Here is a 72,089-nt window from a genome sequence, read left to right as displayed (position 1 = left end):
TGAGAACTCTGGCAACCTCATATCTTCGGTCTCTGGTAAGGTACGTATTGAACAAAAACTCCTTTTCGAGTTCAAGAGTCTGGTATTTTGAGTAGGGGCATCGTTTCTTCCTTGTAGACCGCGCGTGTATCCAGTTTGCCACTGGGTTATCTGCAAATCATCAGATAAAAAGAAAAATAAATGATCAGCCTGAGTGAGAAATATCAAACATGAGGCAATGACAAATGATACAATGATCCTATGATAGGCTAGTGGATCACAACAGCCGGTATTATAGCCAAGTTTAAATGTGATAATCCCTCAATTGTATAAGGTAATTAAATACTCCATGAAACCAACGTCAAATGTAACTATTGACTTTATAGCAACTATTTCATTTAGCGACGCTTTTCCAGTTTTTAGACTTCTGAGAATTGCCGTCGTAAAATGCTCAATGCTCTTATTCGCTTTATAGGCCCATAAACTCGGCCTGTGGTTCAAGCCTTTACAGGTCGACAGTGAAAGTCCCGAATATGTCCTCAACATTCCTCAAGCTGTCTGTGGGAGTTATTTGAATTTAAGTTGAAATGTAATAACATAACAACAACAAACAAACAAAGCTAACAGACAACATAAACACACCATGTGTTTATCATATAGTTTCTATGCTGTATCTCTCTTGCTATTCCAAATCTAATTATGTGGATACACTTGTTATAGCATATGCCAAAGCAACATGACTGAGGTCTGAAGTACCCTCATTATATACTATTAGATGATAGATAGTATTCATGCTTTTTAAATATTCTATAGGAAATCCCACATTCGTAAACGTATTTGGCTTGTAGAAACCCATTCGCTTCAGTCGGACATGTCGCGGTGCATGCTGTTCCTCCAAATTCACAGCCTCCCTATCAACAGACTTGTTTTTCGAGTCCATTTTTATAACCCGCGTCTCGTTTTTATAGCCCTATCCAAACTAGCGTTTGTCTTTTATAGTTCCTAAAGGTAGCCTCCTAGCAGAGAGGATTCAGTCGAGGATAGAAAGGGGGGGGTGAAAGAACATATCATCACATTTTATGGAAGACACAATCCTACCTCTAAGCAAATGCAATTATACAGGATCCCATCTAAACAAAAATAGAAAAGGGTTTGAACTTACTCGGGTCTAGCTCTGGTTTTTCGTCTTTATGCTTCCCGGAAGCCAGAAGCTCCGACTCGGGAGAAGGGTTAGGGTTCTGCGGCGTCTTCTCTCGGATCATGTCAGAGCAGTACAGATAATCCGTGTAGGTGCGTGGTCCGTTAGACCCCAGGCATTCACCGGCTCGATGCTCCTGGAAGGCGTCGGGCTTCAGCCCATAGTGCCTGTTGGCCGGGTAGCCAGGGAAGGGCATGGCACCAGAGATCGGCTCCAGCCATGACCGCACATACCTCGAGTCCGTTCCTAAATGAGGTTGATGATGGCTATATGGATGGTAGACGACTGGGGACTGGGAGTGAACGGGGGCCCAGGAGGTAGTAAAAACGGGTGGTTTCGGGGCGAAGCTGCAGGAGGGATAGTCGGCACACTCCGGTAAGAGAGACGTCGGACGAGGGCCGGTGGGGTGCGAACCGGGAGCCGAGAATCGAGTCGCAAGAACATCCTCGTTTTCATGGTTTATCAAGGAATCCACATAATAATTACTTATGGGACCCGTGGTCGACATGTCGATGCTTCCCGTTCTCTTTTACATGCATCCGATTATTATGGAGTGTATGTGTACTTTTTTTTATCTACCCATAGAACAATCAAGGCAGGTAATTATTTCTCAAAGCTTCCTTAGCTGCTATTGGCTGCCTTACCAACACGTGATTATATTTACCCCCACAAAAAATTGCACAGTGGATCAATGCGCGAGTTATCCTGGGATAGCAATGCTATGGGATTATAGAATATTCAGATGTTTCCCCCCCCCAACACCCCCAGGAGGCATTAGAGGTAAATTCAACAATATTCTGTCCATGCGTTCATGAATTATTTGTAAAAGTACTCAAATAAAGCCTACCTAACTATAGTGATATCACAGACTTGCGCTAGCAGTGTTCGAAATCATGAAAGGCACTATTTGTTGGTGTAATCAATCTCTGTCTATCGTAATCTTCCCGTGGCACAGTTATGTGCGTATAGGTTTAGTATTTTAAAAGTTCATGATGAAATCTCTCATATATTATGCGTTTTATTACTGTCCATCATTTCACTTTACAGTACGCTTATTTATTTCTATAAATAGCCTATACGTGGTCTATTTTTCTTTTAGGCTACCACGAGCAGCCTAGATACCAACTACCATTGCGCCAAAATTCTGAATGGACAAAGCATAAAGTTGTCACGGATCACAAATGGGCATAATTTGGATATCTTACCTAAATGGAATTTGTAAAGATAGGAGAGTGGGGGAATACTCAGATACTTGAAAACTTGCCCACTTCAGCGGCTATATTCGGCAAGTGGCCGTGCATGTTTTTATGTCCTTCAATAAATTTTTACGAGGACCATTTGATTGTTCATAAACGTGTCGTTAATAAAACTGAAGTTGAGTTCCTAGCTTAACATAAAACCAACACTGTGTGCATGTGAGACAAGTCTCATCAAACAGTAACGTTGAGGACAGCAACGACAGCGAGACTGCTGAGGAGAGGAGGTAAAAAGGCTTGTTTAAAGAATCATCAGACTTAAATGAAGGCTTGCACCATAGGGAACACACGTTATTGTTTGGAATAATATGCTACTAGCTGGATAGTGGTTAAAATAAGACACATGTAACCCATATAGGCCAATGGATATCACCATCTATCATATAACATCTCAGCCATGTCACTGTCTGCCTATACTTACTGCTGCTGTAGAATTTCTATATAGGCTACTAAAGTTCAGTAAAGTATTTTTCTATATTGCCGCCTTCCTTTGCCTTTTCATTTTCATTGATATTGAGATAAACGTGACTTCACAAGCGATTCTAACCATGAAGATATTGTATTGGATGTATTGGATCTTGAGAGTTGACATTGCTTAGGCTTTTCGCAGTTGCAGTCAATGCACGACATGTTGAAGACGTTCCATTTGAGTTGTTATTGTCTAGATTCAGATTCAGAAATGGTTGAAAACGTGATTTAATTGAAATTGAACTCATAATGTTTCTCATAAAGTTCATTTGTTGGACATTAGTCTAGAGAATTGTAGGTGGACTCTTCGACATTGTCATTGCCGAATAATAAAATAGTGACTTGTGATCAGTGAATATTCTGCCAGTTTTGAGTAATGCATAGCATATACAATAGAGAATGTGGTACTTTTTCATATTGATTCCCTAACAAACTCATAACTGGCCTTACTGCTGCCTGTGGCATCCTTGTCATGGCTCTTGGGTTCAGAGGCAATCATGGAATGTGACCAACTATACGTTTAGAATAGTTGTTTAATTATGTGAAATTTGAGGGCTGGCCATGCTATTTTCCATTGTGCAATCATTTTTTAATTGAACACTTGTTCGATTGATAACACTACAAATATATTTCTTCAAATACATCATGAGATTAATAACAGTCAATTCAATCAAGAAATGCTCTTGTCAAATACTGTAGCCTATTTGCACTTATACGCTATTCCCATTTAGGACCTATATAGAGAGCCTCAGTTCCTTTTTTGATATCAAACACATCCAATCTGAAATGTATAATGGCCAAAATTATATTTCAATAAAAGTCACAAATTTGAAATCACATCTAAGAGTAAGACATACTGTAGCCTATCGTCTGATGTTGATAGGCTAACCCAACCCTTTTTGCATTGAGAGTTTTTTTTGTATTGATGAAAAGAAAATATATATTCTTTGTCATTCACGATTTTATTGCTTGCAATTCCAAACATTTCTTACACACCGTTTCTATGTCTACGAACACAGGCTTGACGCAGTGTTTGCCTCAGATGATAATCGGTATAGGCTAATTGATAGATTAACATAATGATATAGCCTATAGATACAGTATATTATATGAAACCATTGTTCTTGTCTTTACACTGTTATATTTGTATTTGTCGCTGAATGTATTCATTTGGTTTTTGTCTGATGCTACATAATAAAAAAGAGAAGATCCGAATAATCTTGTTTTTTCTCATACCGCACTTTCAGTGTCACCAAAAGACATGATACAAGAATACGGGAATATGTCAACAGAATATAAAGCTTTGGTAATGTGTTCATTTACAGCCTAGCATACTCAATGTCTTTATTGTAAAACAATTCCAGATTCCAGCAACAACAACAAATGTCCACTAACACCCATCACTATACAACATCATCTAATGGACTAAACGTATATCTATCTATTGCTAGCCTATTTTGTACGTATTCCTACGGTCCCTAATAAGCGGACCTCTTATAGGAAAATCCACAGAGAAGATTCAAGACGAATACAGTGAGACCAGGGGAAGGCTAGAATTAGCCTATTGGTTACGGTACTCGCGTGTAGCCTAATTGAACGGATTCCCATATACAATCTGGTAACTATCATCTTACCTAATAATAATAATAGTAATAATAATAATAATAATAATAATAATAATAACCTTTATTTGTAAAGCATTTTTTTTGCAAAGTTGCAGCTAATAATAATAGCAATAACACAAAGGTGTGGCTATGCGAAATGACCAAAACATTTAGTGCTTTCCAAACTTGTTGGAAAGTTATTTCATTAGACAGAACGGATTATTTAGATAAGCCTTTCTGATTTTTTTTTTTTTTTTTTTTTTACATGACCCTCACCTTGTGGTCATTTTAAAAGCAATGGCCGTGGACAAGGCCGAACTGTCACATTATAACTCGTTGGTTGAATAACCCTGGACCTATGTGTGTTATATATATATGTTATAGCCTTATAATTATAGCCATATCGTGACGTTAGAATTATAAGTTTCTATCTCCATTTTTGTCAGAATTGAGATGTTTACATAATCTGATCCATTAGGTGTTTATTAATGCCTGTGTGGTGTTATTTTTAAAATGTTGAAATTTTTGAGTTAGTAATTAATAAAATACAAAGGTTCCATCTCACAAAACATAATGGAATGTAAAAACTTTGACGCTCAATATCTCTGAACTGCCCTAAACGGAGATAGAACCTTATCATTCTAAGCTCACGATATGTATCAAGTCTGAAGGTGATAAATGCATGATGTATGTGATCGAAATATGCTCTCCTCTCAGTAATGGCGTCTGTAGTGTTAAAAATATATAGACGCTCTTAATTTCATTTACATGTTTGCACATATTTCAACTAATGAATGACGGTGACATACCAGTAGCCTACAAGTCATTAACAAATAAGGTAAAATGTTGGTGTAGGCTATAGAAAGCTAGGTGTTATCACATTGACCTTTATAGAGTATGCCGATTTATACAAGGATTAGCATTAGAACGTTGTTTTGGCAGCAAATACGTGGATGAATAATATCAACATGAGGAGAACAGAAAACAAATTCTCTTCGTTCAATATGACATGGCACCTAACTCGCACAATCCACCCACATTCTGTAAATCTCGTTTGACAAATGAACGATTAATATAGATAGACTATTTATGAATAAGGACCTGGTAATCGACCTGGTTTCGTTCCATCAAAATCAAATTTGAGTTTACGGTCATTGATTAGGCCTATTAGAAATGAGCTGGCCTTTTAGACACACACACACACGCACACACACACACACACACACACACACACACACACACACACACACACACACACACACACACACACACATACATACAGACACACACACACACACACACACACACACACACTTACAAACACACACACACACACACACACACACACACACACACACACACACACACCACTTATGCAAGATCGACAAATCCTACACACATCTTACATACATTGTGTCTACCATGATCACAATTATCTGTGATCTATAAAGAGGAAATAACATACTCATAAACAACAATCACTCCCTTTGATGCTGAGTTACAGAGCTGCACCACAAATACTCAACTTTGAGACCAACCAATTGCCATTCAATTCTCCTCTCCCGCACACCTCCTGTCAAATAGGTTGGTTTGGTCGAATGCTATTGTTCTGTTTATAACAGTATTGTTATATATAGCTATATGCTTATGAGGATATCTGGTTTCTTCTGATTATATTGTTATTTGATCAGCTATTCTTACATTCAATGGTGACGAAATATATTATTCTTGCAGTTTTTATTTTATTGTTGCAGTTTTAGAACACATTTGCGTTATTTCAGTGTTGTGTAGCAAGCTGTGTTGTGTGGGGGCCATTTCGAGTGCTGTAAAGTCTTTGTCAGTGATGCATTCCAGAGAAGACCTCATTCACTCAACTGAATGAAAATGACTTTGGATTCCAGACTGTCTCCTCCAGTTGGACTACTGCTGAAGGGAGGGGGTTGAGAAAACAGGGAAGGGGAAATGGCGAGCAAATATAAACATTGCTCTCCAATGAAAGAGCAGGGACTTTGACTCTGCTATATGAAAACAGACAATACATGTTTTGTGTAAGAAATATCCAAAACCAAATAGCCATCCTCTTTGGGGAACTTTTTGTTTTTCAATAAAAATTAATTAGGCCTATTAACAAAGATAACTGAAATTAACAGAAATCACGCATACTATGTTATAACCCTTGCAACATGCATGACTGCAATATATAAAGAAGATGTATTTATACATAATTATATTTATATTATAAATATATATTATATATGAATATGGCAAAATACACATTCAATATACATACATTCCATTATTTGCATTTTAAATTGAACATAATTGCAAATGCATTCGAGGAGTAAAAAAGTATCAAACATAAAGTGGAGAGTTGACTTGGCTAAATCACAGGCCACAGGCATACCTGTACGGGATTCTGTGAAGTATGCAACCTCTATGAGTAAGCACAGTAGACCTATAACAGAAGTCCATAGGGTGCACATATTTGAGGATGAAGACAACTCCTCCGTTTTTAAAACCCATACATTCAGCAATCACTATGCTGAGCAATGTCACTAAAGTCATTCACTAGCATATATCGAAGTTATAGAGACTAAAGCCTATACTCCTTTTAATGAGAAAAATATAATCAGTGGTTGACTATTCAAATGTGTCTGTGTCCCTGTTCGACTCTATCTGTCTGTCTGTTTGTCTGTCTGTCTGTCTGTCTGTCTGTCTGTCTGTCTGTCTGTCTGTCTGTCTAGCCATCTGTCTACCTCTATCTATCTATCTATCTATCTATCTATCTATCTATCTATCTATCTATCTATCTATCTGTCTATCTGTCTGTCATTTAATTTGACATCGATTAGATGGAAAAACTGCAACAAAACCAAAAACCATCAGCAAAACGAGAGGCAGTACAAAGCGGTAGAAGTTTACAACATGTTGTTTACAACCCATTCTCCATCTAAGAGCCTAAGTACGTTTTACAACCCGCCACAAAAATAAGAGCAAAGGAGGGAAAAGTCTCCGTCCCGGCTATTACAGCTCAGTTCATTTACAATGCCATTTGCGAGGACTTCAGTGCCCAGGGTGTAATGTAACGGAAATTGTCGCCCTTGATGAAGACGAACTGACGTAATCAAGACAGTTTCTTGTTGCCGAGCCAGGAAGCGAATCCCAACAACATGAAACTACCTAAACCACGCTTCAGCTGCGCGCAACGGGGTAATCCACTGGGAAGGACAAGCAAACAGCAAACATTCAAACCCAAGTAAGGATTTTATGTGTCGACTACCAACATAATAAAACACACAGTAATTGTTGATTGTGTTCAAGACGACGCCTTGTTAGGCCTGTCGTGAGCAATCGTGACATGTCAGACGGAGGCTATAGGCTGTGACATGTCCTTAAAAATCACAATATAAACACCGTAGAATATAGGACAGACTATATCGTTCGATTCATCAAATGTAGAATATTAAGTGGTAAAGCTCTTTCAGGCCATAGACTAAACAACAGTTAACCATATGACCTTACTTCTTCAAAAATGACAAGCATATATATAGGCTAGCCATAACGGAATACAATGATGAAAAAGACAAATAAATAAATAGCATGTCGCAAAGCAACAATAACCAACAGCATAACATCGGCTGCACATTACCAAAAGAATGCAAATCAATTGCTTGGGAAAGGACAACATAATGCATTTAACCATGCTCAAGAGAGCTGTCAAACAAGCTCCATCGACAATCAAGAGAAGTAATAATAACAGATTTGGTCCTACCTTGAATTTCCCCGCAGATCATCTTTCCGGTTCTTATTTATCCATGTTTTTGTTGTTGTTGTTCTTCTTCTTGTTTTCATCAATTATCGTTTTCATTTATTTATGATGAGATTGAGCTCCATTATCCAATGTAGAAGGTTGCCGCTTCCACAACAGAGAGACCCATGGAGCGCGTCGGTGAATCCAGCACGTCGCAGTCTGGACTATGAGGATTAGACCTCCTCCACACACCTTTAAGCGCATCTTTACTGCAGCAGCACATTATATTTGCAGATCATAAAATCCACCCCCAGCGCTTTCCAGGACGAACCTGACATTACAATTTTATGACCTTGACGTACTGTGGTCACCTGGATAATATTTAAATCAACGTTATGGTCTCACTTATATTAAAACTGCCATGGTCTCCCTCTCTCACCCTCAGTCTCTCTTCCTCGCTATCTTCCTCACAATAAGAGTGCCAGAAAGGATAATCAGGGGGAGGACAGCCAGGTAACATCTTTGCAAATTTCGTAGTGTATTCTACAACATTTTCCCTTTAGAATCATTATGTGGTTTCTTATGAAGCAACAATGTGCATCCAAATCACAATGCACGGTTATCAAATAGCAGAATATTGAACGCAAAAGATGAATACCCCAAATGATATAGCATAGAATGAGAGAACATTCCTCTGCACAAATAAGTATACAGGCTAAACCTACTTTAATGGCAGCAGTTATATAAACCACTTAAAAGACGATCCAGTCCAATTCAGGCTTTCACATTTATTTAGCTTATAAGGCCGGGGCAATATGGTACGTTATTCAGCGCTGAAGTGTTGAATTGCAAAGTCAAGTGTTGATCCGAAACCAAGTCCCTCATCTCGACTCGAGCATCGTTGAAATCGTGTCCTTGTAGGCACCCTGTGTGTGTGTGTGTGTGTGTGTGTGTGTGTGTGTGTGTGTGTGTGTGTGTGTGTGTGTGTGTGTGTGTGTGTGTGTGCGTGCGTGCGTGCGTGCGTGTGTAATTGGGTGTGTGGGATGTTTTAAAGTGTAAAAGGTTCAGGTGAAGTTGTAGACTGGCGTGAGCTCTCGGCCACGACACTCCCTATTTAGCTTCTTCAGCTTCATCCTACGGTTTTGAAACCATATCTTGACCTGCCTATCCGTCAGATCGATACTCTTGCTGATCTCCAGGCGGCGCTCGCGAGACAAATACATGTTAAACAAGAACTCCTTCTCCAGCTCAAGCGTCTGGTACTTTGTGTACGGGCATCGCTTCTTCCGTCCAGTTTTGGCTTTTAACCAGTTTCCCGGTGCATTTTCCGATGTAAAATCATCTGTGGGTATACAAATGACAATATTAAACTTTCTCAATCATTGAAAGGTTATATCCATCCTCATTCAAGGGAGAAAACCGGCATGTTATTCTATAGGTCTGCACTGTTGCACATCAATGTCTGCCTCATGTGCAATCCATTATCTCAGATACACACTCAAGAACTTGAGGTTGAATTAGATCGGTTAAATATGCATTGTTTGATTGAATACGTGTAACAACATCCAAAGATGAACCATTACATAGCTATTTGTTTTGCAGCGATTGTATGCAACATCGATTGTATTGAAATATCGATTGTATTGAAATATAATTTAGCTAACCTTAATCTATGTTGTATTATTATTGCGACATTATTGGCTATAGCTAGGCCTATGTGAACTTAGAGCGTATATTTAGAACTACACGGCAACTCTACATAATTTGAGGTAATTTGAGAAAGTCTCAAACTTGATACGCTAAGGCAATTGAATCGGGATATGTGGATAACATGCACGGCTAGTATTAAGCTTCAATTATCTTAAATATGTATTAAATGTTGAAACGAAATGATAAATCGATTGTCAAAGAATTTGGCATTGAGGCATTGAGTATATTACGAGGTATATGCGTCTGATTCGTGTGCAATCCTTGGTTTTATTTCCTCACAAAAGACAATCCAAAATCATGGAGGATTTGTGGTGGGATGATATTAATGATATTAATAGTTATATTGGGATATATGATTCAGGGTTAGATTCAAACCTTCTCCGTTTGAACATAGAGCCTACCGTTGCTCTATCGATATATTGCTTCACCAAACTGTTGTTCTTAGTTTTATGTTTTAAGCCAAATGAGAGATACTTTGAAATAAACAAGATAAACTGCAGACCATGTTCATAAATATGTCAGCTCAAACATCAAATTCGTTTTTGACAAAATTAATTAAATCCCATGTTATATTAGCTAGGCTATATAAATACACATTATAACGACAATTATAATATACAACTATAATTGAAAAAAATGAATGAATTACAAATTACATTATATGGAATAACAATACTAATACTAGCCTACTATTAGGCCTACTGCTACAACAACAACAACAACAACAACAACAACTACTACTACTACTATGCTACTACTAGGCTACTACTAATAATAATAATAATTAATAATGAATAATAATAAGAACAATATAACAACAATAGTAATGATAGTAAATATGTCGTTATAAGACCACCTTTACATCTAGTACCCTGGATCTCTTTGGATCATTGTTGACAAATTCGTCTACGGGTTATCAGTTCGTTATCAACATGTTGACAGAGAATATGACAATTATTCCGTTTTCAATTTCACGGACAGAACAGATCCTCCAACAGTCAAACACAGACATTTGATTTAATCTGCATTATGGTTTTCCAAAGTATTGTATTTCCAAGTGAGACACTTTCCCAAAACATGTTTTAGTATACCGTACAGGCTATTTTATAAGGTATAACTGAGACATGATTTACACGCTTTATTCTGCTTGAGAAAATGTAGGATATAACGGCGCAATTACAAGTTACAATAGACTACTTCTTTATATATATTTGAAATGGTCCATGTAGTGTGTGTGTGTGTGTGTGTGTGTGTGTGTGTGTGTGTGTGTGTGTGTGTGTGTGTGTGTGTGTGTGTGTGTGTGTGTGTGTGTGTGGGTGTGGGTGTGTGTGTGTGTGTGTGTGTGTGTGTGTGTGCGTGTGTGTATATATATTTGAAATGACCCATGTAGTGTGTCTGTGTGCGTGTGTGTGTGTGTGTGTGTGTGTGTGTGTGTGTGTGTGTGTGTGTTGCAAGCGCGTGTATGGCTGTGAGCGTGTTTATTTCAATGATAACTCCCCATCTCACATTCTCACATGAATAGAAAGGCGTTAAATGCCATGGCCACTATAACCCATGTGCAAGGCCGTTAAATGTGTTTGTCTAAAGTATACAGAGTATAGGCATATTGCCGAAAAAGACCACACTGAAACACTTGCGTATAGCTCAGGCATGCATGAGATGTATACTTATTGAGAGCATTTTACAATTAATACTTAATACTGTGTGTGTGTGTGTGTGTGTGTGTGTGTGTGTGTGTGTGTGTGTGTGTGTGTGTGTGTGTGCGTGCGTGCGTGCGTGCATCTGTATGGGGGGGGGATGAGAGATGGGGGCGGGGGGGCTTTTTGTGTTACCTTTCAATTCGCCGTCGGAGTTATCAGAACAACTGTCCGTCTTGGCATTCTCCTCCTTGTTCACTTCCTTGCTAACTGAGTCCGAGCTGGATTTGTTGATATTAACGGTTGGCTCTTTTGGCGATTCAACAGATGTCGCCGCCACTTGGGCCAAAGCAAAGCCTGACCCGAACTGATCCTCTCTCTCTCTGGTGTACACCTGGTTCACTTGGAAACCCTCGGGCGCCGAGACAGGCTCAGACTGGCTGCTATTGTCCCCAAGCCGGATGTAAGTAGTAGACTCTGTTGTCTCTTTAGCCCTGCCACTGTCATCCCGATACAGACAACAGAACGCCTCCTCTTTGACGTTGCCCGCTGGAAACGAGCAAGGTTGTAAAGACTGGGCAACAGGTTGCTCGTCCCTATTAGTTTTGGATCCCGTGTCCCAAGTGCCATGCAGCTGTGAGGACAGATAATGCGCATCTTGGTAGGTGCTGCTGAGAGACAGACTCTGCGGAACGTCGTATTTTTTTGAGTGGGACGTTCCAACTACGCCGACATTTCTCACCATTGAACATCCATATTCAGCAGCTGTATGGATGTACATTCCAGGGTTGCTGGAGTAGCCTTCGCTTCTGTATGAAGATGATGATCCCCCCATCAAAGAATCCATAAGGAAATTACCCGCTGATAGGTTATTCGGACATGTCATTTTTATAATCTGTTGATATAATCTATAGTTCGTTTGTGTTCCAGTTGTAGGGGCTTTCTCGGGGAGAATAAGGACAGTAGGACGCTGACATCTTTTGGGGGGCAAAAATATCAGCAACATAATTATGGATGCTAGGAGTCATGTCATGTGATTTTCAGACCAATAGCGACGTGGAAGTGGCCTTGATGCTCCAGACTGAACTGACGTCATCGCGGTCAAGTTGGTAAGAAAATGAAGTTTTGCACGGAGCAAGGGCGCCATCTAGCGGAGATATTTAGGTAAAGACAGCTTCAGCAGGGAACAAAGAGAGGTGAAAACAGTTTGCAACCCATCACGTGGCTCTTGCCGCATTGACATCTAATAATACGTTTATAAAGCAAAAGCAAATCATTTGATGACGGTAGCCTAATTCACTTTTTATCTGCCATGCTTTTTCGTTTTTGATCATTAAACCTTGACATACCGTGGACAAATGTAGGTTATCAACAGGATGTGATAATACTAGTGGTACTAGTGAGCCCACGTTTGTTAAGAACATAACCATGAGAAGTAGACATAACATTAACATTTGCATGATACCACTTTAGTAGTGATTGTGGCATATGCCCTGTATTAGTTTAATTGTAATGTGATTAAAGATTTGAGTAGACTATTCTAAAAATCGTTTCCAATTACGTAGGAAGTTTCTGGAGCATTTGCAAGCATTTATTCATATTTAATAATATAGCTAGAGATCCAACATGGTGCCTGCCTATAAGATAACGTTTTTCATTGACAACCTATTCACACGCCAGGGAAAGTATTCCGCTAGGACTATGAGGTGCATTTGAAAGATTTCAAGTAGGATGTGTTTTCACAAATGCGTTTGCTAATCGGGTTAATAGCCTATTTTCAATTAGAAGCTGCATACTAAACTGAATGGGGTTATTCAGTAATGGGTAAGAAATCGAATTGACTGATATGTAATTGTCAATGGAGAAGTTACATTTACTCTATAAGAAATAATATTGTTGTTGGTGTTTTTATGTTAAGGTTTGTATGTAAGGTCCCGTTTGTATGTAAGGTATAGTTGACATCTGAGTATACATGAAGACGTGATCTCGAAATCTGATGAGGAGAGAAATGTTACTACATTTGAGCTAGACCTATACTTATTGATAGATTCATTTGTTACAGTTATGTTAATACAACTCTAATACAACTGTCCTTACGAAAATAACATTGTCTACCAATTAGTCTCAGTTTAACTTATAATGCATCGTAAAATACAAAAAGCATACCATCGTTGGTTTTTGTTGTCGTCTCAGCGCGAGAACGGCCTAGTTCCTCTTTAGTCATATAAAATAGATGCATGTACAAATACATGCTCTTGCTATTTTTGTTATATTTTAAACTATTTTGCTATTGCAAAGCAATAGGAGACCACAAAACACCTGTTTAAGCAGCGACTAATAACCTACAGATAGTTGAGATAATCAAACACTGTTGCATTGCCATATGCCTAACCAAACACGGCACTGAGAATTAAAGATATCAGTGGCAAAATGTATTGAAAGTGATCCTGTCAGGTAGAAGTCTACTTCAAAATAATGCAATACATTCTAAGAGTGGCTTGAGAGTTTAGAAAGGGAATCAGAATTAACTTCGACCTGAAGGTCTTTAAATACTCCAACAGACACTACCAAAACAATTTGGGTTGCTAATTATTTCAGTGAATTCAGGGCATCCTCATTGGTGTGGCTATAGTAAAAATATGTTCATAAAAATAGATGGAACAAGTGAATAACCCTAACCCTAACCCTAACATTAGCAAATTGCCTTGAATTCGCGGGGATGCCTTACTAAGAGATAATAATTGCAAGGCAGCTAACCAACTAACACGGACCATTCAGCAGCAAAATGTTTTAAATCGTAGGCTATGGAATATAAATGTTGGCTGATTAGTTTCATTGGCCTATACTCAGTTCTACTTGCGAGGATAGTGATTTCTCAACCATTTCGATAGTGTAATAACAGCTTACTGGACTGTTTTGATTGGTTTATTTTCCTGTCGATCACTTGTGGTCTTGTTTTAACCCATGGAATCACTGCTTTGATTATAACAAAGGTTCTACTCATTCAATTTAAGATGTTTCGTTATATTTTCGCGTTCGCATGAGAACAGTTCAACGGTAGGCTATTTCAACAAGGAATCAAATTAATTTCTTCTTAATCAATAACATCCAATATGTCATGTTTTTAATTGGCATAATACTCATTAGTTGAACCATGATTGCGTTGTGAACATCACACAAAACTACCTATTTTATTTTCAATTGTTAGCAAAGAAGTATGTTATAATTGTTAAAAGGAACGCGTGGATAGAGTCTCATCAATCAGTGTTTCCTTGTTTTTGGTCAAACCTCATGGGTTACGTTAGATTTGTGCATAACAACAAAAAATAAAACATACAAATCGATGCATTGTTATTTGTGATTTGATGCCAATATATAAAAAAGACGTGTGTGAATATTATTTCTGTGGACACATCTGCCCCTTTTGTTTAAACAGGAGGGTTGGGTTAGGTATGTGGGGGATTATGGGATTATCTGTGCCTGTTGTTGTGTTTTAAGATTTATTTGTTGCTGAAATAAAATAAAACATTGTCCAATGCCATTAGATAGGAGTGGTCTTTTGTACGTGGCATGCACAGACGCCCACACAACGCACGGACGCGCTCAAACACACACACGCAGTATGTTGATTTGTATGTGGTGTGAACATATTTCTAAAATATAAACATGGATTAGACATGTTTTATTTCTTAACCTGTATTCAGGTGGCCTATAGGCTACAGTAGTAGGCTTATAGCCTGCAGTTGCCCAAGCTCAACATTTACCAACATGTCTCCCGTAATGGTTTGCATCAAAGAAAAAGTTATATAACGGGTTGAAGGGGAAATAAAATTAGGTCCATTATTGCGGATTATGCTTATTTTACTTCCATTGCACGTCACAGGGTGACGTCTGAGCTTGTAAACTAACAGCCATTATGAAATATCTTTCCAATTTGATGAAACGGGGTTTAGCTCTTGGCTTCCCCTTGCAGCACCCCATGCGCAAATGGAAATTTATGGTTGCAACATGTAACGTCTTAAAGGCAATTATAAATCAGAGAGTATTATTATTCTAATATCACCAAAGACCACACAAATGACTGCAGTAGTCAGCTCCGTCAGGGGCCTAGCCTATATTTATAGCTTTTCATCACGTCCAGAGGTAAGACACCTCTGTTTGCAGCATTGTCTTCATGTTAACATATTGATACACAGGCACGTGTTGGTACTTTGAAACATTATTTGTATTAAAACAGTAGCAAATACAAATACAGCTGGGAGAAACACGCATTTTAAAATCTAGGCTTTATTATTTATTTACAGTTCAATTTTAGGCCTAGGAGTTAATTGTCTATGGGCAGACAGTCCTATAATATCATGAAGATAGGCAACATGGCATACTATAAACCGACATTATATTAAGGCTATCAGATTATAACTTGTGAAGAAAATAGTCTTCTTCAACACAGACTTTTCACATTTCAATAAATTAATCTTTAATGATGGGTTGACATGATTTAAACCTTTCCGTCTATACCAGACCCAATTGATATCCAATTGATAACAAAAAAGTATCCTATGTATAAGTATACATGTCACAAACGAATATTCAAAACACCACCATGATACATGCATTGATTAAGTAGAAGTCATAGTCACTAACATATTGAAACGTCACTAAATATCCTCGGATCCTCGGATCGCAGGAGATCAGACGGTCTTATTACCCGCCATTTTCTTCCCCAATAGTCAAAAGCGCACATCGAGTTTGACTGAACCCATGCACCTCGTATTGTATCCCTTCTGCATCCCTTCATTGATATATCATGAATTACGATACACGACGCATTGAGTGCATGAGTATACAAAATGTCTCTCAATCGAAAAGCATGCACATAGCATAAACGCTATGCCATATCAATACAATTGTTCATGTAGCGAAAACGTTTCCAGATTCCTGTTGAGGACACCAGACTGCTCTCCCACCGTGCTACAACCGGGAGAATCCTGGCCCCCTGTGGTTGATAGGCAGCAGTTTCAGGAGCCTCTGCAGTTTGATGACGGTGACGATGTGTCGAGAAATCCAACAAATTACCTACGTCATCGTCCCAGGGCCAAGGTTGGTGGGTGTGACAAGAAAAGTCTTCTAGCCTTGATCTCTGCCTGTGAGTATCTCCCTCCTCCCCCTGTCACAACACCGCCTCGTCTGCTGTGCAGCAGCGAGAACACACACACACACACACACACACACACACACACACACACACACACACACGCACGCACGCACGCACACACACACACACACACGCGCGCACACACGCACACACACGCACGCTCTCTCTCTTCCTCTTTCTCAGTCTCTCCGTATTTCTCTCTACTATTGTGTCATATCTGAATCCAAACGCACAGTCCTCTTTTTCTTGTCTGAAGATTTGTCAGAATCGCCATTCTTCCTGAGTATTATCAAACATTATCAATACATTGACACAATAAACTGTGAAAATACTGTATAAGTACCTGTTAAAGCTCATGACAACATGTTATTAAACTTTTCATGCGTGAAAACATATACATTTTACAGGGACAATAAAGTGTATTTACTGGGCGTGCTAAAGCTGGCAAAGTTACCTGCTGTAGTTTAATGTGAGGGGTCAAAGTTGAGCTCGCTACACATTCCTTTTTCCGTTCCCACTCACTCTCATTGGCTCATTCCCCTCCCGCACACATTTCCGGGCTAAAGGGGCTCCTTGATTCCACTTTATTGCAACGGGTTAAAGGTGGAGGCCTTGACATTATTGAAGTTCAAAGACTACTTTTAATTATAAATTGTAGTTAATACACACACGTGCAATCGTCATGCACATATGTTGGCGCACTCACAAACACACACGGTAAAATTTGTAAAATCAGTCACACCTATGTCTTCTCCCCTATCATACATTTATAGGTGTGGATATACCTCACATCTATACCCCATGGTCCATTAAGACAACAATTAGTTAAGAACCCGTTCGGGAAATGTGAAAATCTAATTTTAGGGGTCCGTTTTAACAGAAATGCCGGAGGAATGGTGGAGGCCCAACTGTGTGTGTATGGAGGGGCTGTGGGTGGGGGAGGTTGACGTTGTGATCAGGCCCGAGTTCATGTTGAAACATCTTGGCAAGTTTTTGTTCGGACAGCCAGTCTTACTTGTTTACTATTTACTGCGGAAGTGAACGCCATTCCCCCGAACAGACGGTGCAATTAAGAGAAAAAAATAGCCATTTAGTGCCTCTGGCTTTATGGCAGTGTCTAGACTGCAAGAGTGGCGATTCCATTTAGTGGGCACTAAAGTATATCATTTCCCTCTCTTTCTCTACTTTTCTGAGATGCATAGTTTCTATATGTCGCTGCTTTATGTATGCTCGAATAGCCTATTTACGCAAACATATGTAGCCAATGTATACTCCTCTAAATCCCTCCCACTCCCACACCTTCGACGTTAACGTAAGAACATGTGTTTGCGTTAAAAGTGTATCCTAAAATCCTTAGCCTATCCTTATCCTTAAAACAGTACATTAAACAAATACATGAAATTGTTGAGTTTGTGCACCAAATATAGGCTTATATTACATGTTATATTATATAGCTATACTATTTAGAGGACCCACTCTTAATTTGGTATTATCAAAACAGTAGCCAAAACAGAACAATATCAGTCCAAATCAATTATCTTGACAATAACATAGGCCTGGTAGAACAATTATAAAATCAATGAAAAATCCAGTCAGTTTATTTTGCCTATATTTCTGTTTATTTCATAGGTATCTTTATATTAATGATACACAGGCCCAATGTCATCTTTTCTTCCTCTCTGAGAACGAAACACAAAACCTAGCAAATAATTTAAAGGAGTGTTAAACATTAAAGCTCTTAAAGTTGCTTGGGCAGTGTAAAGAAAATAGCAGCAAGGAAAGGGGAAAGAAATTATATAGTAAAAGTAAAATCATATTTACAGTCACGAATACATATTGCATAGTCTGTACAAGGAATACATTATTACAGATTCTACATGTCACAGTTCAGATGGCAAAAATGTAGCATGTAAATGTATTATTTTTGTGTTCATATTCTGGTCAAGAGGAGAATCAGTTTATGGTACATACAACGCCCAGAGAAAAAGGAAAGGTTAAACGTTATTCAATATGGCTTCCAAATTGTGTTGTAGCATTTAATAGCATTCATCAAATAATACTGTGAAATGCACAATATAATAAACACAATTAAGAATCGTGATAAATTGGAAATTGTATTATTAACAGCACATGAATGATTATTCTATACAATCATATGTATCTGAACTACAAATTCCTGTCCGCAAGTTGGCTAGAGGAACATGGCGACTCATCCTGAAATACCAGCCCCAATGTTCATCTCAACATTTTATTAGCATTGGCGCTGAACTGGGCTCCTTTTCAGACAAGTAACTTGACTTTGATTTCACTCGTGATGAGAATTCACTGAGAAAAGATTAGGCCATTGACCTATGAGTCATTGACCTATATACACTGACTTATAAGCATACCCTCCCGTTCACAATAGAGGGTTTCCAGAAAAATATTGCAAACGGTCTCTACTTAATTTCTTTTCTTTCATTCTTCGATTCTGAAACCAGATTTTAACCTGTCTGTCGGTGAGATTTAGCATCCGGGATAGCTGCAGCCGTTTTTCTTTGTTGATGTAAACGTTAAAGAAGAATTCCCGCTCCAGCTCTCGAATCTGAAATTTGGTGTATGGACATCTCTTCTTCCTTGTGCGAGGTGTACCTAGAGCAATTACAAAGGAAATGCGTGATCAGACCCATGCGATCATTTGTCATTTGCTCACATATGTCCATATTATGATGGTATAGACCTGAATGCACTATTTTGATAAGCATCAATTTGATAGGCCTACCAATTCTGTCAACGTCCAACACTGCAGTAATGTGTCAGATAAGTCAGTCAAGAGTGTGTCAATGTCCCAACCGCTCAGAGCCTCAAATATAAACGACGTGTGTGTTTATACACACTGTATACAACTGTATAGCAAAAATGTATACCACCCCCATTTCCGTTAAATTCCTTTGGAACTAAACTAACAATTTAGACAATCATTTGGCGGTTGAAATGTATATGTTTATTATGTGAACTCTCTCGTAAAGCTGAGATGGGTATCGGACCTGAGCCCTGGTGGCCTCAACTACATGAAGGCAAGTAAAAGGATTAAAAACATGTCCTCTGCAATTACATCTATTGAGCATCATTACACAATTAGACTGGACGCCAATAGGCCTGTGTATGAATCGACAGAGATTCATAAAATACCTCACCCCTACGTAAACGTAACCGAATGGAGAGGGGTATTACCCCATACTGGCCTGGGCAAACTTAAACATAGTGTACGGATAATTAATTAATTAAGTAGGCTACACACTGAGAGAGCATGAATTGCACACATCTGGACACAAACACACAGCTCCACATATGGACACAAACACACACTCAATGGCTGTGTCTTCAATTGGTCTTCCTGTTGAAAATCATCAACAAATCAATAATGAGCTACTAGATAGATGGATGGATGGATGGATACATATAGACAGACAGACAGATAGACAGACAGATAGATAGATAGAGATTAATTGATTGTAGCGATTTTATAACGCCTGTCAGATGGACATTAGCCTATAGCTGATTGAGAACAGTATTTGCTTCCAAGTGTATAATAATCGCACAGCATGTCTTCTAGTAGGGGTTATAGTTTGCGTGCAAGCTGCTAAGAGAAAAATTCACAGGACGCCAAAAGCAATGTTCTGCCCAATTGGTTTTACTCTCGACAGCCCAACGAGAAAATCCCTTAAAATGGCCAACGCAAGTTCATGATCAAAGTTAGCATTTGTCACAATAGCGCGCTCTTAAAATTTCACAGACTCTAGGATAGAAGCGTCTGTGTATAACATCTCTTTTTTTCAAAGCGCTTTCCCATCGTAAAAATTCTTCTCGTTGTAAGAAAGAGCTTTGTAGGTTATAATAAAATCCTTTGAATGCTTATAAAATTCCACATAAAATCTGACCGACAAAACACCGGGGCTAGTCCCTTAACCTTTCCCCATTTACAGCTTCGGTACCTACTGGAGTGGCTGTTCTTGCTGTTGTTGCCCTCCTTGGTGGCTGGAGAAGTACATGAGCCAGAATTCCTATGTTCCTCCTCATCCTCCGGGTCCTTTTCCTGGTCTTCAGCGCCCGGTGGGGCAGCGGGCTGTTGGGACTCGGTCTCCAACTTACTCGATTCGCCCTTTTGTAAACAAGTATCTGCCTGATTGTCCGTGCCGCAGAATGCGGTCTCAAAAAAGCGGTCGAAACCTTGAGGGAGGACGTTGTTTTTACCCACGCCGGAGTAGAACCCTGTGGAAGGATGGTTGGAGCCTGGATGGTGGTGGTGGTGGTGGCTGTACACATTCTCGTTTTTCATAAGCATTTCTGTCATGGTGGAAGGCGGAAGACAGTCCCTGTGCACCAAATCCTCTCCCGAATAGCATGATGCATAATTGCTTCTGTGGTGCCATTTACTCGAAGGGTCCAAGCCATAGGAAACTTCCCGTACCGGTTGCACTTGAGACAGATTTGTGGAATATGGGTAGGTTATTTGCCGCGACGGGGCCTGTGGAAGAAACGAAGAGACGGCAGAAAATTCGGGGACATAGTAGGTGCAGCTGGGGAGGTAGATGTTTGAGGCGCAGCCTGTTCTGTCCCCAAACTCGGATGTCCGGTCTTTGCGTGCCTGGGAGCAGAAGTTGCCCAGATTCACCGAGTTAAACATCTTTCCCCCGTACTCCGTACTATAGATAGATGTTTTGGATTCGAACTGCAGAAGGGGAAAATTTGGGAAGGCGAGATGACGCGCAATCCGTCTAAGTCGCCCGAGACACGTGATCGAAAGTAGATATTGTCATATATCAATTTGGAACACTTGGTTGTGTAGGAGTGGTTCACTTAGGTAAGATCTAGGAGGTTCAAACGATTAATTTTCTAAACACCGCAGGAGCACTAAGAAAACCAGTAACAGATTCCTGTTTGTTGACTTAAGTTATTGTAATTAATTACAAATAGCCTACAAGATTGGGTGTAGGCTATACCTATGCTATTTCTGCATATGTGTATTGGCTCTGCATGTGTTATAGGCTAGGTCATAGATTATATTATAATTCGAGTTTCACAGGTAAGACTTAATTATTATTATTATTATTATTAGGCTATTATTATTATTGTTGTTGTTGTTGTTGTTTTTATTATTAGGAGTTAACACTTATCAACTATGTTAGACTGGTTGTCGTGCTAGACAGTAGAATAAAGATCATTACCTATTATTTGACTAAACACAAACAGATGTACTCAGAAAGTATACTGAGATGACTGCGAGCGAAATACGTCCTATATAATGAGACCAAGCTATCAAGACCACACTCAGAGTTCTTCTCTTTTGAAAAGTGTGTTACATATCCATATGCACCACATCGACGTCCATTTACGAACCCCCTGAATATGCCACGGATGCGAATGAATGTTTGAGATTGTTATACAATGATCTTTAGATGAGTGGTGCTTTATTCACTATGCTATAACATGTGGAGGTATTTAAATTAAACCACCAATATAATCCATTATGATTTCGATGTTCACACAGTCACATGATGTATACTAATTCCCTGCACAAAACTAAAGGCTATAGCTATATAGTCATGATGTCCATTAGGCTATATTGTCGTGTTGAGAGGCATTTCTAACATCTTCACGTAGAATAAAACGAGATAATAAAAAAATAAATGCGAACAATATGGTATGTACAATATTCATTATTTTTTTACCAAAGCACTCATCTATTCATCCCCATCCCCATTCCCTCTCTCTTGGATCAAGACGGAGTCTATGGTGGACAGCCGAACAATTCAAGACCGAAGTCCCAGTCAGGAGAGAAGATCAAAAGCAAAGTTTAACCTTGGACAACATTTCAACCATTAGGTCCTACCCATTGAGACGCACTGTAACCACAAACTAAATCATATTTTGCATTAACTTTGCATTGTCCAATTTAACAAAGTTTTAAAGGAAGTAGTCCGCTCAAAAGTAAACAATACGAAGGTTACAAACTGTTTAGTCGTTTCTCACTATTTGGATGACACATAAAATAAGAAAACAAGACAATTCTGACAGATAGCACAGTATATCCGCCATTACATATATATTCCGTTTGTAGCCTATAGGCCTATACAAATATAGCATACACATTGCTTTTTTCAAACAGGCTACCGTCATTGTAGCCTATTGATTTAGTTTATTTGCCTAGACAGGGTGCATTTAGTTATGATCTTCATTCAAGGAATTTGATAGAAATGTCAGTTTCCAGAAAATTGGATCTCATTACTGTTTTTTATTTTTTTTTATTTTTATAAACATGTATGAGTTTTAGTTGTAGCATTTGTAATTATGATATTTCAATCCTGCAATAAATATAATCTTGCCAGAAAAATGCCTGTACGTGCTCTTCCTATTTCGTAGTAAACTTTTAATAAGTCTGTTGGGGGACCAATATAGCTTTATAGGCCAATATCAATACAAAGTCAAACTAATATGAATTGTTTATAGGGTAATTATGTCCCAAATATTCAAATATTGTTCTTCAGGTGTAGGGCAATAGTGATATGGCTCAGACTCAATAACAAAAACAACAAAAATCAAGATTGACATAAGCACTGAAGTTACGTCTTTCAGTTTTCTTAGGCATAACCTATTTACGTCGTATATTTAAAATCCCAAGTCATCTGATCTTTCATCTTAACCATTTAAATAAAACTATAATTAGATGTATTTTGGAGAGAGGTAGTGGCAATGACATTAGTTTCTTTACTGCCCTCTTTCAACAGATAAAACGTTGACGTGCACGTTGACTGCATCCAAGTACAAAGAAAGCAGACAGCTGCCCAGACACAGCACTTGAATTTGACCACTAAAATCCTACGTCTACCATAAAACGCCGAATGAGTGAAGAAAAGCTAAATCCCTTTGTTCTATGGAAAACAATAAGAGAGAGGGGAAGAAAATGGTTTAAAATTAGGAAATGCACGAATAGGTTTAGGCTACATATGAAGTAGCCTAACTATGCATGTTTTCAATATGGCTGAAATATGAACAGAGAATTACGTCACACCGCAAAGTATGAAAAAGAGACCGAGGGTGTTTTAAAATCTTGCTTATATGCTACATGAGGTTGAACAAATGTAGGCGACCGTCAGAAGTGCGCATGAGAGTGTCCATCTCCACCGGTTTGTAGGCCTAATCTTTCAAAGAAAAAGATTGACGTTACATCCTTTGTCATGTTGAAGCATTCTTATGTAATTAAGTAGTCCTATGCTTATAAGCATGCATTACCTTACTTTAATCTATTTGGCACACATAAAAGGGCTATAGCACGCACGCATCACTCTTTAATGCCTGACAATGTTAGAATTAGTTTTGGTACTCTGAACGCCTACAGATATAATACATAGTCATAAAGGATTATAAGACTAGTTATGACAACATTCGATCATTTCTATTTGTGTAATGAAATGCATTATTCTCGTCTGCAGTTACAACGTTTGGCAACAAAAATACCACTAGGCTAATTGAGTCTAATTTTCCTTTTGTGCTCAGTGGACGTGTATCTCTTATGACAGTAAACTAGGGACCCATCTTAGGTCTTTGCTGAAAAACAATGTCCAAAACATTTAAATATGGACACAAAATAGCAATATAGGCTAATACTATAGCGCATTCTTGACTTAGAATGCTCTAAGGCCATTATTAAGGGGATACGGTTTGCCGCCATGTGTTTAGGCTATTCTTGTTGGATTTAAGTTCAGATCACAGTTAGCCTCTAATAGCCACTAGCATTAGGACCCTGAAGTTTGGCGAGCGTGCGCCATTTCTCGAAATAAGCAGGGTTTCCACAAATGGCTTTTTGGACTAACCAAGCCTCTGCACGCTGCGAGTATGATCACAACATTTTCAAAATACAGGTATAGCCATCAACCTTATGGCCAGAAAGGCCTTTCGATCTCGAAGAGTCGCAAAAGAAAGAGGTGTTGTAAATATTTGCCATTCTCTGCTTAAACATCACTGTAGGAGCGCACACATGTTTACGACTGCGTCTGAGGAATCCAAGTTATGTATTGCTCCATAATTACAATGGTAAATCTAAGGATAACTGTTGTTTAGAAGGGAACAGTCCAGGTGAAAAGGCAAACTCAAAACATTGCGTATAATACTTTGCCTGTTGATATGTCCAATACGTTTAGAATAAATAGCAATTGCCAGGTTCGGTCTATACATGTAGTCCATCTCTATTCATTTGCCCTCCGGCAACAGACAATGCTCTCGAGAAATGTAAGCCTATATTATATTCTACAAGTCAAAGCGTACACAGAACACCATCTTCACCATCTTGCCATGATGGTATAGCCTGCACTGTTAGCTATACTTGAGTGCTGCCTCATATTAAACCAGTCTGAAGCCAGTGCTAAATGTGGGAAGCGTGTGTAATCATATTACTGTCCCCTCATGGCCTAGATAAATTTAATTGGATGTAAGTCGGGCAGTTAAACTTGGTTGTATGAGCTGTGAACAGTTTCAAGCAACAACCAGAAAGGCCCTTGTTTAACTGAGGTCTCCATGAACGCACCTAGCGTTGAAGTCTTTTCACTGGGTTACAAGATCAGATCATATGAATGTGGTTAAATTGACTCTCCACAGTAGCCGATTTCTGTAGGCCTGTCAACTCACAATGTGAATGATACCGATCAGTCTATATGCTTATAATCACAAAGATCAGGTTTAAGAAATTGCTCTTCATTATTTGTAGCCATACCCAACATTACACAGCGAGGAACTGCTGTGACTGCAGGTTCACGAAATGTTTATTAGGTCATCTAAACGAAACAGTCCTATGTTCTCCTGCTGATATGAGGGATTCATTGTGACCAACTCTTATAACGTTCCGCGGTTCGGTCATAGTGTAAGCCGACTGATAACATTTGAATTCCACATTGGAAGACAAAATATCAAGCACGAGTCTCCGTAATTGTTTCGGGTCACACATATTTAGTCGGATATGTGTGCAAATGTCTTTTTTCGAAGCTTCATGGTAGAGAAACAACATTTGTATTGCCATATGTTTGACTCATTTGTACAATCCAATTTAAAAATGCGTATTAGAACATTACCACACAGCCTACAAAAAAATCATCAAATTAAAATAAGGGTCAAAGATTGTTTTTAAATAGACCCATCCATGTATATCAACTAATATATAAGGCAAGGATAATAACGTCTGAATAGGGAAATATGTTTATAACTCAAATTAAAGGTTCATTTGTTGGTTGTTTATCCAACCTTCCATGCACTCTTTGGGGCAAAGTTGAACATTGTTTCCTAATATTGTGTATTTTCTGCAATATTTGTTGACTTTGCTCAACTAAATATTTAACCACCAAAGCAATTGTTACTTCTTTGACACTGCCCATTTTCAACAAAATAAAGCCCTCTGTATTGCTTGTCATATATGATTGCTTTGCCTGAATGTTCAAATTAGTTGTTCAACGAAATTGAGATAGGCCTACGAGTTATTATGACAATGTGTTCATTTTTGAAATGCAAAGATAACATAGACTTAAGGTAAAGGCAGAAGTCGGACTATACATCCACGTCCCGCAGCACACTGAGAAACAAAAGATAATGTTGCATTGAGATCTTAGTCACAAGCATCGCACTCTTCCGATCATATATTACACGTTCAGCACTGAAACGCAAACGCAAACAACGTTCAAAGTAATATCCACACTGCCATATTTAACATAGTAGGCCTGGGTAAAGAGAGGGAATATATAACCTAACAACAACAACAACAACAACAACAACAACAACTGAGGTCTCCATGAACGCACAGACTATACTGTATTTTCACTAGCTTTATATAGCCTATATGTATTTCTTACCAAATAATCTGGTTTTACAGGCTCAAAACACGGTTCAGTCGATTCTTCCATAAAGCATAAAGTCAACTGATGTTATGTGCATATTAATTGCAAATTAAAACACATGGGACCATAGCGAGACGTTTGTGTTTGTTCTCCTCACTGTGTGAATGAATTCACGATTGTTTTATGCACTTGCCGTGTTGAGGACTCGGAAACCATATAAGGTACATACTAACTTGACCTTCAATGTGTGCGCTCCTCCCGCCCCATGCACGTACATCAGTACAGAAGAGGGGGCTCGGAGAAGCACAACCCCGCAACCAAGGACGAGCAACCAAATGTGCAACCAAATGTGTACACAAATACACTATATGGATTGACTGATTGAACAACGGCCGTGGTAGAAGATGACAAAATAATCCAGTAACTAATTGAAAATGGAAACGAATAGGCCTAGTGCTATAGTGTAAGTTCAATAATCACATTGTTTAGTTCGTCTGCACTCAAATATTTAGACAGCTTAGAAGCTTTGAATATATTCTTGTAAAAGTAATGTGGGCAACATACCAATAAAAATGGCTTAGACACATTTTCAGTATGTGTTCATAGTGTTTACCATACCCTCTGTATTGCCATTATTAGTCTAGCTATAGAATAAAGCAATGATAAAATGTGAATTTGAATAATAATTATGAGGACAGGACAAGTATGATAATAAGGCTGCCCACTGCTGAAGTCAGATGTTCTTCTTTAGTTAAGCCACATATACAACTAATGCATTGTGTACGACTGTCTGATCACATTTTCAATGCATTTACAAACATTTAAAAAGTGAAGCCAACCATCGTTATGAACTCCTTCCTAGATCAATAACATTGATGCCTGATGCCAGCAACTATGGAATTAGAACTTGATAGTCTCTGTCTCTCTTTGTCTTAAATGTTATGCAATTTAATATTATTTTATCACACACACACACACACACACACACACACACACACACACACACACGCACGCACGCACGCACGCACGCACACACACACACACACACACACACACACACGCACACACACACACACACACACACACACACACACACACACACACACACACACACACACTCACAAATTCTTTATTTGGGTTCAGAGTAAAGCATTAGATCAATACAATCAAACAACAACTGACACAGATCTTGCAAGCTGCTTTTGTCAGGGGTGGTATGTAAGCCATACTGCCAGATAATGTCCAAGACTACCAAATATCAATATTCCTTGACAACTGAACACATACACACGCAAGCACGCGCACACACACACACACACACACACACACACACACACACACACACACACACACACACACACACACACACACTCAGTTTGTTAGGAATAGCACAGCTCTCCCTTTCCATTTTTCTAACCAGCTCTGTGCCATAAAAGAAAGGGTGGCTCGGGGCTTAGACCACATGGCACACAAGTTCTCTGTGAAGGGCACGGTGTAGCTCATTGACCTTTGGGACGCGGAGACAAGCCACCATAAACAGATTTAGCCCGTCTCAAAGTCAAAAGTCCTACCCATTTTAAAGATCAACATATGAAGCCAACGGAGAACGTCATTTATATGCTACAAGAAGTACAAAAATGCGGCCTGAGATTAATCCTATAATGACATAATCCAAACATATTTTGGGAGGGAGTCCTCATGGGTGGCACAATTTAATTGCTAGAGTACTAGGGTCTCAGACCCACAAGTTTAAGAAATAACATTACGAGGCCGATAATATTACCGGTGGGGGGAAATGCCATTGTAGCACAAAGAACTCTGATATTTGCTGTTTATTGTTTAAATAATTTGGTAAACTGTAAGTAATTTAACAGAATGTTCAACAGGATATTCTTTAACATCGCGTTTCATAACATAGGCCTACAACAATGCCATAGGTAAGGTTATGAAACGACCATACACATAGGCTACATATAACTTTGAGCAGACAGCAACGTGCTTTTTTGTTTCTTGGAAATTAAACCAAAAAAATGTATATAATGTCTATGTGCGTGACTCATTATGTGGATGCAATGGTGCAAGATGTAGGCCTGCCCATATCATTACTTCCTCCAAGTAATAGGTATTCTTTCACTCAAGTTGTTGCAACAAGGAACGTCAGGTCGACACAAGAACAGTCAAATTGCATAGAACTTAAGGGCGCTATTCAAAATAGTTGTTATTGCATTTTGATAATCAGACTGTTTCAGATTGTTTGGTAATTCGGAATATCAATCAACTAATCCATATCATGCGACAGATGCGATAGTGGTCCATCTGCGTTTTCGTTTCTCTCTCCCCCTATTTTTTTTTTTTTTTTCGTAGACTACAAAGCCCAACTAACCGAGCACTGTTGCTAGAAACCAGCGCAAGTTGGTGCATGGTGTAACACATCTCTGGGCGGTCAATGTCTTTATTGAAGCGGTTGCTATTGAATTAATAGGCGTAAATAATGAGAAAGAGGGCGCCTAAAATAAAGGTCAATATTGTTACGTTTTTCTTCAGTTCAAAGTCCACAACGTGATGATGGATCTGATTGAATATGAACCTCACACCGTTTGTACCTCCTGTTTAGCAGAACTGTATTACTAATTACTTTAACTTAGTTGCCATATGATTTATGGGCAAAAGGAATACATATGATCCAGGCCTATGTGTTTTGATCATACACAATTAACACAGACCATGGTTGGTGCCATGAGTCGGTCGCCGGAGCCGGCCGTTCACAGTTCACTGAAATAGCAACAACTGATCTCAACAGAAAAAATACATACACATAACTCTTACAAGCCTTTTTCAAGACTACATTCTGTGGCCGAGATAGTAATGTTCAGGGTTATTGATAGAATCTACAGGCCTAATCATATGTCCTTCACGTGCGTCTTAGTTTTTTTAGAACGGATAATATAGGTTTAACACACTTGATAGCCTGAACACTTGTAGCTACTTGTAAAGATAGCCTACATCAACTTTAAAACATTTTTAAAAATGATTTTGCGGACTGCAGTTGTCCCAAGTGTACTACCCAAGATAAATGTTAGAAAGCAGTCAATATATTTCAAAAACATCCAGCAAGGTATGGATTCCTAATGATTGCTAAGACTTAGCATATTCCTGCTTGAAAGAGCTATTGCGTGTTTTTTGGCAGCAGCGACATTGATTACGAACTTCTAATCTGTAAGGTCTGTTTATATGAGTAGGCAACTCATCTTAATAGCGATTAGGAAAACAAAACAAATTAAATGTAAATAGAAGGCGAGAAGGTAAGACCAATAATCATTTCAAATATTCTGTTTATTAGAAACCTTACTCATACATAGATACATTCATAACATTATCATTTTTTATACAAGACAACGTTTTAAGCAACCCTTACAGCGCAAAAAAGGGAATGCGATATTGTATAGGACGAAATAAGATAATAACATAAAACACTAATACATTGAGAGAGCTTATCCTGAAATAGGATGTAAGAAGTATATTATATTATATAATTTCATATAACCATATTTGGCTACACGATATCATAGTTTAATATGGGCTGACCCCTTACAACCGCAATTGGAATGCGACATTAGGACGAATTTGCAACAATAACACTATTACATTGAGATAGAGTATCCTGAAACAGAATGTAAATAGTATCATATTTATAATTTACATACTTTTACAATGAGATACATGGTATGATACAAAAAGGGATACCAAATGATACAAAGGCGTGTAGCAAAAACACAGCACATACCTTTACAGCACCTCCGACTGAATAATAATAATAATAATAATAATATTAATAATAATAACAATAATAACAATAACAACAATAATTATTATACTACTAATAATAATAATAATCATCATCATAATAAAAACAATAATCATAATAATAGACTAAATAAAACGCATACGCCTGTATGCATTGTAAATATAGCCTATTGAATTCATGTTTAGGCTATCTGACTTATTATGCGACATTCTTAGAATTATTTAGTCGTTTATACCGGCTAGTTGTGATCAAAAAAGTGAAACGGTACAGAAAAATCATTCACTGCAAACCATTGCTTATAATTCACATCACTAACATGCTGCAAGTACATTTCACTGCTATAGCCTATCATACATTAAATATAATACAGCGGGTTCCCCAGATGTTAAAGGTGCACACTAACGGTTTCTAATACAATTTTTCATTCCAGTAGACCTAATTTACAGTCACCATTTAAGTAGCTTGTTTCAACGATGCCTTTTTTAATGTGCACTTTTTCAGTGGCAACTTTATCCTCAAAAGGCTTATCAGGTAGCCTATAAAAGAGCTTATCGACTGCGATGGATGCATTTACAAAGAACACATCCTCGCGTATTATTGCAATATGGGTCTCCAGCAACTATTTTGTGAAATCATTCTCGGTTAGCACAACTCTGTGGATCTGTGTGTGTGTGTGTGATAGGAGCACGAAACCGTGTTTGAACGCCAATGTGTAATATACAGCACATCTAAACTAACCTCAATGTTCTCAGAGGGGGTGGCTCAGAGGGGGTGGCTCAGGGGAGGGGGAGGGGGCGATAAAAGATGAAAATATCTCTAAAAAGTTGTCAGCACATGAACATATTCATGGCAAATCATATTTCAATGCGCAGCTATAATTAAGTTGGCATTGATATTGAGGTTTAGTTGTTCCTTTCCTCAGATCTTGAAGTCTGATTTAGTGCCCATGACCGTGAACGTGCCCAAAACACGTGGCGAGGCATATACGGAAAAGAGATAAGGGTAATGTTCCGCTTCCCCCAAGTGATCGTTGGGGAGAAATTTAGCAACTGGAAAAGTTGTTCATCCTAATCAATCTACACTGTCAATTAGCCACCATTGAAATGTGTGAGGAATAAGCCTAGAAGCATTTATCTGTCAACCTGACCTCCTAGTATTACTTTTCAGTTGTTCTTTTTTTGTCCAATTATCTCCTCTGATAGACTAGCAGGTATATCATTATGCAATACTATGCCATTTATTATAACTAATTATTAAATGTTAACTACTTTGCTTTAGAAACTTTAAGAACACAAATTCCACCCTATGCGTCACGCAAGAATATCATCTCACAGTTGACTGAATAGGTATCAGCTCACCGAATAGGTATTTTACCAAGGCTATTTAGATAATCAAATTCTGCATAACTATAAGTAGCTACATGTAAAGTTATGACAGTAGTGTGGCCGTTTGTCTTATAGGCTTACTACCAGGCTACACCTCATTGTTCTCAACGTGTTGTTTCTCATTCATCTGATTCATCAGCCTGCTTTTTAATGTGGACGAATAAGGGTAGAGTGCATCATGCATTTGCAGAAGGCTTATGAACGTACAGTATGACCTTTACTGCCTATCGATTCACCATATGGTGATGCATCTCTAAAAGAAGGACAAAGCTTGCTCCCTTAGCATGAGTCTCTTCTTCTTCATACGCCGGTTCTGGAACCAGATCTTAACCTGTTGGTCGCTGAGATTGAGACGGTCGGAGAGCTCCCTCCGCCGCTGCCGGGTGATGAACTCGTTGAGCATGAACTCGCCCTCGAGCTCAGCCAGTTGGAGTTTGGAGTAGGGTTTGCGTTTCTTTCTGGTCCGGGTGTGCATCGGGTACCACGGGGCACCTGGAGGGGGCATACAACGGATTAGTCACAGTAACAGATGCACCATTCATGGTCACCTCCAAGGCCACTCCTTTCAATGTGACTTGCTGCATGTGCGCACAGCGAATACACTTGTTTTCATCTGTATCTTGACCCTATTTCAACCTCATTCAGAGAAATCACGAGCGAAACCAAAGGAGAAGGAACAGAGACTGTACACTAATGTAGCTACTGTAGTCTGTGTCACATGAAGTTTTTACTGTTGCAGTTAAAGCTACATTAACACGATAATTAAGTCTTGCTTGCAAATACCCCTACTTATTTACCAGTTCCGAGGCATATTAAAACGACTACTTAGTACACAGCGACAGATATTAATTCTGTTTACGAGTCATTAAAACAAAACCCTCTCTGTTCGATGCAGTCATCCACAGCGGCTCACCTCTTTAAATCACTGCACTAATTTGTATGCATAATAGAAAGCATATAACAACATAGACCCAATGATATATACGCATCGGAACTTATTCAGAATGATTGTGTTTTACACACATGCCATGACAACGAGACCGTCCACTAAACATCTCTAGTATCAATAACTGTTGGCTCCACAAACACTTGAAGCGTGGAACATTTTTAGGGCAACCCCTAGCGGCGTTTGTCCACTACGCAAGTACCCTGCAGGCAAATCAAAACAGGGGGATGAGCATCGTGATGGCGAATCCTAGTACACCACTTGACTATATGTTACACATGGTGCGGGCAGGCTACTTTCATAATTAAACAATTGTGTTATATAATATAACTGTGATTGAGAGCATGGGACCCACCTCCGCCTGCAGCTATGTTGCCTGATGTGTGATTTCCCGGTGACACCAGGGTCTGTGGGTCGCTGCTGGTTAAAGACTTACTCCCCTCATTGAGCAACGAAGAGCTAGAATCGGATTCCAGAGATTGGCATGATGGTGGGTCTTGTGTTAGTTGCTCGGTTCCATAATCATATTTAGAGAAAGCAGCACTGTTGTTGCTCATTCCACTGTGCATCCCATGGTCAGATGTTATTGATGAGGAGGTGTCTCTCGCCCTATCCTCTCGCTTGAGGTTGCTGCCACCTGAACAGTTCTCTCTGCTCCCGCTGACGTTGCTATAATAACATTTACCCTCTTCTGGCCGAGTAATTTCACACGACCGATTGAAAGAGGGGTTAATAGACACGGGGCTGCTAAAGTAGGACTGAGAGTATCCATTGCACGGCTCCGATGGGTTCCACGGGAGGGAGCAAACATTGTCCCTTCTCGGGTAGGAGAGAGACGGTAGCCCCGCCAGTTGTCCCCCTGAGGCTCTAAAATTCGGGAAGTAAAATGTGTCTCCAGTGTGGATGTTTACCAACGGTCCCACAAACCCGGGATTAAGGAGATTATGCTCGCCCATTTCCGCGGGCCCGACCAACAGCTTCTAGTTTATTGCAATCTGACATTTAACGTAGTTAAACCTGGAGGTCCACCTGATTGGTCTTCCCCCAGTCACGTGTCCAGGCGAACTCCTGCTACACAGGGTACCACCCACTTGGTCCATCCCAGACAAAACAAAACATTAACTTCTGTATTACGGAGGATTATATGCTTTTTAAAAATACTATAAATGTTTTATTAAAAATGTATAATCTTGTTTTTCTTCTCTGGAAGCAAGTAGAGTCCAAACTACTACTCTTTTTACGTTCTACTGTACAAATATATGGAACTGTCCCTAGCCTCGTTTAATATCTTTATTAGCTGGCAAAAGTTTTAAAATACCATTTCTTATGAAAACTATTTATTTTCCTAGATGGAGAGGGCGCACATGACATCTTGTTTTCGAGCAAATTACGGTTGAATTCAATGTCATATAAAGCTGTGATGTCCCTCTTTTACAAGCTTGTTTTAGGAAAAGACTGATGCTCATTGCTGCTCTCTACTCATATTTACAGTAACGGGGTCAGCAGGTTGAAACCATTGGCTCTGTCAAATAAGACGATATTCTATAAGGTTATACTTTAAGAGCGTATATTTCACATAATATTCTCTCGTACACCTCACATGAACAACTTTAACAGATACCCCCTATAAACGTTTGCAGGCAAACTCTGTAGGGATTGTTATACCTCTCGCAATTCTTTTATATGAATTTTACAAGGTAGCAGAGGGCACTTAACTGATTCAATCGGCAGAGACGCTCTTCATATAGCCTACATTAATTAGTTTATTTGTGGTTAAAACCTCAAAACATACACTGTGGTATGTATTTCAATATTAATAGATAATAATAATATTAATATATTCAAAATTCATAATAATAGATAATAGAGCAGAATACCGAAAGTGAAAAAGATCTTTCGGATAATACGACAACAAACGGAATGCTACCTTTCAGTAAATAAACAAAACACTTTTTTCCCTTTTTTAAACCATATTTCAAATGATACCAGTAGGCTATTGAGATACTTAGCCAGAAGTTGGCGCATAAATTCCAATGTGGTCTTATGACTGAAATTGGCTAACAGATATCGTGGTTTCAAAATATGTATATGGTATGATATGGTCTACCCTTTTTTCTCTTTTCTCTCCTGCCCACTGGACCGTAGATACTCCAATCAATTGCATTTGGTATATCTGGAAATACTTATCCTACACCCAGTGTGCTTTCTTAGATATAAATCCTTCCAGCATTATACTGACACTAATCCTAATTCTTCCGAAATTGCGTCATGCTTAGTCATTTTCCACCAGCAAGGCTGATAAATAAATGTATAGATCTGCAAGTTTGTAATCAAGTAGACATATGATTATAATATGAATATTTCCAAATGAATATGCTCATTATGCGTATAGGGTTTTAAGCTCATTGCCTTTAGGTTCCCATATGTCTAGCATTGCATGTGACACAATAGGCCTATCAAATAACGGCTGACATATACACTTATATTAATAAATGCATGGCCTATGGATTATATTCAAGGCCAATTCAAGACATTTTCTATATTGAGCTTCAAACATATTCGTGTCTCATATTATATCGATGAAATAAAGCTTTTCTAAAACTAGCTTTTTCATTCCATCATAAAAAAAGTTTCACATTTTGATATTACAACACATACAACTGTATGAATACAAAGGCACCGATGTCTTTCTATCTGACCTCTTGGATTTGCATCCTGTGTCGCAAACTATTTCAATAGTTGAGGTATGTCCAGGTCTATATTATGTGATATAATAAAAAATATTTTGACGCCAAGAAAAATCGTATTCAAATTTAAGAATTTGAATGTTAAGTCTGTAACATTTAGCATTTGCAAGTTGAGCCGCCTTTGCGCTACAAACTGCCAAGGAAGTGTTATCTGAGAGCAATTAGCATGGTTGAAGTACGATTTGCAACACAGCCGTTATTTGATAGGCTACATCGTCAACAGCGACAGATATCTAAAGGCAAAAAGCCTCAACCCGTAAATAGAACGAAAAGTATCAATGTCAAATTGGAGACGCTCCCAAGGATTCTTTGCGGTTTTATCTAGTCTCTTTGACTTTCAGAATTTCCTCAACTATCATTCCAGACACTTGCACCCAATTAGTGTGTCTCGCAATGTAGTGCAACATCAAGTCCATGTTATATATAAGATTCACCCATCTGAACACTATTCGACGTCTTGCTATCAGTTCACAACCTCTCGTGTTATCAATTAGGAATCCCATAATACAAATACATACATGTTACAAATACAAAAACACCAATAACATACATGACCAAAACTTCCAACAAGCATTTGCAAGATATAACTTTAAATATTTGCCTATCTTCAAATAAGCGTTATCTTATAATGATTTAACTTTACCTCGGAGAGAACAGAGGCCACGTCGTTGCGCTATAGCGCAGCCCCCATAAAGGCCTTCGATCCAAGTCTCCCACACAATTAGATTTCATATTCACACAACCAAACAATTTCTGAAGCAAATCTATACAGATGATACCATTAGAGGGTTGTGGAAGTGAGAAACTGTCATTGTGAGGGTGAACCTATAGTTTGTGTATCGTTGGTTTTTGCTTAAAACCAATGGAAAATGGTACTTAGCAGTTCAAGGTCAGTGTCTAGTGCACTGCTCCGTAATGAATTTCCTGGATTGGAATCCCTGGTCCTGTCCAGACAGGGTAGGAGCATAAACAAAGGTTGTTTTCCCTTTAGAATTATGCTGCCTGTGAATGCACGGAAAAACACACTCAAATAATAAATGTAGAGCAACATAATTCGTCCTAACACGTTCACGGTTCTTTTGGTATTATCAAATCCATTTGAATGTAATGATAACTAATTAAGAAATATATGAATCCATTAAGTATTAATTTAACCCATTTAGAAAGGGTTAGCTTTGCAATGCAACAGTCATAATGACACAATGACTGTACATGACATGTTGACTGTACAGTAGGCCGTGTGTGTGTGTGTGTGTGTGTGTGTGTGTGTGTGTGTGTGTGTGTGTGTGTGTGTGTGCGTGCGTGCGTGTGTGTGCGTGAGTGAGTGTGTGAGTGTATGTGTGTGTGTGTGTGTGTGTGTGTGACGATTGCTTATATAAATGTCTCAATTTCTTTAAAAAGAAGAATCAAACCATCCCCTGTGTAAGGCATTTCGTCAATAAACATATGGTTTACTGAGCAATCTGACCACAATGTCAATCAACAACTAAATTCATATTTAAATGTTTAACATGCAGACATACGTATGTGTGCATTATATCTTACGCTTAATTTGGAATTATTTAGCAAACAATAACATATTTCAACAGTGACACTACTAGCACACTGAAAATATCTGATAATATATCATGTGTGATTCTAAAAAAACATATCTCATGTCCATAAGTCGACAAGACTCAAGAAAACCATAGCATATTTTTGAAAATGTGAAGAAATTATGTTTACGGATAATGTGGACCTATATTCATGCTCTAGCAATTTATACGATTTTGTGGATTTCAAGTATGCAAACAAACTAGTACGATGACGAACCTGATGAATACCATAATGACACTAACAGTACAGCTATACTATAATCACTACCATAATGACACACATGGCTTAATGCTGTTGATTCTCTTCATAAAAACAGTAACACTAACAACATCAACAATATGACTAAGCCTGTACTATACACTACTACTACTACCACCTCTACTACTACTACTACTACTACTACTACTACTACTACTACTACTACTACTACTACTACTACTACTACTACTACTACTACTACTACTACTACTACTACTATTAGTAGCAGCTGCTGGACTGAAAAAAATCAGGTGTAGTGCTGAGGCACAAATATGTACATTTCTAGCCTGTAAACTGCGACACTTCAAATGAATGTGCAATAACACTATGTGCAATATGACAACCCTAGTCGTCTATCTGTACAGTATAGTATAGTGGATAGTGTACATAGCCTTTATTTATTTATGTAAACCAGCTCCTTCCCTTCTTGTGTTTTTTTTCCTTTTTTTTTTCTTTCCTAGCACCGGGGGAGCCACCCCTCCTAAATTTCGTTGTTTGGTACCTGTACTATAGCAATGACAATAAAGACCATTCATTCATTCATTCATTCATTCATTCATTCATACTACTACTACTACTACTACTACTACTACTACTACTACTACTACTACTACTACTACTACTACTACTACTATTACTACTACTACTACTACTACTACTACTACTACTACTACTACTACTATTACTACCACTACTACTACTACTACTACTACTACTATTACTACTACTACTACTACTACTATTACTACTACTACTACTACTACTACTACTACTACTACTACTACTACTACTACTACTACTACTACTATTACTACCACTACAACTACTACTACTACTACTACTACTACTACTATTACTACTACTACTACTACTACTACTACTACTACTACTACTACTACTACTACTATTACTACTACTACTACTACTATTACTACCACTACTAATACTACTAATACTACTACTACTACTACTACTACTACTACTACTACTACTACTACTACTACTACAATCAATAGTAGGCTAATAATAATGATTATAACATATTTCAAGATGCAAAATATGAATATGTGATTGAGGAGTGTACAGAAATTGTGCTGCAGTCCTACTTCCTGATATGTTCACCTTGCCACCACCAGAGGTTATCAGCTCCCTTTCTAACACTCAAGATGGTGGGACCTGGCAGGATAGGTCTAACGACTCTATTTTACCCAGCATGAACAAACGAGCACAATTTTAATTAAAATTGTGAAACTTGATTCATTGTGTAGTGAAGTACATTTTGTTTGCTTATACAATTGTAGCCTATTTGCAATGACAATTAATTAAAAATATATAACATAACATAATAATCGTGAAAACAGGCCGTTATGTGTTCGATTTGATTGTATGAACACGCTTTGCTAAGATTTGCCTTGTCACTGCAATACTTTTAAATTAAATAATGATGAGGATGATGATGATAATGATGATGATGATGATGATTATTATTATTGTTACTTATTATTATTGTTATTATTTCTTTCCATATTTTCACAGCACACAGCAACAACTCAAACCCTAATGTATTATTATTATTATAATAATAATAATAATAATAATAATAATAAGAAGAAGAAGAAGAAGAAGAAGAAGAAGTAGAATGAGAAGGAGAAGAAGACAATGAAACAATTGCTTGTAAGTGCATCCGTGATTTAAATTTCCCTAAAATTCACTTTACCTTTGAAATTGCTATCTAACCCGATTCAAATGTCAACGCGAAACTTAACATTCTGAATGTATAGGTTTAGCGTATTGACCTGTTGATTACATCATGAATATCTATGGTACATTGCTCTTGATTTGTCATGACTTTTATTAATATAATAATAATAATATATAAGATATAATATATCATTATTTAGTGCAGTCGTAATATTTTGCCGGTGTATTAACGTGCCGTGTAAACACGTTGTTTGTGTATTGTTGTTGATGTTTGGCCTTCCTGGCACGTTGTTGTTTTGAATTTACATTCAATATAGGCTATGTGAATCCCTGTGATTTTCTTGACCATGTTACAATCGCTCGTGTAAGCCTAATCAAAGAATGGATGCAGACTGAAACACATTTGAGGCAGGCACTGTCTCTCTTTTAAGAATATGACATTAACAATATAGCTGATAGCTGATAGCTGATATAATTATCAACTAAAATATTTGACCTAAAACATGATTATCGCAAAAACATGTGCCATAACTAGGCTATATATTCAATTTTCATTTGACATGACATTTCTTTCCATATTTTCACATCACACAGCAACAACTCAAACCCTAATTTAAAGTATCAGGACACTGCAAGAATATAGTTCAGAAATATTGTAGCACTTCACTCTAACTCAAACACAAATAATTCTGTCGGTTCACAGCTGAACAAAACAAAGTAACATTTTCTAGTACAAAAAAGAGCATACGTTCACAAAAATACGTAGTTTTAGTTTGACCGAATATGCATTATGTGGAAAAAGAGGGGTCAGGCCTACCTTTAATCGTTTTACTGTGCGACGTCTCACTTTTGGCGAAATCATTTCCTCTCAGGCGGCGCGCCTGAGCAGTGCATTGAGGACGCACTATGGCTGCTCGCTGCAGATACGTTGAGTCGGTTTGAGACGTCAATGTTCTACCTGTCCTTCGTGGTCAATAACACACCTCATGATGAGTGCATGAAACCATTAGTAGTTTGGGTAACGCGGGGAGAGAAACGAACTTTGAGACGAGCTCTGTAAAACACAAAAAAACAGGACCCAAATGTTAACGGGCTCAGAAATGTTCAGAAATGTTCAAGTTAGAGGATATCCGTGCATTTCCCCTTTTTATGTATTTATGGCCTGTCATTAAGTCTAGCTGTCTAGACAGGGAAATAACACCTTGTTTGTCTGCAAACAAACCGCGGGCATTCGTGCCCACCCCCCTATTTATTATTCACAAGCTGCTGTGATGTCAAGGTCAAAGTGACTGCATAGTCACGGTCAAGGGTAAAGCACAAATGACGTAAGAACACCACAGACAAGATACATTACGATATAGGTGGATCCACATCCCCCGCAAAATGATAAACGATATAAGGTGCATTTAAGTTTTGGTTTGAAATAATCATCATCCACACACAAATTATATTAGCGGTGCGTAAAACAATAAGGTTATACTGCTGGTGATTTTTGAATTTCAGTGCTTGTAAAAAACTGACTGTGTGTGTGTGTGTGTGTGTGTGTGTGTGTGTGTGTGTGTGTGTGTGTGTGTGTGTGTGTGTGTGCGTGCGTTTTATTCTTCCTCCTACTTTGGCCTAGGCCTTATAGGCTACTATTTCTAATGGTATGGCTATAGGCCTTTTCAAAAATAAAAACGATGGCTATGATCATAGTGATGGTAACAACTGATACAGATATTAGTCTGTATAATATGTTATGACCTTAAAGATACTAACTTAGGGCCGAATATCAATGTGCAAATAAGAGACAGCCGCGTATTTCGTAATTCTCACTATTCATTGCGAGACTAGCAATTTTACGAATCATTCAGCCCGAAATTTGGCACTCTGCTTGCCTTTATAAAACGTAGTAGGCCCAATGATAATAAGCATAAAAATGCAACCTGGTGACACACTTTGTAGGGCCTCGGTAGTTTTCTCAGTTTGGGCATGTGTATGGACAATAAGAGTGACTACTACTATGGATTAATTTAGAGCAAACAACACATATTTTGAGCACCAGATGTATTAGTACTTTCTGCATGCAAGGCCATCATCAAACTGCCTAAACAATGAAGCAATGCATTTTAACATGCACTGTTGTGCACATGAAAATACATTCCACGAGAGCTGCCTTTTAAAAACAATTTGTTATTTGGTAGATTATTTGTTAGGTCCTTAATGCTTTGGTTATGATGGGGAATGCAGTTGTTCTACTATCATTATAGTATTTAAAAGTTATATTCATCATAAGCAAGGGGAATCAAATTATTTGAAAATACTGAAAATATCGCTGACAGTAAAACCTCTTTTGAGTTTACCATGGATTCGTCATACAATTTCTCAACTTCAGCCTGTCGAGGCTGTCTAAAACGATAATGATTCGAGTGTTTAGGAGTTATGTTTTTGGTGTATTACCAGTTGTGAAACATCGACATTTGGGACTTTGAAAGGGAGAGATTTATACAGGGCTCAATATTGAAATGTGTCTAGTTTGACGTGTGTGTGTGTGTGTGTGTGTGTGTGTGTGTGTGTGTGTGTGTGCGTGCGTGCGTGCGCGCGCGCGCGCGTGTGTGTGTACATGCGCAGGTCTCACCTTGATCTATTCCTGAAAAACTATGCAAAATATACCACTGAATGAATGTGGAACGTTATGATGGTGACAAAGGAACAACGAGTATTCTACGCAAAAGGGCAGATTTGTCAGCAACAACAACAACAACAACAACAACAACAGTTCTTTGGCATATACAAAGTGTGCCTCTGCTTTATAGAGATGTATAAAGTCTTTAAGAGATAGACAACAATAAGGCAGTATGAGTCCGGATGGGCCTACGTTGTAATCCCATCTCTATTGCATTCACAGACTTCACATGCAAGGTTAACTTATATACAGCTATATACAGTGATATAATGATTATATTGGTGCAGTCCCCTCTGTGGTGTACCCATCAAGCAGGTTTTTCAACATAACATGTTATTGCGTCACGACACTTCGACACTTCAAATGATACCTTTTTAATTGTGTGTCATGTCTATTCAAATAACGTTCTATGCTGAGCTGATAAGTCTTTGCATATCCTAACCCTCAACAACGCTGATTTGATGGGACAAGTGCACTTTTCCGAGGGATGTTGTTTGACACACCAATAGTGTGGGTATTTTGAGACGACAGATGCAAATACAAGCTAACTTGTGATAAAATGGCTTAAAAGTGACATTATGCATTCAAAGACTTCGATCAGTTGAAATAATCTTCATCGTCATTATTTATTTATGAAACACGTTACCAGTACGTTATTTAACACCACAATACAGTTCACATACTGCACGAAGGAAAGTTACAGACTGCTTACAAGGCGTGTGAACCGTTCAAATGTTTACGATATATAGACAAAAATAAAATAAAACGATTGTGCATTTGTGTAATACTCACTGACTTTAATTGCTTACAATCATTCCAGTTGCATGACAGAGATATCCTTCACTGATAAAGGAGCACATTAAGGTCTTGAAACATTCCAATTTACAGCCCTGTCATACGATTATATGAATTAAATAATAAGGCATTGCACTGTACATGTTAACAATATAGCAGCCCTGCTTTTACCCTAGGCTTACAAAACATATCCCACAGAAAGAAACATTAGTTTTGAAATCCGGAAGGCATTTTTCAACAAAATCATTCATCATCCTTCGCTCCTCTCTGAGTTCTTGGCTGAAGAAAAAAAATCTCATTGTTTTTGTTAAACCTTTCGAGTTCATTCAAGTTCCTGTTCTCCCTGACAAATTCGTCCATATTGCAATTACCTTTCTTTGAATGGCATGAGCATTTCTTTCGTCTGTTTTGATCTGGCAGTTGGACAAAAAGTCTTAGAAATGTCATTATTCCTCTGGAGATTTGTTTGAGAAAAAAACACGCAATCCTTGTGTCTTTTGGAAACACAGATATCGTTTTAAATATTATATATTTATATATGTACATTCAAATAAAAACAATGCTTGAATTGAATTCTCAATATTTTCACAGTTTTTAGAGCATTTCTCTAAATCGAAAACAGGAGCGGTGGTGGCATGATGCGGACCGTTGGATTTAAATAAAAGACACAGCCGAAGTGTTCGTCAGGTATCGTTTTCGATAAGAGGTAAATATCGGACTTAAACATAGGGTGGATGTCAGCTGCAGTGTTGAGTGGACTGGATATCTATCAAGTAGTATGAATATGATTATTAGTCTTGGATTTACTGACAAATTTCTTCTCCTTCACCCGTCGGTTCTGGAACCAAATGGTGACTTGGCGTTCTGAGAGGTTGGTACCAGCGGAGATGCGTCTCCTCTTGTCTTTGGTGATGAACTTGCTAGCTGCATATTCTTTCTCCAATTCCTTCAACTGAAGCTTGGTGTATGGAACCCGTTTCTTACGTCCACGGCGGTAACTGCTCACCTCAGGCTGCAGCGGGACTACATCTGCAAAAAAAAAAAAGCGACAGTCTTTAGGCTATATACATACATTTCTGTGTAGGCCTATACATCTGTGTTCTATCAGTTCAATAGGCCTACATCACTTGTCGACCCAAGTGGTCCTGAACTGCGGAGATTTCTTTGAGGTGGGTAATTTCAATCTCTAACAAAGTGTGGAGACTATAGATTTAACCTTAATTTATTTCCTCCCTTAATATTGACTAATCCACGTAACAACAGCAGTCGAGATGCCTGTGTGTATTACAGCACCTTGCTTTTGAGTGCAAGTCTTTTAATTGCACTAAATGCACTATGCAGAGCCATTTTGGTGAATTGTTTGAATAGGACCTACTTTATTACGTGACACTTTTGTTGATAAAGATATGGGATTGATATAGAGGTTCAGACAACGTATCTTTGCAACCGACTTGCATCCAAGCCTGATCTCACGATTTTCGCATCCCATAGAAAAAATATGTATGATTTTCTATGTTTGGTATGAGTTGTCTTTCTGCTTATCTTCGAGAGGTAGGCCTACATGTGGCCTCACTGTACAAATGCATTTTGATATAGTGGACAGCATCTGGTCTTTCTGACATGTTGATCATAAACAAAGTAGGCTATACAGATAAATAATGGTAATCAAATATCCTTCGCACTATTCGTTTAGATGGTATCGAAAGGCATCTCGGTGGGTCCTTTGTGACAACGTTGATACACAGGGTTAGGGTTAGGGTTAAGGTTAGGGTTAGGGTTAGGGTTAGGGTTAGCCCGACAGGCGCACCCCTGCGCTTTCAGAACGAGCTACCCCAATCTCACGTCAGAATTCGACGTTTGTCCATAAACGTCGAATTCTGACGTCTGCCGTGTGAGCAGGCTGTACACAGCCAGTACACACGGTGATCCAAACATTTTGCATAAAATGTATACAAGTACGCAGATCTTAGGTCGTGTTTGGCCATGACTTGTGGTTTTCACAAATTGTGATCAGACAAGTTCCTCATTGGCTATGACATGACAGGACAGGTATAGCACTGCTTTGAAGACTTGGGTTGGGGTTGAGACATAACCCCTCAATATACTGTTTTCCCCCAATGTATGAGAGGCTTGAAAGTATAGGCCCATAGGCTACTGAATGTTGTGATAGGCCTATGGCTCCTGTGGTCATACTGTATTTAGAACCTGGAAATTATTGAAAGCTGCTTAAAACATGCCTTGAATCCATCCATTTTCTCACAGTCCTTAAAGTTAACATGCGAGTTCTCCAATCTAATATGAAACGCAGAAGACAGAAGAACACGTGCGAACACCAAAAGCACATACATGTGTGTGTGTGTGTGTGTGTGTGTGTGTGTGTGTGTGTGTGTGTGTGTGTGTGTGTTTGTGCGCGCGCACATACGTGCGTGTGTGTGTGCTTCTTATGTGTATGTTTTTTTAGGGAAAAGTGGGCAAAATGGCATGAGGGGAGCTAGGGAAACAATCAAATGCATCCGTGTCCGAAATTCACATGGCTACAAATTTCATAAAGATGATAAAAACGTTGCGGTAAAAGAAGCAGTCTAGTAAACACTGTGTAAACAGCATACTGGTCGGTTATGGCCCGTGTGTCCTCTATCAAATATCAGATTTGTAGGTGGTCATTACAAAGGGAAACCCTATTTTTCCCCAAAGCAATGTGATGGTCAATAGTTTGAAGCAACACACTGTTAAGACAGATTGTACACCAAAACGTCATAGACAAATTGAACATTCTGTCATATGCAAAACGCCCTCGACACATTGCAGGGTGCTGCTGACAAAGATTCAGAGATTTATTGGCACAATCCAAACAGTAGCCTAGCCTACTCGTTACTTTTTCATATGAGGGGCAAAGGTATGCTATCATGCCCCTGTCTATCCGTGACAGAAGCCCTATGGCTATCTTGTGACTAAGAAATAACCAAGCTGAAACGACATGTTTTGTTTAGGAATATGTTGTGTCATGTTCAAGTGATTATCATATCTTACCATATAATAACACTTAAACACTGTAACACGGTTATGGAGTAACATTGCATTGATTGTTTTCCCTGACGATCAATTATTTAGCAATCATTTTAAACAAATTCGTGAGATTGAGCTGAATTGAAGGCATGAAATTGTTTATGGAATATTTAAGTGATCAGTCTGCATGTCAACAGCGCAATCACTCCCTTAGTCCAGGACGTACCTGATTTAAATATTGAGTCTGTCAGTTGCATTGGGCTACAGTGTAATATTCCTGCAAATGTTGTGCATGTCTTTCTGTTTGTTCTTTATAGTTTGCATTTCCATCCACTTCACATGGCTATTGAACATATGCTGCACATGTTGAACCATTATGAAATCACTGAATTAGATAGACGCGTAAATACAGTGTGAATACTGAATACTGCGAATAGACTCAATTCAGATTGAAGAATCACTGTTATGATATAAATAAACCAATCAATATACATAAAACAAATACATGTTTTTTTTTATATTGTAGAAAAAATGGCATGTCAATCATAGTTTCTTATAGGGCCTACCTGGAAAAGGTGATTTCCAAAGATGAGGGGACTGTGTTTGCTCCTTGGAACAGTACACCTGCCCATCCCAGCCATTAGAAAGAGCCCAGTGCTGATAGCCTTCCATAGGAATCAACGCGTCGTGCCGGGGTTCAGGATGAGCACTAATACTAGGTACGACTGATACATCTAAATATCCTGGAACAGCTTGATAGGAGCTGGCAAAACTGGGATAGAAGGCAAACTCTTTAGCCCTGCTAGACAGCTCTTCCGTTGGCAACGCGCTGCTGGGCTCGGCGTATTTTTCTGCAGGATGGTACGAGCAGGGCTTCTGTTGCAAATTCACGTTGTGCGAGTGAGATAATCTACAACCGTAATAGGGGTTTCCAAACGGATAACCGTAGCTCAGGGGTGCACTGGATGAGGTTTGGGGAGCGGGACACTGTCGACCGGTGTCTGGGGAGGATATATCCGAGTATACGGAGCCCTGGTGAGAAGCTATAGTGCCAGAATGCCGCCCCAACGCAGGGTGCGACATCAGGTCCCTGCAATGGGTTGCAGGGCAATTCCCGCTGAGTCCCTCCATTGTTTGGCTTTTATTATTATTATTATTATTTTCATTCGGGCTTTTTTCGTAAACGTACATCAAGGTGTCCGCCCAGCGTGGATGCAGAACCAGCGAAGTCGTCATATCAGGGGCTGCCGAAGCTTTTGAAAAGTCGACTACTCCAAGACGGACACCTCATTTCCAACTACATTTTACGCAAGCGCATGCGCAAGCAACACCCGTGTGTCCAGTTCATTAAGACTTTGGCACGTGATATGCTAACAAGCCCAGCGAGATTGGCCTTGTGAGTGGGGGGAGAATAGCCCTTTAAACAACTACCAGCTCACATTTCACCGCTTCCTTCTGGGGAATCCAGAGTCCTATCATTGGCTGAAGTGACCAGACGAACATCCTTAAAGGGAAAGTCAGATACCTTCAGTGACAGGGAAATGAAAACAACCTGCACAAGTTTAGCCGACTATCGAAAAATAACCTTTTGAATAAACATTTCATCTTTACTTCATCATATTTTTCATGTTAGGTGATCTGAGTAAATATTTACCTTTATGTATTTATTAATTAATTTGAATGTGTTGTTCATGATTCTGCAAACACTTGGTATTCTGATAATATAGATGACTTGCATGTTTTAAGTATTCATTTAGATCTACAATCAAAAGGCGATTTCGACTTGACATGAAAAGACAATTTCGACTTGAATATGCTGTTATGGTATGAAATACACAATAATATAAATGTAGGTGCATGCTGTAACATTTCAGTGAGTATTTTCTTGCAATTGAAAGAATCAATGCAACTGAGACATAAAGCCATGAACATGAAGGAATGTGCCAAACCTAACAGAGAAATCGGTCTATCAGCAATCAGTAATTCAAATGATTCAAATTTGGGATAAAAACGTGGGAAATGATTTGGGCACATTAACTAGCCTACTTATATCTCAAAATATTAAATACAAAAGTAATTTATACATGTAAGTTAATCTGTGGTCAAGTTAAGGACTTGGACAAATATGAACAACAGCGTGGGCCTTTTTCATTAGGCTAATCTTCAACAGAATATTGAATGAATGTTTTTCCTGTCCTAACAGATAAAGAAGATATGAGGAAACCTAATAGTATGGGTATGATATTGTAACCTATATCACATAGAACAAACAAGGACATTTATTTTAAATATTTAACTTTTTCAATCGCCTCATAATGATATGCCAACAGATGTGTGAGCGTTCATTGATTCACAAACTGAAACACAGGCGTCTTTCTCTATTGTTAAAAGCTATCTTTTAGTTGACTTTTCCGATACAGGGAGAGAGAAACATTTGTAAATCACAGATTTTGAGTGTAGAATCAGATGATGCTACATTGCCAAATTCTACAGGTTTCTGAAAATCCAAATAAGACACATGTTTTTCGATACTTTATCCTCGGATAGATTGATTTAGATGTGCCAAGAAGTGTTTATCTACACTTTGTCTACTGTGAAGTTGGCTGCGAGATAGGGTCACATTAGATTAATATCTACACAGCAAGTAGAAATGGATAGATGAAATTCGTCGCACAGAGGAGACAAATAGTGCTCTTTTGTCTCACGGACATTACAAGTATGGAGGACTCATCCAAATGGCAGCTGTACGGAAGTCCAAGGTCAAGGTAAAAAAAAAACTCAGACAAACAGGGTCGTAATCAGAGTCTAGACAGACAAGAATGAACTTCACACTCGCACTGTCGAGTATACATGCAAACTCGACATACTTTAGAAACCAAGAGTGCAAGTAAGTGTAAGACAATGGCATTCTACAATGTAAATAGATACCTCAAGTAATTTCCAGCAATAGCTAAGCATGAGCTTGCATAACACTAAACGACGCGCAAAATGAAACAAAATGAAACTTTGATCCCACAGGGTTCTTATTCTGTTGAAATGAATGCTATTTTAGTAAGGTTTACGCATGACGTTTCCAAGTGTTGGGCTGTTTAGGGCAGCAGTGTTGGGGAGCTAGAATTCTTGGTTGATTAAAAAACAACCTCATCAATCAGTATCGTTGATCATATTATTGATGATTTAAATATAATGTTAATGATTTTAAGCATTGTAAATAACCATAGTTATAACCTTAGTAATAACCATGAGTATAGGCTAGGCCAAATACTTTGAAACCTGTTTTTCTCGAAAATAATGGAAAATGTATTCATGCGGTTTGTTATGCGGGCATTCTTAAGAAATTGTAGATATACAACAATGTATATACCACGGTAAAGTAATTATTAAAATGTATATTCATTCAACGTAATTGCGTGGGATAATACAATATGTTCTCGTTGAATAAGCCAACAATTCTAATAATAAAATCATCCGGTCGGCGATGTCCACTGAGCAGAACTCAGAATGTCAAGACATGTCAAGACATTTATCCTGGTCAGCAACAGATTTATAATTTTCAACAAACTGTTTGTCCACCCAAACTAGCGTAAGGTCTTCTGACATCTCCCAATGCGTCATGCGATGACATTTAAACACATTCTAGCGCAACCACACTCACGTTAGCTATGGGGCATCCTTACGCTCTGCCCACTAGCCCTGCAATGAAAATAGGTGATAATGAGAGCAATACAAAGTCCAAATAAGACACTTTAAATTAAAGTACCATGCTTCCATGGAAATGCTTCCAACCTTCCGATCTATCCGAATGTATTTCCTCAATCTCGCGAAATGACATGACACATGATGATATAACGACCAACAGAAATGTGTAGAAACGACAAACAGAAATGTATACAAACAGAAAGTAGTTTAGAAGGCATGGACGGATCGATTCTCTTCAGTCTATTCGCTAACGTTATTTGAGCTGAAACAAAATGAATTAACCAGAAATCATACAACAAGATGCTAGACATGAGTTCGTGAATTGATATGTATTTCCCAAATGTACCTAACTGTTCCTTACATTGGACCTATTAGGCCTATATGCCATGTTGATATCATAGTGTTCACACACATTGCCATAAAACAGATTATGCTGTAATTCAATTGCTAAGTTTTAATGTTGTTTAAGTGTTCTCACTCTGAACCACAGATAATGTCACTCATGGGGTAGGTAATGTCTATTGAACAGGCCGGGTGGGGTTGAGGGGAGGGGGGTGGGGGGTGGGGGCGGGGGGCAGGTTGGCCCTGCAGGTCCTCCACGGTCGACAACTGCCAAACCTGTGATGGGTTTCCGCTCTCAGGAACTGACTGGTGTATACTGTAGACCCGGTACCACATGGACCATATGCAATTATTTAATTCCAGGCATGTTTATGTTTCTGGGGTTTCCACCGAGGTTTAGACCCTATATTCATACTTATGGAACAATGTTGGCTCTGCATGCTAATACAACGTTCAATATTACAACGATAGCCTCAATCATCGATCATAGTAAAATATAATAAGCATTCTGAGGGATTATAGAACTCTTTGAAGTATAGAATACGGGAATGGGTTGATTGAGTTTGCAGGTATAGAGCGCCATGTCGAAACTATAGGCTCCTGTTATATTTACGACTTGCTGGCTTCTTGTCAGCTTCTGGCTATTCTCGAAAACCAAACATATGATTATCAAAATCCACCCATATAACCATTGGTCATATTAACAGTGCATGAGGAATCTTAAGTTTGTGTAATGAAACAAAAAAAAACATGCAATGACCTCATCAATATGCGGTTTCATTCACTTTATTTAACCTAATCATGTAGACCTACATCCCATGCATGTTTTTCTTATCAAACGAAATTTAACAGCAAACCCAGGACTACATACAAAACCCGATCTCACATCAACAAGTCTGTAATATTTTTGGAGTTTATTTTTTTTATGTAATCTATAATAATTTACTTGGGTCCTATATAACTGTGTAAAAGCGAATTGCATGTATCCCAGCTGAATTATTTTAAGGTTGTTTTTTCCCCATTAAGGAATATAACAGGAATAATTCCCAGAATTAGCCCATTAGTATCCAAAGTATGCTACATCAGATTTATCAAAAGGATTTGAACCGCGAAAAGCTCTGTATGTCCTGAACAAAATATAGGCCTATTAGACTGTGATGCATACAATACTTACAGGTCTGTGCGTGCCTGTGTGCGTGCAATGGTGTGGAGACAGTTGTATAGACAGACAGACAGAAAGACAGGCAGGCAGGCAGGCAGATAGACACTCAGACAGATACAACATATATATTAAGCTACACAGTAAGGTATAGGCCCTATGTGCACATGCGCCAAAACAGGTAGCCTAGATACAACTATACACATATATTTAGTTAGGATACTTAGTGATTCTTTCGCAATAAACATCTTCATCTTTAATAAGCATTTAATCTGTTTTCATTATTTTAAACGTTTGTTGTTTGAATGAAATGAAATGAAAATTCAAACAACTATTGAGCGAGCGATGGGCATTGTAATTGTTTCAAAACAAATAAAAAATAATGCTATTGTTTTTGTCTTATTCCAGAAGACGTTGTGTTTGATTATGAACCTTACATGATAGTTACAAAGCACGCACGTACACACACACACACACACACACACACACACACACACACACACACACACACACACACACACACGCACGCACGCACGCACACACACACACACACACACACACACACACACACACACACACACACACACACACACACACACACACACTCACACACTCACAGCTTGTCAAATTGGCTCTAACCATATTTTTCAGCTCGCTTTTTCATTCGCAGGTAAGCCTATGCCTGTATGAGTCAGCGAGTAACTATGCGCGTAACAATGTATTTGAAACACCTTTCTTGCAATGCCAAGCAAGATGCATGCGCCATTTTCTGAATAGTCACCAACCTTTATTGAACAGACTATAGGACTACTAGATTATCATAAAGGTAACTATTTGATTATTCACCATGATAAGATACGAATGAGGACAATGAGGACAATGGTGTTAGCATGAAATAATGCCAGTGATACGCCTCCTGCTAGAGGACGTCAATCATAACTTGATTTTGGCATCCCCAAATAAAAGCAGAACTAAGGCATGGGCTATACTATGTAGGTATTATTTACTAAATAGTTGGTATCAAACTTGCATGGATTTAATGTAATCTATCATAACGCATATCAGTTCAATAACCATTCAAACATGAATATCACAATATCTGAAAGCCAGTGTGGCCATTTGGTGAGCTTTAGAACACGCAAGCTAACATAGGCTTATTTGGTGCACGTCGGCAGCAGTGATACATGCATCTAACGGATGGTTTAAGTCACTGCAGGCTAGCCGCAAACGGTTTGAAACCAAGTCGGTGAGAGGGCCACACCTATGTCTACGCACAAGCAAGCAAGCCGAGACTGGGGGAGGGGACACCAGCACCGACAGAAGGAGGTAGATTGATACACCGCTTTGAATATTGAATCATTAAAAACGGCTAAATGTCGCATTGCGGATTTCTTTTCTTACATTCATGGTTAAACCTATGTAATATGAGGCTACTGAATATCATTTGAATAAACGCAACATGAGAAGACCTAGGCCTAAAAACAACATATCTGATGTTGATGTATTTGACATATTTTGTATTCTTGGACAAAGTTACAATAGAGTCAGATAACGTTTTTCGGGTGTAAAGGCCTATAGGCAACAACTCGAAAGTAAGAGTAAAGGTATGTAAAAGGCAAGGGTTGCATTATGGCCACTGCCAGATCAAAACATAAAACTCTGGACACTGTGCTGCTTTACATGAAAATTGTTGAAAATATACACAAACGCTTGCTCAGTCCTTCTAATTCTGGGACTAACCCTAACACTAACTGATTATTACTTTTTACACTTATCATTTTGATTATGAAAGTGTTTCTACTGAATAATTAACACTGACCTATATAGCATCAACGAATTAGGTCTAATAGATTGACTATTTATTTGCAAACACCCTGGGGAAACTTTTTAGAAAAGGCCTATACATTTTTGATGGTTGGACTATGCATCTTCGACCTTTGCCAAGTCGCAGCGATGGAAACAAACAGATGAACACACTTTCAATATGATCCAAATATGTCATTTAAATGTGTTTGTCATTTGATGAAACAGGAACATACTCTATATTCGCTCAAGGAAATGGTGTTTAAGAAAGAAAAACAACTCAGACAGACATGTCTCGTCAGAAGTCCAAGTTCAAGTTAAAAGAGGCGGTCACCGCCGCCGTCCAGACAGCACAACAAAGACAGACATGTCAATTGCACTGCGGCTCCATTGTATTTCCTCTCGCAATTATTTGCATCTAGGGCCTATAGATTTTCGGTATTGTTTTCAATTACGGCATACGCAGAGGAATGTAGCCTATACGCATTCTAGTATTTTTCTGCTATTTTAATCTATCCCTTGACCTCAACGAACTGGAAAATATCGCAAAGTAATGGAGATAGGCTACAGTAGGCCTATACTATTAGAAATGTGCATGACTTTAATAAACTAATGATGAATGACATTTGCTTGGCGCGATGAAAACATAATTCCACGAATTCCATTTTGGTAGAGGCTATACTTTAGAGCCGAATAGACAGGGTTTGCCATTGACGGCTTGATGGCTCATGGGCTTTATTTTTAGTATAGGTCATATGCCATATCCTCATTAGGCAACTCTTTATTGCTTCAAACGTCTATAGATATACTTTCTCTGAATTGCAATCTAAATATATATTTAAAAATAATCATATTTAGGCTTAGATTAAACATAGCCTAACCATTTCGGCTGGTATGATTATCAAGAAATGCTTAAAGACATAAAGAAAAACGACTTGTCCGTCTTTGGCTACTGAGTAACATAGGTAGCAGACGAAGTCTATTTATATTCGCTGTTACGAAGTAGGCTACTTGTGCCACTGACCTAAACATTCAGATATTATCCGTGTTCATCGCGTGCTACATGCTAACATGCTAACATTCCCTGTTACAGCATCAGTAAGTTTAAAAAGTAATTAAATATACAGTCAACATATACAGTAGGCTGCATAGCTTACTTTCAGTGGGCCAATCAAATCGTTCAATTGACACAATGACAGATAGTCAACATGTGCAGCACACATCACCCAGGCTAGTCCATGCCATTGGCTCCAGAAGAAAAGGTCTATAGGCATAACGGTTGTATGAAAGCCATTTTTCAATATAGGCCTATGCTATAAACATATAGCCTAATTATGATCTCAACTATATAGCCCAACTATCTAATTGATGTCACGTGTTAGGCTACACACTGAGCAATGTAAATTCAATCGCATAAGGTACACATTAATATAGGCCTACCCGTATACTTTGCAAACAATTCAGTTTAGTTGCCGTATGTGCAACAGGTGTAGGCCTAAGATACATAAGGAATTTGCCACGCAATACACACTATGATGATGACACCCGACATGTAATCTGAACGCTGCTGGTTCGAATCACGCTGGGGACACTATTTAGTTTTTGGTGCTAATTGTTGTTGCTGTTGCTATTTGCTAATGGGAAAATATGAACTCTGCTTCAAATGCTAGTTAAGCCTGTGTTTCAAAAAAATGTAAATAAAGCATAGCCCTATGGCCACACTGGCTAGTTTTGTTGCCTGCCTGTGGGCAAATTCCCAATATTACAAACCTGAAATTTCACTCTCAGAGTCCCTTATCTTATTTCGTGAACACAAAAAGGAAGCTATAGCAGGTAGTTTGAAATAGGATACCAAAAAGATATAACACTAGGCATGGTGTAGATGTACTCCTAATGGACTGGAATTGAACTATTTGGCAGTCATCTTACCAGTTATAACCAGATGTAATACGATGCCGTGTGTTGTATTTTGATAATAAGATATAGACTAGACCAGACACATTTCATGCATTGCCATGTGTGTATAAACACTACCTTCCTGAAATAGTATGAAACATCTCCAAATTAAGTCAATTTCAAATACTAACACCACCTAGCCTATATATAAATGCCTAAAAAGTATTAACAATCGCAAAAAGCTGTTCGATTATCTAAGGATACCACTAAATGCCAACCCTGCTTACTGATGTTGTAGGCTAACACTGTATAGGCTAGACCGAGTGAGGTCCTATATCTACATTCTGCATCGATATTGTTTGGCTTTGGAAGGTTCCCGTCCATTCAGTCTCTTTAACTCTTACCTCAGCTACAATAATGTTCACAAGACACAACACAAGCAACTTTATAGAATGCACCTGAGAATGAACCAGGAACGGTGATCCGATCCGAACCCTTCATAACCATCTCATCAAGAGGCACGCAAGCTAAAGCTCATCTTGGATTTTTAATTGGTCAACTTTGTTATGAGCTACAGTTTTAGCCCATCTAAAGACATAATGTAACAGTCCAACAGAAAGCATACATTCCACCGTTATGTGAGACTGGTCCAAGAATATTCCTTATGAAAACAGAAGGACTATACGCCAACTTAATCAAGAAAAAGATATCAGTCAGAATGTCAAATTATCCAGATAAACAAATCATAGATTCAAAAAGCCTAAAATTGAATAGTTTAAGTGTTCTGTTAGAGAATCATATAAGTGTGATTCATTGTCACGAGGAGGAGTCTACGTTATTAGTAATATTATAAAAGAAGAAATATGTTGTATTCATTTTGTATATTTGCGAGAAGTATAGCCTATAGGCTAAGCATTCGATTAAGGCAATGTATGAATTTCAGTTGGATGAGTTCTCACACTACAGAGTGTAATTAGGCATAACAGCAAAAAATTGTAAAAATAAATAAATTAATTAATAAAAAGGTTTAGTAGCCTAGATGAAATAATAGACAACATTTTGACTACTATTCATTATTCCCCGATAATGACATTATAAACGAGGCCCACCATTTCAAAGATGTAAATGCGATTCCACTTTAGATAGACACTTATATATACTGTAATACAACACCTGTTCCAAAAAGTTTAATTTCAATCAGATCACCAGTAATCCATCTAAATATGATTTCAATGACTATGGAAATGCATTGCCGTTTAGAACGTAGCCTAGACATGTACTTGTATTTCAATTAATCAAATCAAAAAAGTCAACAATTAAATGTAAATAGGCCTACTGTATTTATCTAAATTTCGTAAGGACGAAACACGACCATTCATGAGGTTCATATTGAGATGTATTCCCCCTAAACATAATTGAAGTCAGGTAAATGTTTACTTTTCAGGTCCCCATAGTGCGTTGAAACAATAATTTAGCAATGCATATGGCACGCATAATATTAATTCAAGAAAAATTGTATAACCAGATAAGTTAACAAATTGATACGTACGCATCCTGCAGGGACGTAAGTAAGCTTACATCAAGTCACAAGGTACAATACCTTTTCAGGCTACAATGTATACACACGCCTTATAGTCGTAGAATGCGAAACAAACTCCCTCGCCATTTAATCATCTAATAATTTGATCACAAAAAAATAGATGACGAAAAGACATAGGCACAATAACACAAACAGCAAAATGGACACGGATCATAAAAATACATTTCAATATGCGCTAGTTCCCTGGACCCACGATAACGCCTAATACTGGACTCAGGCTTAATGGAGAATATATTGAAACCATTTTAGACCCGAAAATGGCTTTATCTGGGCCCGAGAAATCAAATCAGTCCTATAAGACACATCAAAACGGACAGACAGACAGGCAGGCAGACAGAGAGACAGACAGACAGGGGCAAACAGATAGGCAGATAAATAGACAGACAAGAAACGATTAATTGATTAAATACATACACACATATACATACATTCACACATACATGTAAACAGAACAACATAAATAATACCCGATGCGCTTTCTTTGGTGGGATTCAAACTAGAGACTATCAACGTTAAGTTCAAGTTCAAAGTCTATCTCTTCAGACAGGGTATATGAGCGCAGGAAAAGACCTCCTCACCTCTCTCACCTCTCTCGTAAATTAAACAGTAGCACGCATAGCGGGGTCTATAGAATCCGACCTAATGTGAAAAAATCGTAAAATATATACTAAATACTGAATAATACAGTCAATAGACTATTGATTTGATGACAGAGATATCATTTGATAAAGGAGCCATGCCCATGACAGACCATCTACTGTGCGTAATGCGTACTGCACTATAAATAGCCCGCCAGGTATGTTACGTCCATAAATGAACATGGCAATATTTGAAATGTGATGGGCTACCATACCATCGTCCATGAAGTCTATCATAGACACAGGTAGACCATAACATCCGTGATCACCCCAGTGGATCTCTTTTGGTCCCATGTCCCTCTTGATCCAAACATCAACTGTCAGCTGTCTTTGGACTGCATTTGTATTAGTGTGTGTGTGTGTGTGTGTGTGTGTGTGTGTGTGTGTGTGTGTGTGTGTGTGTGTGTTCTGTAATAGCTATCATTTTTTTATGGATTCCATGAGAACAGTGTGAAATCAAATACTTCCCATATAAGGATTTTTGTACCCTTCAAAACATAATATTGCTCTATAGAGACCATCAAAGGCAATCTCCCTGTCTCAATGCAGGTATAGCCATTACATCATATCTGCTTTCCTGTCTCAGTTCGACACATATATGGAATTCATACGCTCACATTTAAATTACAATAAATGACCAATTAGCAGTGATTAATAACAATACAACTCGTAGTTTGTTACGGAATATGCTTAAGAAAATACTACTATCCTTTGAATTCGCGGATATAGGGTTCGTATCGAAGGTACTCGGTAGCCTACTCAAAATTAAAGTCTAATTCATAACGGTTTTGAAAACATCATTGGTTTTATAGCAGTAGGCTATCTATCTTCATCACTTGTTAATTAGCCGAGCAGTAGGCCTAATCTCTGACAAGAAGGCTATCGTTGGTGCAACATTTAAAGGAGCATCTTGAATTGGCGGACTTTTAAATTAATGATATAACCTATTGTCATTGTTTCTTCACAACTATAACTTATAAATGCTTCATGAGCTTAGAACAACTGTCTTACCCCATGCATCAGAACCCAAAATATAAGATTGTTTTACTCCATTAAATGTAAACAATACAATTGTAAACGAACATTGTATAGCTTAAAAACATGGTTAACACTATAATTTAATGGTCAGTCATGGCATCCATCCTCTGTCTATGAAATTGAGAATGGTTACATTTTTCCAGCCCCATCCCTCAGCTGTTTACTAAAACAAAGTGTCGGGGATCCGGCTCTGTTGTTGTTTGAGTTACAGATTGCACCTAAATATTCACAAAATATTATGATGTTGAAATAAAGTAGCGTGCCTGGCAGTCCAACATCTACATTGCATCCCAAAACAAGCCCATCAGATAACGTCAAAAACATCACGAATGCCAAATAAACGTTTTAACTGTGTGTATTGTGTGTGCCCCAAGTCCTCCGATGTATTTTATTGATTTAATTGGTGTGTTTAAATACCTATCCATGTTTGGATAAAAGTTGTTTTGTTCAGGGAATCGTTCAATAAAAGCCAAGTAAATACAAACCAAATGTAATTCGAAATTGCAGCTTTTTTATTAACATATTCAGAAGAGTAATAGGGCGATGAAAAACCACATTCTGTAACATTTCATCCTGCGTGGGATTTTATGGAGAGCCCAACAAAACTGTTCACTTCGAACTCTAAATTCTACCATATCACAAGAACAAATACATCGGTGCCCTGAAACCTTAATTAATGTTCTCTTTAATTGGATAATTAACAGTTGAAGGAGTTGTAAAATAATCTGCATCAGTAAGATATTAAACGCATGAGGGGATTTTACATGGCTGTAGATGGCAGGGATTTAGACACTCTAAAATACACAGTATACATTCGTTTCAATGTACTGTGTTTTGACAATGACTTGTTATTGTCTGTTGAATTTCACACATCACATTTCATTGACATTCTGCCATGCCAATAGTATAATGTTTCACATGCAGAGATATCCCCAAATAACCCCAAGTGTGAAAAGATGACAACAAAGTTGACAACACTGTCTGATCACACGCACACGCTCTGGAATGAATTCATGCTCCAGACCTAATAAAGATGCTAAATAATTCCTGGTCAGAATGGGTATCCAGGTGGTTGAAATACCCATCCAGCCCTGAATTTGTGATGTGGTGGTGTGGTATTGGTTACATGCAGAAGCTCTTATAGAATAACCTTCATCCTCTTATGCCACCAGGTTGGTGTGCATATACACTTATTGTAGCCTGATATTTTGTAAACATCTTATCCCTAAACTAATGATTATCAAAAGGTTATTTGAATGATTGCAGCTTTTATGCAGCCTCCTGATTTCACAAGTCTTAACATAGAATAAAACATGTGATGTTTGATTATTATTGATTAGGAGGAAAACATATCTACAATAACATTAATACTGATGTTATCTCTGTAATCCCTCTGTGTTCTGATTGATAAGACATCCCTAAAAATGAATAGTCACTAAGAGGGCACCTGTCATAACAGACCCAATGGCCCTATCTCTCAAATCTAGTGAGGTTTCAGAGGGGATCAAAATCATGGAATAGATTTATTTCTCCTGTATACTGATTAAAATCTTGGCTTTTGGTATTGTAACATTCCACGTACAACAGTAATTATGGCATTAGTATAAAATGTTTAAAATGAATGCACTGAAAATCCAGAAAAGTGTCTTAATGCATAATGGATTCTTTATTTGCATGTCCTGAATTGCAATTAAGTGTCTATTATCATGGACAGTGTAATGGTTCAGAGAACACTGGGCAAGTTTGGTAGTGATAATAAGAAATACAGTCAAGTGAATACAAAACATCACCAAACTTTTCAGTTTTACAAATGTGCCTGTGCTCCTCTCAAACATGTGTTTATCTATTACACTACAGTACAGTATATAAAACCTTGTCAAGACAATTGTCTTGCTGTCCATTTAATTCCTTACTGTTATTTATAATCATACAATTGCCAACACATCTTACTTACCGTACTAGTCAATGAGCAAGCCAAAGGAGAGAAAAAAACCATGATCACTTACAACCACAGTGCAGTTGCAGTATAGTAATCAATCAGTGCACTGTACATATGCTACTTAAAATAGGTACTGTGGTATCATAGGAGGATTCCCCTTTAAAATGGCCACCACTCTGCCCACTTCAACTCCCAGAAGGCTGCAATTCCCACTCTGGCCACTGTATGCACCTGTGGGGAATTAGCTAATCAAGCCATGCTGACTCGACAAAAGACTAAGCCCAGTCATTAGAAAAGAGCTTGCCATGTGGCCAGGAGGAACTGCTGCCCTCCTCTTAGTTTGATGTGTTAAGTTACAGTTCTATGACAATTTGAGTTTAAGAACATTTTCATTTCATTTTCCTTTTCATCTACCTTTGAAGAGTGATTTGAGTTTCCCCTTTTTGATGCTAATGTTTCACTTTATGAATAATCATTAAACCTGAGTTTTATGCCTTTAACCTGCCTCATCCTGGTCTGCCTGCTGCCATTTGTGTTGAAATGTGGTCCTGCTAGCACCACCAACCTCTGGGGGTGCCACATATAGTTAGGTCCATATATATTTGGACACAGACAGATTTTTTTGGATTTTAGCTGTTTACCAAAACATCTTCAAGTTACAGTTATATAATGAATATGGGCTTAAACTGCAGACTCTCATTTCTTTATCAATTAAGCAGGCAAAAGGTCTGAGTTGATACCAAGTGTGGCATTTGCATTTGGAAGCTGTTGCTACATTCTGAGAAAAAAAAGGACACTGGTGAGCTCGGCACCCTAAAAAGGTCTGGACGTCCGTGGAAGACAAGAGTGGTGGATGATCACAGGATCCTTTACATGGTAAAGAAAAACCCCTTCACAACATCCAGCCAAGTGAAGAACAGTCTCCAGGAGGTAGGCATATCATTATCCAAGTAAAGGTAAGACTTCACACAAACAAATACAGAGGGTTCACCACAAGGTGCAAGCCATTATAAGCCTCAAGAATAGAAAGGCCAGATTAGACTTTGCTAAAAAACATCTAAAAAAGCCAGCCCTGTTCTGGAAGAGCATTCTTTGGACAGATGAAACTAAGATCAACCTGTACCAGAATGATGGGAAGAAAAAAGTATGGAGAAGGCCTGGAACATGATCCGACGCATACCACATCATCTGTAAAAAACAGTGGAGGCAGTGTGATGACACGGGCATGCATGGCTTCCAATGGCACTGGGTCACTAATGTTTATTGATGATGTGACAGAAGACAGAAGCAGACAGATTAATTCTGAAGTGTTTAGGGATATTCTGTCTGCTCAGATTCAGACAAATTCAGCAAATTTTATTGGATGGCGCTTCACAATACAGATGGACAATGACCCAAAACATACTGCGTAAGCAACCCAGGAGTTTTTTAAGACAAAGAAGTGGAATATTCTGCAATGGACAAGTCAATCTGATCTCCATCCGATTGAGCATGCATTTCACCTGCTGAATACAAAACTAAAGGCAGAAAGACCCACAAACAAATAACAACTGAAGACAGCTGCAGTAAAGGCCTGGCAAAGCATCACAAAGGAGGAAACCCAGCATTTGGTGATGTCCATGTGTTCCAGACTTCAGTTCGGAGGTTTCGGCACGCGAACGCGAACCGGCGTTCGGAACTGCCGGTGTGTAAGCCCTATCGAGAGAGGCAGAAAAGATATTGGAGCCACCTCTCAACTTGATATGTTTTTGGAGAATGCCCATCCCAAGCCTGAAAGAGCTGGGTGAAAGGGTATCCTCCTGAAACTAGTAAGAGGAATTCTGGAGAGATTAGCCAAGATCCACGTACCAGAGAAGTGTAATGCCACTGTGACTACTGCATGGAGACATTTGGTGTGAGTATTGTGTCGACCCTGCCCATAAATGGAGCTCATGTCCTGTTGTCTCTCCAACGTGGGGTGGCCATTGCGACTGATGAGGCCACAGTTTTACAGACTGCTTTCTGCACAACCCACTGCTGGCTAAGAAACCTCAGCAGAAGGCACTGGAGTTTTGACCAGAGAGAGTGGAAGACACGGGGAGAAGGTCCTTGGAGCAGAAACTAAATGGTAAAGAAGGTGAGATGAAGAATTGTGTAAAACATGACATGTGTGATGGAGAAACACTGGAGAGAAACCGTGTTCCTCCTGAAAAAGGCTGAGAAGGGCCTAAGCCATTAGGTGGTGTCACAACATAAGTCGTCTACATGCTGCTCCCTCGATACAGGCTTTTTCTCATTGGCACTTAAAACTGCCCTGGTAAAACCCCTTAGACTCCTCAGTCCTTCCAACCTCCCATTTTTAACTAATATTATTTTTTATTTTTTATTTATACAGTTAAATGACTTTCTAGATGCAAATTGTATCCTTGATATTTTTCAGTCTGGTTTTCGCCCTCATCATAGCACAGAGACAGCACTGGTCAAGGCTGTAAACGACCTCAGAATCAACGCTGAATCCAAAAAGCTTTCTATCCTTGTCCTTCTGGACCTGAGCACAGCTTTTGACACTGTAGATCATGATATCCTTATTAGAAGACTTGAGAACTGGGTCAGCATCTCCGGTCCAGCCTGTGACTGGTTCACGTCCTATCTATCTGGCCGAGAGTTTTTCGTTGCCTTTGGTGATCACAGCTCGAAAAACACTTCTATGACATGTGAGGTCCCACAAGGATCCATTCTAGGGCCCTTACTTTTCGGTCTGTATATGCTACCCCTACATGATGTCATTAGGTGGCACGGTATTAGCTACCATAGCTACGCAGATGACACCCAGCTCTATATTTCTGTGGCACCTAATGACTACAGCTCAGTTGACCACTTGGTAGAATTAATTGCTCATATACATGTATGGATGTCACTGACTGGAGGTCAAAAATCGAAGTGTCATGTTTGATCTTAATTCTGAGGCGCATATTAAGAATATGACATGGACATCCTTTTATCACCTGAGAAACATTGCTAAGGTGAAACCTTTTCTTTCCGAGGCTGACACTGAAAGACTAATGCATGCTTTTATTTCTAGCAGGCTGGATTACTGTAACACTATCCTGTCTGGCCTACCAAAGGAAGCTATTAGTCAACTTCAAATTATACAAATGCTGCAGCACGAGTCCTCACTAAGACCAGAAGGAGGGCACACATCACACCAATCTTACAATCACTACACTGGCTACCTGTCAGTTTTAGAATAGATTTTAAGATTATTCTATTAGTTTACAAATCACTCCATAGTCACACACCTGAATACATGTCAGATACGTTTGTAAGATATACACCAAGTTGGTCCCTGAGGTCCTCTGGCACTGAACATTTAACGGTCCCTAGAGCCAGGACCAAGAGACATAGTCAACTGGAAATGTCATGGACCCAGAAATAGTGATTCTGAACTTTTATTATTGAAATGTTATCTATAGTTGAATGAAATTCAACTCGGTTGCTAAGAGTTGCATGATGGGCAATTTTAGAATGCTAATTATGCTAATGAATCGCCAAAAATTGGAAATGGCAATCATTTTGCTTCTAGTTAACTTAAAAAGGTGATCTAGAGTCTAAGTCCATGTTTGTGATGTCCAGAAAGTCATCTAGTACCATGGTGCAGTCATACAACCTTTCCTCATTAGCATAATTAGCATACATTATTTGTAAATGATGTGAAAATCAGGAAATGGCTATATTTCCAGTTGTAAGAAAGGTGATCTTAGAGTCTGTGTTTTGATGTATTTTGATGTCCAGAAATTAATCTCTTGCCAATAACTAAATCATGCAACCTTTCCTCACTAGCATACTTTGCATAAATTATGTAATACTATTTTTAAAAACGTCACACACTTCTCAGAGTAAGTTTAATTTATTTATATTAGTGCATATAAAATATAAGAAAAAGTTAGCTCATTTGAAAATCCAACCATTTACATTAATTAATGCTAATAAATAATAAATCATCAAATATAGGAAACAGCAATACGTTCATTTAAAGTTAACAACAACCACACTTTCGCATCTTTGGCACTGGGCTCATCATTGTAACGGTCAAAGGCAATGTCCCTGATCGTACCTGCCACAGGCCAGACAATGTGGTAGAGTAGCTGACCTGCATCAACTACAATTGGACAACATTGGGAAGTGGAGCATTTTCATCAAGTACTCCCAATTTCCTGACGAGGACCGACTTGTCACTCTTCCTCAGACAACCAAATTCGTCGATGAGTGATGGTGGAACAGGGCTGAGCTCTTGATCAAAAACGTCTTTCAATTATATGCCGCGCTGCTGCACCACGACTAAGAGTCGAGCGAAGAGGGCCTCCATGTCGTAGATGGGCTTGCCTTTCACAATCACAGCTTCTTCATCACCTCCATGGTTTTGACTCTCTTCTCAATGGTGCTATGGAAGCCGTCTGGAAGAGAAGCTGCAAAATCTTTGCTCTGTTTTTTACCAATCTGAAGAGCCTTCTGAACATTCACAGAGTCTGGAGCCACCTGTCAATTCACTATATTGTACAGGATTTGCTGATTCTCTTCAATGGATGAGGGTGTTTCTGGAACTCCTCCATGAAGTCTCCCTCTCTCTGCGCAAAGGAAATAAAGTGCAATGAAGGTGGGATGAATCAGGCATTCCACCCAGAGCCTGCCTGTAGGGTGCTCAGATGCCTTGTCCAGATATTCTGCGATAGCAGCATCAGTCTGCGGTCCATCTTTCAGAAGGTCTTGGAGGAGGACAGCCACAAGCATCTGATATGCATGCAGTGTATTTGTCCAGGATTTGTTGTTGAGAATGTTGGCGATGCCACCAAATGCCGCTACCAGCAGTGCCTCCGTGCCCTTCATCAAGGCTTCATCAAGGTGTGCCTCATGCCGGGATGGATGGTGACAGACTTCCATCGGACTGGGGCACTCCACTGGATGAGACACACCACGATGTAGAGCTGAAGGTCCAGTGTGATGTGTGCATACTTCATGCCAAAGCTCTTCAGTGCTTTCTCAAGGTAGACAAGGGTTGTGAGCACGGTATCCGGGTGTGTGGGAGTCAAGTGGTCAAGTGGAGAGTAGCAGGTGACGCCAGGGGGTAGGGGGGACTGCACATTGTTGCTAATAAAATACGGGGATAAATAGTATAATGAAAAATAACATGAATCAAAATCACCTTTCTAAATTGATTAAAAGCAAGAATATAGCTATATTTCCTGATTTTGAACAGGTCACACTTGAAAATGAGCCCTTGGGGCTCAATGTGTTTTTTACCTGTATAAATAAAGGTTAAATAAAACAAATAAATGTGTATTACATAATTTATGCAAAGTATGCTAATGAGGAAAGGTTGCATGACAGCACCATGGTGCTAGATGACTTTCTGGACATCACAAACATGGACTTAGACTCTTAGATCACCTTTGTAAGTTAACTAGAAGCAAAATGATTGCCATTTCCATTTCTTTGCGGTTAATTTGCATAATATGCTAATTACTCAAATGCCCGACATGCAACTCTTAGCAACCAAGTTGAATTTCATCCGCTAGGCCTATAGATAACATTTCAATCATAAAAGTTAATAAGAATCAACATTTCTGGGTTTACTATGGGGCCCTATCTATGGGGCTTCCAGTAGACTAACATGGGGAGGCAGCCCTCAGTTTTTATGCCCCCAGCCTCTGGAATACCTTGCCAGAAAACCTAAGAATGGCTGAAACTGTGGGAAATTATAAGCAAGATCTTAAGACATACCTATTTAATCGCACTTTCATCATGTGCACACATCAACACCAACCAGAGTGGCTCAGTTGGAGAAGTACCTAGTGGCTACCATTTCTGCCTTGATTAAGACCCAAGATGGCCGCTGGTGAGGTAAAGCTAAAAGGTGAGCTGCAACTCAGTAAATGGAGAGAACTTAGAGAGAACTCAGTAAATGGCTTGAAAAAAAACCCCTTACCAGAGCTGTGGAAGCTGAATGTAAACTAAATAACAAAATAAAGAATTTGAGTGAACTCTCTCTTTCTGGTCCCCTCTGCTCAGAAGCGGAGAAGACAAGCCTCCTAGACAATAATATGGGTTCTGATGTGATGTCAACTCTTTACCTTCATATGACACAGAGAAGGATTGTTGGTAGAACAGAAAGCTCTGAAATGGGGAAACAAAAAGAGGGGTGTGAACAAGACTGTAATTACAAGAAACTAACCCACATCAAGAAAAATACCAAAGGGTAAGAGGCGTGTGTTGTTTTTGATACACTATATGGACAAAAGTATGTGGACACGATTATCGTCTGGGGCTGTTTTCATGGTTTGGGCTAGGCCACTTAGTTCCAGTGAAGGGAAATCTTTATGCTACAGCATACAATGCGATTCTAGAGAATTGTATGCTTCCAACTTTGTGGCAGCAGTTTAGGGAAGGCCCTTTCCAGTTTCAGCATGACAATGCCCCCATACACAAAGTAAGGTCCATAATAACATGGTTTGCCGAGTTTGGTCTGGGAGAACTTGACTGGCCTGCACACAGAGCTCTGACCTCAACCCCATCGAACACCTTTGGGATGAATTGGAACGTCGACTGCAAGCCAGTCCTTCTTGCCCAACATCAGTGCCCGACCTCATTAATGCTCTTGAATGAATGAATGAATAAATGAATGAATGAATGAATGGTCTTTATTGTCATTGCTACAGTACAGGTACCAAACAACGAAATTTAGGAGGGGTGGCTCCCCTGGTGTTAGGAAAGAAAAAAAAACACTTAAAAAAAAAAACACAAAAGAAGGGAAGGAGGGAAGGAGCTGGTTTACATAAATAAAGGCTATGTACACTATCCACTATACTATACTGTACAGATAGACGACTAGGGTTGTCATATTGCACATAGTGTTATTGCACATTTATTTAAAGTGTCGCAGTTTGCAGGCTTGAAATGTACATATTTGTGCCTCAGCACTACACCTGATTTTTTCAGTCCAGCAGCTGCCATCAATCCGTCCAGACTGTCCAGGGCCCAGAACCTAGGTCTTTGCTGTGTTCAGGGCCTGGACGGCCCTGTGGTAGAAGCTGTTCTTCAGTCTGTTTGTCCTTGCGGCCATGGTCCTGAACCGCCTTTTCGAGGGCAGCCGGGTAAAGTGTTCGTACCCAGGGTGGGTTGGGTCCCTGGAGATCTTGGAGGCCTTCCTGAGACAGCGTGTGTTGTACAGCTCTTCCAGAGAGGGGAGGGGGGCGCCGGTGATCTTCTGGGCTGTTCTCACGACTCTCTGTAGCGCATTTCTCTCCGCGGTTGTGCAGCTGGAGAACCAGTTGCAGATGCCGTAGGTGAGGATGCTCTCCACTGCGCCGCGGTAGAAGGTCACCAGTATCTCCTGCTTGCTGTGTTCCTTCCTGAGGACTCTCAGGATGTATAGCCGCTGTTGTGCCTTCTTGATGGTGGCTTTTGTGTTGTCCTTCCAGGTCAGGTCATCCTGCATGTGCACCCCCAGGAATCGGAGGGTTGAGACTCTCTCCACGCTCTCTCCGTCGATGAGCAGGGGCTGGATCTCGGACTTTTTCCTCCTGAAGTCTACGATGATTTCCTGGGTCTTTGACTTGTTCAGCAGCAGGTTGTTAACCTTGCACAGCTTGCTCAGTTGCTCTACCTTATCCCTGTACGCCGCCTCGTCCCCCCCCGAGATGCATCCCACCACGGTGGTGTCGTCTGCAAACTTTACGATGGAGTTGCTGGGGTGGACGGGGGTGAAGTCGTAGGTGTAGAGGTTGTAGAGGATGGGGCTTAGCACGCAGCCCTGGGGGGACCCAGTGCTGAGTCTGAGGGCTGTGGAGGTGTGGGGGCCCACCCGCACCCTCTGGGGGCGGTCGGTCAGGAAGTCCTTGATCCATGCACATATAGAGTGTGATAGACCCAGGTCTAGTAGTTTGGTCACTAGCCTGTCTGGAAGGATGGTGTTGAAGGCGGAGCTGAAGTCCACAAAGAGCAGTCTCGCGTAGCTGTTTCCCCTCTCCAGGTGGGATAGAGTGGCGTGGAGAGTCGTCGCGATGGCGTCCTCTGTGGACCTTTGGGCTCTGTAGGCGAACTGGTATGGATCCAGGTTGGGCGGGAGGCGTGTGAGTATGTGGGCCCGGACTAGTTTCTCGAAGCACTTCATGATGATTGGTGTGAGTGCCACCGGGCGGTAGTCGTTTAGGCAGCTCACCGTGCTTTTCTTCGGGACTGGGATGATAGTTGAGGTTTTCAGGCAGGGTGGGATGGTGGCCTGGGACAGGGACTGGTTGAAGATGTTGGTGAAAACCCCGGCCAGCTGGTCGGCGCAGTCCCTCAGCACCCGTCCCAGGACGCCATCCGGCCCCGAGGCTTTCCTGGGGTCCACCGCCTTCAGCACGCGTCTCACTTCATGCTCTGTGAGGGTGAGGCTGCTGAGAGCTGGAGAGAGTGGTGTTTGTGTTGTGGTTACCTCCGTTCGCCCCTCGTCGAACCGGGCGTAGAAGGTGTTCAGCTTTCCCGCCAGCAGGGGGTCGTCCTCTGCGGCTGTGAGCCTGTTGGCTCTGAAGTTTGTCATGTGCTGAACCCCCTGCCACATCCGCCTGGAGTCGTTGCTCAGGAAGCATTCCTCAATCTTCTCTCTGTGGTCTGCCTTGGCCTCTTTGATGCCGCGCTTTAGGTTAGCCCTGGTGGTGCTGTACAGCGGTGTGCTCTTCCCTGCGAAGAAGGCGTTGTCCCTCTCGTTGATCAGTTTTTGGACCTTCCCAGTCATCCATGGCTTCGTGTTGGGGTAGACCCGGACCCGTTTGTCCACGGTGACTGAGTTGGTGCAGTTCACTATGTGGTTCAGAACCGACGACGTGAACTGTTCCAGGTCCTCATGCTCATATTCCTGCCATGGGGTGTCATTTAGGCAGATCTGCAGTGGAGCGGACCCTTCTGGCCAGGTTCTGACAGTCTTAGTGGTGATGGGAGCACTTTTCCCCATGGTAGTGTATGCTGGGATCAGGAGGATTGACACATGGTCAGACATGCCTAGATGAGCTAGCGGTCTAGCCTTGTAAGCACGTTTGATGTTGGTGTATACCTTGTCCAGTGTTTTTTCTCCTCTTGTTGCACATTTAACATGCTGATAGAACTTGGGTAGTACTGCCTTCAGGTCGACATGATTGAAGTCTCCTGCTATAATGTGAATTGCCTGTGGATCTGTGCTTTGTTGACCACTGATGACGTCATATAGCCGCGCCAATGCTAAGCTACCGTCTGCATTTGGTGCAATATAAACGCTTGTAATATACACTGCATTGAATTCTCTCGGTAGGTAAGTGGGTCGGCATTTAACAGTCAAGTATTCCAGGTTTGGGGAACAGTGGCTACTTACAGTTTTCGTGTTTAAGCACCAGCTATCCTTCGTAGATATTATGATCTTGTGGCTGAATGGAAGCAAATCCCTGCAACAATATTCTAAATTCTAGTAGAAAGTCTTCCCAGAAGAATGGAAGTTGTTATAGCAACAAAGGTGGGACCAACTCCATATTAATGGTTTTGGAATGAGAAGTTCAACAAGCACATATGGGTGTCATGTTCGGGTGTCCCAATACTTTTGTCCATATAGTGTATCATGACGCACGACACACTCGTAGCATATACTTCAACGTGGCTCGACTGAAAAAACGGAGCAATTCATCACAGATATACAGATCAGGCCAGAGCAATCCATCACAGATATACAGATATCATCACTCAGACATCACACCACAATAACAGAACAATCGAAGGCTGAGGCAGAGGAATGTCCGGGGCCTGTGTAGGGGCTGCCTGAGGCACCAGGGCATGACACCACACTCAGGGTATGGCTTGGGGAGTATCATCGTTAATGTCTGGTGGAGCTGGCATTTTTTCGGAGTCGACTGGAATGCCACAGAGTGCCATTTTATTCTCCCAGTAGGGCCTACGAACTCTGACCCAGTCTGAGATGGTGATATCTGGCAGCTCGGCTCCATTGGATTGGTCGAAGCGCTGCTTCATCCGCCTCTGCTGACGGGTTACTGAGTCTCTGACCCCAGGGGAAGTATCCACTGGCTCAGTGATGTCAGCTTCCAGCACCTGCTGTAGCTCGGCCAAGACCCCATCACGGAGAGCCAGTGGGGTGCGGCACAGTGGCTGGGTGACAGGGGTAACAGAAGGCCATGTTTGCTGCCATGGTGTGCCGACAGTCAGGATTGCTGATCCACCCGTGTCCAGGAGGGAGAATCCTAGAGCGGTGAAGAGGTCCAGACACATCAGGTTTGTCCCACGGCGGGTAACATGGAAGCCAAAGTTGGGCAGGACCTTGGTTCCGTAACGAAAAGTCACTTAGTAGTAGTGAGCCAACCAGGGTGCGGACCGTGGAAGTGAACTGAACAATTGTCTGTATGTGTCAACATTCAGGAGAGACACACTGGTACCTGTGTCCAATAGCAGGGAAATGCTCACATCATTAAGATTAACTGTGTATGATTTGAATGCCACTGGCCTTAAGTTCACATGGTGAATAATTGCTGGTGCAGACCGGGCGCATGGCCTTCAAACCACGGAACAGAACAGCAGACGTTGGCAAAGTGGGTTTGCTTACTGTAATTGTGGCAGGTCTGGCCACGGGCTGGACAGTTCTGAGCTCTGGTCATGTGAGAGTCATATCCGCAGTTACCGCAGGGCTGGTGTGTGCGTGGTCGCACCAGCTGCATCACAGCCAAAGCATCGGGGTCCAGCACGTCACTCTAGCTGGATGTGGCTGTTGCACAGCTAATGTGCCGTACACTCAGCTGCACTCTCCACTTGGAATGCAATGATAATTGCTCTTATCACACAGCTAGCAGTGGGTCATCAGATTAAAATAAGAGTCTCACGCACTCTAACGTTGTTGGTGCATTTAATTAATTGGTCACGGATCATCTCGTCCTGAAGTGTGCTGAACTTGCAAAAACTAGCCAGTCCCCTCAAGGTAGTTAAGCACTGGTGTACAGACTCACTGAGAAGCTGGTATCGCCGTCTGAATAGAATTCACTGTAGTAGAGCACTTTGTTGAGCAGCAAGTGGTTCTTCAAAAGTCGTCAAAGGTGATGTCAGTGGTGTTCGCTAACGTCCCAAGCACACGCTATCCTTCCGTTCTCAAGTAGTGTTGCAATAGTGCTTTCTTCCGAGCAGTGGTCACGTCGGTTAGCCCCAAAGCTATCAGGTACGTTTTGAATGACTGGAACCAGCGAGTCCAGGGTATAGGAAGTTTGCCTGGCAATGCAAGGCTGTGGTGGAAGCCACATAGATCCCATCCTTGTCGCCAACTGTTGTGTTTCATATCATGAACGCACAACACACTCATAGCACTTCAACGTGGCTTTACTGAACAACGACTGAAAGAACAGAGCAATTCATCAGGATGACACTGCCCAACCTCACCCCACTTTTTGACTGACTCAAGTCAGTCAAAAATTCAAAGAGTAATAATTTAATTTTAATTAGAGTAATCTCCTCCCACATAACTGTTATGTTCAATAACGGAGACTGAAACTCAGAGCTTCGTTTCGGAGCTTACTCCATTTATTCAAACATCGTGTTAACCACCTAACGTAGTCGCAGCTCGCCGCAGATATCAAGTTGCAGGTGCTCCCTGGGTTGAGATGGCCAGTCCAACGGCTGCATGGGCGGGGATGGAGCTGGAGCCCTGGTCTTACCACTAAGGAGACAGGCAGTGCAATCCTTGACCAGGGTTTCGAGTTCCCTGTCGATGCCTGGCCACCACACAACATCACGACAGCACTGTTTGAGCCTGACTATGCCCAGGTGACCCTCGTGCGCCATAGCAAGGATACGCGCCCGAAGGACACCTGGGACCACAGTGCAGAACCCGCGAGCGACACAGGTGTCATTCCAAACCGACAACTCCTCCCTGATCCTGGAGTAAGTGAGTAGCTCGTCAGGTACTCTTGCCGGCCACCCCTGCGTGATGTAGGTTGAGAGTGTAGAGAGGGTGGGGTCATCGGCTGAGGCATCCTGGAGCTCTTTCAGCGACACCGTCTCCTGAAGGGGTGTGTGGAGGAGCTGGACGAGGTCATGCTCAGCCTGGTCCAGTCCGGGGGTCAAGGTTGGGGCTGTGGGTGGGCTGGGGATTGAGCGTGATAGCAAGTCGGCTACCACGTTGTCTCGTCCTGGCGTGAACTGTAGCCGATAGTTGTACTGCTGCAGGCAGTCGGCCCAGCGGTGGAGGCGGAGTGGCTTGTGACCGGTGCCAGACGTGGCCAGGAGGGTGATGAGGGCCTGGTGGTCTGTCCTCAGTGTGAATAGACGTCCATAGAGGTACATGTGCCAGCGCTCACATGCCCAGAGGCATGCTAGGGCCTCCCGCTCCCCCACCGAGTACTTCTGTTCCGTGGGGCTGAGAGCACGGGAGGCGAAGGCGATCGGTCTCTCCACCCCCCCTTGCAGCTGGGACATCAC

General features: G+C 39.8%; 5 protein-coding genes across 5 annotated transcripts in view; all 5 read right to left on the bottom strand.

The window, feature by feature from the left end:
• The window catches only part of LOC308160656 (homeobox protein Hox-C9-like), a gene marked incomplete at both ends in the record, with an annotated part of 1,817 nt that extends 101 nt beyond the window's left edge, over positions 1–1,716 (bottom strand). The window contains 3 exon segments of the mRNA XM_080534600.1: positions 1–150; positions 1,142–1,691; positions 1,693–1,716. The exon segment at positions 1–150 is cut by the window's left edge and continues 101 nt beyond it. Of these exon segments, the coding sequence (XP_080390726.1) occupies positions 1–150; positions 1,142–1,691; positions 1,693–1,716 (724 nt within the window).
• Positions 1,717–9,320: 7,604 nt separating this feature from the next.
• On the bottom strand, positions 9,321–13,827 carry hoxc10a (homeobox C10a; the record flags this gene model as incomplete). The annotated part of the gene is made up of 3 exons (XM_080534599.1): positions 9,321–9,598; positions 11,799–12,620; positions 13,770–13,827. The coding sequence occupies 3 exons, from the start codon at positions 13,825–13,827 to the stop codon at positions 9,321–9,323; spliced, it is 1,158 nt and encodes a 385-aa protein (XP_080390725.1).
• Positions 13,828–19,156: 5,329 nt separating this feature from the next.
• Positions 19,157–21,557, bottom strand: hoxc11a (homeobox C11a; the record flags this gene model as incomplete). The annotated part of the gene is given in 4 exon segments (XM_080533270.1): positions 19,157–19,389; positions 20,737–21,453; positions 21,456–21,530; positions 21,533–21,557. Coding segments are annotated over 4 exon segments (1,050 nt in total).
• Positions 21,558–32,061: 10,504 nt separating this feature from the next.
• On the bottom strand, positions 32,062–33,756 carry hoxc12a (homeobox C12a; the record flags this gene model as incomplete). The annotated part of the gene is given in 3 exon segments (XM_080533739.1): positions 32,062–32,300; positions 33,110–33,729; positions 33,731–33,756. Coding segments are annotated over 3 exon segments (885 nt in total).
• A 9,529-nt stretch (positions 33,757–43,285) lies between these two features.
• Positions 43,286–46,758, bottom strand: hoxc13a (homeobox C13a; the record flags this gene model as incomplete). The annotated part of the gene is made up of 2 exons (XM_080535398.1): positions 43,286–43,545; positions 46,089–46,758. 2 exons carry the CDS (start codon positions 46,756–46,758, stop codon positions 43,286–43,288), a joined length of 930 nt encoding a protein of 309 aa, XP_080391524.1.
• Positions 46,759–72,089: the final 25,331 nt, after the last annotated feature.

This window comes from Nansenia antarctica, assembly GCF_963989245.1.
Source record: "Nansenia antarctica genome assembly, chromosome: 6".
NCBI classification, from domain to species: domain Eukaryota; kingdom Metazoa; phylum Chordata; class Actinopteri; order Argentiniformes; family Microstomatidae; genus Nansenia; species Nansenia antarctica.
Note: the sequence above shows the minus strand (reverse complement) of the source record. Positions and strands in the feature narration are given on the sequence as shown.